The sequence below is a fragment of the Onychostoma macrolepis genome, chromosome 19, assembly GCF_012432095.1.
Source record: "Onychostoma macrolepis isolate SWU-2019 chromosome 19, ASM1243209v1, whole genome shotgun sequence".
Lineage (NCBI taxonomy): Eukaryota > Metazoa > Chordata > Actinopteri > Cypriniformes > Cyprinidae > Onychostoma > Onychostoma macrolepis.
In genome coordinates, this window is record NC_081173.1 from 4,493,487 (window position 1) to 4,558,377 (window position 64,891).

The 64,891-nt window shown below is 35.2% G+C and overlaps 3 protein-coding genes and 1 long non-coding RNA gene across 7 annotated transcripts; 3 read left to right on the top strand and 1 right to left on the bottom strand.

Moving 5' to 3' along the window:
- The first annotated feature begins 5,846 nt into the window (after positions 1-5,846).
- Positions 5,847-9,382, top strand: tbxta (T-box transcription factor Ta). The gene is made up of 8 exons (XM_058753921.1): positions 5,847-6,252; positions 6,567-6,831; positions 7,008-7,142; positions 7,244-7,305; positions 7,538-7,599; positions 7,688-7,861; positions 8,327-8,450; positions 8,536-9,382. Exons 1-8 carry the CDS (start codon positions 6,068-6,070, stop codon positions 8,798-8,800), a joined length of 1,272 nt encoding a protein of 423 aa, XP_058609904.1. The 5' UTR covers positions 5,847-6,067; the 3' UTR covers positions 8,801-9,382.
- Positions 9,383-21,614: 12,232 nt separating this feature from the next.
- On the bottom strand, positions 21,615-31,619 carry nudc (nudC nuclear distribution protein). Its single transcript, XM_058752464.1, has 9 exons — positions 31,420-31,619; positions 30,870-30,947; positions 27,422-27,631; positions 27,011-27,088; positions 26,813-26,926; positions 23,696-23,890; positions 23,531-23,614; positions 23,234-23,352; positions 21,615-21,846 (listed from the first exon to the last, which is right to left on the bottom strand). The coding sequence occupies exons 1-9, from the start codon at positions 31,492-31,494 to the stop codon at positions 21,795-21,797; spliced, it is 1,005 nt and encodes a 334-aa protein (XP_058608447.1). The 5' UTR covers positions 31,495-31,619; the 3' UTR covers positions 21,615-21,794.
- A 1,888-nt stretch (positions 31,620-33,507) lies between these two features.
- On the top strand, positions 33,508-37,939 carry nr0b2b (nuclear receptor subfamily 0, group B, member 2b). The gene is made up of 2 exons (XM_058754209.1): positions 33,508-34,142; positions 36,549-37,939. Exons 1-2 carry the CDS (start codon positions 33,623-33,625, stop codon positions 36,803-36,805), a joined length of 777 nt encoding a protein of 258 aa, XP_058610192.1. The 5' UTR covers positions 33,508-33,622; the 3' UTR covers positions 36,806-37,939.
- Positions 37,940-53,401: 15,462 nt separating this feature from the next.
- LOC131525252 (uncharacterized) lies at positions 53,402-60,070 on the top strand. Of its 4 annotated transcripts, XR_009267164.1 has the most exons (10): positions 53,402-53,691; positions 54,146-54,239; positions 54,504-54,561; positions 56,507-56,650; positions 57,213-57,313; positions 57,401-57,519; positions 58,397-58,463; positions 58,594-58,829; positions 59,172-59,247; positions 59,680-60,066. It is a non-coding gene; the product is annotated as an uncharacterized LOC131525252 (long non-coding RNA). The 4 variants fall into 4 exon arrangements; XR_009267162.1 differs by having other exon boundaries at positions 54,504-54,557; positions 57,401-58,463; positions 59,680-60,070; XR_009267163.1 differs by having other exon boundaries at positions 54,146-54,218; positions 57,401-58,463; positions 59,680-60,070.
- Positions 60,071-64,891: the final 4,821 nt, after the last annotated feature.

Genomic DNA, 64,891 nt, shown 5'->3' on the forward strand with positions numbered 1-64,891 from the left:
CAGTGCGCTTTCTGTATGCTGGTTTAAACTAATTGTTTTCTATATGTATTTGCATTCAACAAAATATCTCAACACATTATGGTAATGAAGTAATGCATAATTATTAGTATAATAATAGTGTAATTATTTAATTCTGCCAGCGTAGAGTTGTGTAAAATGAAAGTGCATGTTTGAAACAAGCATTGTGCGGATCTTCTGTGAGGAGTGAGTGGGTCTAATGTGTGTGTGTGTGTGTGTGTGTGTGTGTGTTGCTGGGCAGCCTGAGCTCAGATTGTGCTGTAAATCAGTGTGTTGTCACTCTCTCTGTGTGCTCAGACCAGATCACACTCCAGTGAGATCACACACATGTTTCCATGCCTACACACTTAGTATTAATATTAGACAACTGTTCCCTAAATATAGTCAACTATTTAGTGATTGTTATTCTTGCTTCATTACGTAACTTAAATGTCATTGTGAGAAATAATCATTTGATTGCATTTTATTATTAATTAATAATGTGAGAGAGTTGATGAGGCTCTAGATTAGACATTTTGCTTTTAAATTGAATTAATAACAGAGAGAAAACAGCATCAAATAATAAAATAGTAATAGAAAAAGAAACAAAGTGATGTATATTGTATTATATTATGCATGAATGAAATTGTACAAATGTATGCAAATAGTGTATACTATAATAATAATAATTATAATAATAATAATATACAATAGTAAAATCATTTTTATATAAAAAGTAATCATTCTTTTGTGCAAAAGTCATATTCAATTTATATTAAATTGATCAAAAGTGACAGTAAAGACATTTATAATGTTACAAAACATTTATTTTTCAAATTAATGCTGTTCTTTTGAACTTTCCATTCATCTGTGAATCCTGAAAAATAAAATGTATCATGGTTTCCACAAAAATATGAAGCATCACAATTGTTTTTAACACTGCTAATAATCAGAAATGTTTCTTGAACAGCAAATCATTATATCAGAATGATTTCTGAAGGATCATGTGACACTAAAGGCTGGAGTAACGATGCTGAAAATTCAGCTTTGATCACAGGAATAAATTACATTTTAACAGATATTCAAATAGAAATGGTTGTTTTAAACTGCAATAATATTTCACATTATTACTATTTTTACTGTATTTTTCATCAAATAAATGCAGCCTTATATACTCCAAACTTTTCAACAATAGTGTGTAAAATGTTTTTATTTTTTTATTTTATTTTATTATTATTTTTATTTATTTATTTTTATTTAGCTAGCTGTTGATTTTAATTGTATGTCCACACCAACACCAAGTTAAAAAATATATATTTTTAGTTTTAGAAGATCATATAAAGTCTGAGTATGAAAATGAATATTTCAGGAAAAACATGGCTGTGCACATTATCTGGAATCACCGTCATTAAGTGTAAGTGTCTTCAGTGTCAGATAGGGTTTGTCAAATATTTTCTGTTCACAAACTGAACAAGCATGTAATTTGATACCATGATGATCCTCCAGAGTGGTTCCTCTAGGATTTGTCTGTTGTCTGTGTGTTTCTTCAGCTCTCACCTCACTGTGTCCTACAGGATGAAGTTCATCAGAGGCTTCTGAAGCAAAGCCATCTTCTCTCCCTTGCTCATTAGCATCCAAAAGGCCTGACGTCTATTGCATAGAGGGGGGCGAGAGAGAGGGAGAGGGGGAACAATTACTGTTCCTCCAGCCTTTTTTATCCCTTTCAAAGGCCAGGGTGATTAGGAGAGGAAAGTTTAGATTTCCTGAACTTGAAGTGGAAACGCAGCAGTGACAGACGCATCTCAGGACTCAATCCACATCTGAGAGCGGGGGAGCGAGTCTGTGTCCACACACACACACACACACACACACACTGTCCTGCACTGCTAAAAACACACTTACAATACAGTCACTACTGTGCTACTAATACCAAACCTAGGTAGATTCTAACTGACTGTGATACACTTGTAAAGCAAATAAACAAACCAGATTTATTGCATTTTGAAATTTTCAATTTATTATATTTTATTTATTTATAAACTGAAATTAAAGCTAAAAAAAAAAAAAAAAAAACATTTTCAAAAAATGTATCAATAAAATAAAATAACATTTAAAAAATAAAAACTTAGTTTCCGAGGCAACATTTCTCATTTTAATTTAGTTTCACTTGATGTAATAAAATAACAAAATCTGAAATGAAAATGAATAAAAAAAACTATGTAGACATATATAAAATAAACAAAAACTAATAAACATGACAAAAACACACTTTGACAAATATTAAAATTAAAATGGAAAACATAAAAATAAATACTGTGTGAAAATATTAATAAAAACTATAATAGTATCTTTGATACTAAAACAACATTGAATTAAATTCAACATGGCTGTTGTAATTACTGCCATGTCAAGAAAATAGCTACAAAACAAAACAAAACACAACACAACACAATTGTTAATAATAATAACATATATGAAAATGAACAGAAACTGCCAAATAGTTGTTTTGAGTCAGACAAAATTATATTATAACATGATGGACAGATACACAATATAAATAAATAAATAAATAAATAAACAGTGACAAATAAGAAAATAGTAACACAAAAAAGACAACAAAGTAAAATGTAGTCTTTACTTTATTATATTAACTCTATATGAAATTGCATGTATATGCTGTACACTATAAAATGTAAACTACTAAATCAAAAGCTTGGGGTCAGTAAGAATCGATTTTAAAAGAAATTAATACTTTTCTTAAGCAATGATACATTAAACTGAATCAAAAAGTGACAGTAAAGGCATTTATAATGTTTTCTAATATTTATAAAGATTTCTATTTTAAATAAATAAATACATTTTGAACTTTCAATTTATCAAAGATAAAAAAAATAAAAATAAATAGCATTATTCCTCAACACAATAATAATAATAATAATAATAAAAAAGCTTGACTCTTTCCACAGATTAAGAAAACAGCTGAATACTTATTTTGGTTCAAACAAAATGTGTGTCTTGTCTCTTTTATTTTCCAGGCACTGACTCATCCGACTGCCCTGTTTACTGATTTAGGCCGGAGAGGAGAAGTGTGGAAAATATGCATCTTCTCTTATAAGTGTCCTTTTGTGGAGCACCAGGCCTCTGTAATATTTCTCACTGAGGTGAGAGGCTCCTTATGCCAGAGAGAGACAGCATCTCTCCTTAACCCCTCCATTACCGGACACAAAACCTCCACACACACACACACACACACACACACGCATACACCACAGTCAGCACGCATGCAAACAGTGAGAAAAAAAAAAAAAAAAAAACACTGGACACCGCAAATAATGCTAATTTTATCTAAAAAATTTTATAAAAATAAATAAAGTACTTTTATGGCAACATCTAAATGAAATATTTAGGTTTATCAATGGAAGGAGTTTTTAAGGGTCAGATGAGATATTCAATTATTATTGTGTGTTTCTTTTCAGCTGAATGATGAAATCCAATTTAAATCTGCAAAATGTTTAACAAAATGTTAGTTTTCCTTAAAAATAAGTTAATATGTAATATCTTAGTGGGTCTTTCTAAGCCCAAACATATTAGTCATGGCTTGGGAATATCAGAGGCTGAGTGAGCTGATCGTTTTCTCACATATATCAGAGGAAACTGAGTATAGTGTGTGTGTGTGTGTGTGTGTGTGTGCGTGCGTACAGGATTATATATCCTGGTGGGGACTTAAACCTGAATACGCACAGACTGATGGGGACTCGTGTCACGGTGGGGACCTAAATTGAGGTCCCCATGGGTACAAAAGCTTATAAATCATACAGAATGAGTTTTTTTTTTTTTTTTTTTTGAGAAAGTAAAAATGCACAAAGTTTCCTGTAAGGGGTAGGTTTAGGTGTAGGGTTGGTGTAGGGTGATAGAAAATACAGTTTGTACAGTATAAAAACCATTACGCCCATGAGAGTCACTACAAAGATAGCTGACCAGACTCTGTCTGTGTGTGTGTGTGTGTGTGTGTGTGTGTGTGTGTGTGTGTGTGTGTGTGTGTGTGTGTGTGTGTGTGTGTGTGTGTGTGTGTGTGTGTGTGTGTGTGTGTGTGTGTGTGTGTGTGTGAGAGAGAAACAGAAGCTCAGGAGCGTGAGTTGATGTGTCTGATGACAGGCTGTTTGTTGCTCTGTAAATCAGCTGAATCTGAGCAGAAAGGTGTGTGAGGGCCCTTCACATTTACGGCCCCTGAGAAGCGCAGACTACATCAACATCCTCTATCATCATCTCCAAGTGCAGTGGTGTTTAAAACACTTGATCTTAATCATCACAGTTTTCCCTAAAAATAGGGTAAATAAAGATTTGTGCAAATAAAGGTTTCATTGTGCACATCGACATTAACCCCTTTTTTTCAACATTAAGATATTAGGTTAAATGTATAAACATTTTAGATGCCTTTTTATTGCAGTTCACTGTAATGGCCATGTGGCATTGCATATATATATATTTTTTCTCCATAAAGAATATTCCAGAAAGTAGCCTACCTCAATTAATATGATGTCATAAAACTTGAGAAACATTACTCTTATCCAATAATATTTATTATAAATATTTTAATAAATACAAATGGATTATTTATAATAGGTTTGGGTAAAATATAAAATATTACAGCACAAGACACTGCTGTCCTATATAAACTTCTAATATCAAGTAAGCTAATATAAATCATATGACATTTATTGACCGTGATATTCAACAACTTCAAATTTAAATCGGCACGAAGAAAATAGGCTATATATTTTAAAAATATTTAAATATTTAAAAATAAAATAAAAGCAAAAGTACGCATATTTCTACAATTACTAAAAAAAAAAAAAAAAAAGGTGAAATATTTCAGTTGTAAATAAATATGTAGGCTATGTTTATTAATTCAAACACCGCATACATCTCTCCGCTGTTGCTGGCTGGGCTGGAGTCATGCTGGATTAAGGATATTCACACATATCAGCTTCGGGCCATCACCCACACTTCAGTCGATGGCCGGGTCCTAATGGGCGTCCCAGTAAACACCAGCTTTCTCACATGAGTATCTGGGACAACAAAAGATTAGCATTATTCGCAAATATACAACTGAGTTCAAAGGCAGCGCGGAGCAGACACTGTCTCTCTTCCTTCTTTTGTTTCAAAGACGAGTTCCCGAATAGGAAAACAAGTTTGGATTGCTACTCTCCTGCCACGCCGATGAAACTGTTTCCATGTGAAATCATTCTAATAATAACACATTAAAAGAGAAGAAAATAAATAGGCTATATTTAAACAATGTAATATTATGCCCAATAAAATCAGAAGAACAAATAACAAAGTATAAAAGGTGTAAAATTAGCTAAATAATAATAATTATTATTATTAATTAAAAAAAAAAAAGTTGCCATATTCAAAAACAGTAGCCTAAATAAATGCATTGTTACAGGTCGATTTGATAGGCCCATCTGAAGTTGTGCTTATATTTTGCTCCTTATGTAATTTTCCCTTTTTTATTAATTTTTTTTTTTTGGTAACACTTTATTTTAAGGTGTCTCTGTTAGTTGCACATGTTACACGTACTTACTATTATAATCGACAATAAACAATGAATTATGCATAATTGCATGCAAGTAACCCTAACCATATAGAAAGCAGTCAACATGTAGTTAATTAATATTAATATTAAATAATATGACACCTTAAAAAATAAAGTGTAACCTAATTTTCTTTTCTTTTTTTTCTTTTTTTTTTTTTTTACACAAAAGGCCTATATCTTAAACGTTTTTCATTGACTGTGGACTTTCAAACGCTTCAGCGCTTTGTAATGGGCCTCTATGTAGCCTATGTCAAGAATACTTTCCGTTTTGTGGCGACATATTATCGGGCGCTATTAGGACGCGATGGGCCTGGTCTGGCGCAGCGGGTCACGCCCCGTAACAGCGGGAGCTCCGTATTGGCCCTTTAAAAAGGCTCCGGCGCGTTATAGTGCAGATTGAGACGCGGTGTCAAAGCATCGCAACCCAACGGGATTTAGTGATTTCGGACTTCTATTGATTTGATCGGAAATATGTCTTCCTCGAGTCCCGACCAGCGCCTGGATCACCTCCTGAGCGCCGTGGAGAGCGAGTTTCAGAAGGGCTGCGAGAAGGGCGACGCGTCGGAGCGGGATATTAAACTTTCCCTAGAAGACGCGGAGTTATGGGGCAAATTTAAAGAGCTCACCAATGAAATGATTGTCACTAAAACTGGAAGGTAAATTGAGATTTGACGAGATGCATTAAAACGCTTCCTTTTAATGAAAGAAAATATGCTGTTTTTGCACTTTTTTCATGAATGCTCCTAATCTATCTAAAAAAAATCACGAACGCAGTAGGTGAAATTTCGCTAGACGTCGGTCAGCCATGAATAAAATACTTTGTAGCGTCGCTAGAGTTTCGATCTAATTTTTTAATTAGCGGTCTAATTTTGTCAACCGATAATAATTATTCTTATCGAGTTCATTGAGTTTGAATGCTATTGAAATATTTTTGACCAGTCTATTTATTTTGTGTTTTTTGGTCTTCTAGGCGAATGTTTCCCGTGCTCAGAGCCAGTGTCAGCGGTCTGGACCCTAACGCTATGTACTCGGTCCTGCTGGACTTCGTGGCGGCCGATAATAATCGGTGGAAATATGTGAACGGTGAATGGGTGCCGGGAGGGAAACCCGAACCGCAGAGCCCGAGCTGTGTCTACATCCATCCAGACTCGCCCAACTTCGGCGCACACTGGATGAAAGCGCCAGTCTCCTTCAGCAAAGTCAAACTCTCCAATAAACTCAATGGAGGAGGACAGGTAAAGACACTCTTTAGTTCTCAATGGAGAAAAAAAAAAAAAAAAAATGCATAAATAAAAACGCAACACAAATGCAATTCTTTTAAATAATAATTAAATTACATTCAGTATATATTATATTCAGTATGAAATTTCATAACCATTATTTTTTCTTCTTTTATTTTAAATTTTTTTAGATTATGTTGAACTCTTTGCACAAATACGAACCCAGGATTCACATTGTGAAAGTCGGTGGGATCCAGAAAATGATCAGCAGTCAGTCTTTTCCTGAGACTCAGTTTATTGCAGTCACAGCTTATCAGAATGAAGAGGTGAGTGTTTGTTAAATAAAGCTTGAGATGCATCCTCAACCCTTAAAATGTTGCATAAAGAACATTTTCCTCTATATTAATTTGCTCTAATTAATTTTCAGATCACAGCTCTGAAGATCAAGCATAACCCATTTGCCAAAGCCTTCCTGGATGCCAAAGAAAGGTATACAATTGCTTGACATAATTTCTTTATAAAATTTCTTTAGATTTTGTTATGTACTTATTCTCTCTTCCTTTCGGCTTGCTCCATTTATCAGGGGTCGCCACAGCGTTATGTTATGCACAGCCATGTTATGTACTTATTAACATTATTAAAACTGCAATAAAATATATTTAGATTTTATGTACTTATTAACATTATTAAAACTGAACTTTATTTGTTGTCACATCAACAGAAGTGACCACAAAGAAGTCCCAGACCACAGCACTGACAACCAGCAATCTGGATACTCGCAACGTAAGTAAACCAGAACTTCATGAACAAATAAAACTCCCCTCAAACAGTGTCTTATAGCATATTTAACACATGTGTCTTCTTTCAACAGTTGGTGGCTGGTTCCTGCCCAGTAACGGCCCTATGGGCCCCAGCAGCAGCCCTCCTCAGTTCAATGGGGCCCCCGTTCACTCCTCTGGCTCGTACTGCGAGAGATACTCCAGCCTGAGGAACCACAGAGCTGCTCCGTATCCCAGCCATTACCCCCACCGCAGCACTACCAGCAGTAAGAGCAAATTAACAGTCCATTATACACTGGCATCGACGGTTCCATGAAGAACCTCAAACATCCATGGAAACTTTCCATTCCACAAAAGGTTCTTTAGAATTTTAGAATGTTCATCACACCAAGAAAAAAAAAAGGTTCTTAGGATTTTTTGAATGATCATCACACCAAGAGAAAAAAACGTTTGTTTGGATTTTTTTAGAATGTTCATCACACTAAGAAAAAAAAAAATATTTGTTTGGATTTTTAGAATGTTCATCACACTGATAAAAAAAACAAAAAAGATTATTTTAAGAACTATTCACTGAAAGGTTTCTTGAGGAACCACATTTGTTCTTCTGTGACATCACTGTGAAATCCCCCTTTTGGAGTCTGATTTTTAAGAGTGTAATTTCTAGTGTAGTTTTTATTGTATATTTTGATCTATTTCTTTGCATTTATTTATTGCTTGTGTTGTGTTTGTAGATAACTACATGGACAACTCTTCAGGAAGTCTTGCTTCGCACGATAGCTGGTCGGCCCTGCAGATACCCAACTCCAGTGGCATGGGCACCCTGGCCCACACCACCAACACCACCTCCAACACCAGGTCAGTGCTTCCTACATCTAAACAAAGATCTTTTTAAGGTTTTACAGTGGATTCGCTGGCTAACCTTGTATTTTCCGCGTTACAGCCAGTACCCGAGCTTGTGGTCCGTTGCGGGGACGACCCTCACCCCCTCGGGCTCAGCATCGGGGTCCATCACGGGTGGCCTGACGTCTCAGTTCCTGCGCGGTTCCTCGGTGTCCTACTCGGGGCTGACCTCCTCTCTGCCCGTGTCCTCTCCCTCCTCTATGTATGACCCGGGCCTGAGCGAGGTTGGCGTTGGAGACGCCCAGTTTGAGAGCTCCATCGCCAGGCTTACAGCGTCCTGGGCGCCTGTGGCGCAGAGCTACTGAGATCCATCTGACTTCAGACTGTGACTTTCAGAACTTGATCTGAGGTGAAGATCCTACAAACGCTGGTCAGAAGTCTGCTTCCAGAGGGAATGTAGAAGAGCCTCTTGTCGTTTCGACAATCAGAAGGCTTGTGCGAAAGAAAACGGGTTGATTTTCTTAATTCATATCTGTATGGTATCGTGGCACAAAGTAACGCAATCAAGATCTGACGAGAGACAATCACTTAATCATAGAGTATCTATATTTGCAAAAACCATCGTTTGAATTTTAGACATTAGCCATAAAAATGGGGCCAATTATGGTGTTTATTGTTCTTAATAATATTATCTAAAAGATTAATAAGACCAAATTGTGCTGTTGACTGACTAAAATGTATATGTGTGTAAATAAATAGAAATTAACGCCCATTTTCATGGTTTTACAGTATGTAACAGTCTTACATGTGCTCTCTGTACAGCGGGAGAAAGACGGACTTTGCTGTTTAGTTTGAAATGGTGAAAACGCTTTGAAAAGTGACCCTGTAGTTTTGTCTGCAATCCATCCTATAGAGAAATCATTTGTACATATCTATCTATTTGTATTTGTCGGACTCTTTGTGAGTTTTATTTATGTCATTTTAATAATAAATTAAAGTTTTTTTTTTTTTTTCTGTCAAACATTTGTCAGTAGTCTTTACCTTGTATTTTTCTTAAATGCATATCATTTACTTTTGGTTTGTTACACAGATATAATTATATCAGAATATCAATTGATCATTTTAAGAAACCCATTTTTGCACTGACCTTTAACCTCAAAACATTTTGAGAGTTCAAAAGCTTAGGTTTTTTTTTAAGAATCAGCAAAATGAATTAATTTCATCAAAAGTGACAATAAAGACTTCTATACTATTGCAAAATATGTCTGTTTCAAATAAATGCTAATGTTAAGAAAAATTTTACATAATACATCACATTTCATTTCAATACAAACACTTTTCAGTTGTCTTTACTAACCTTTTATTTTTCTTAGATATATTATTTACATTTGATTTGTTCAAATGATTTCATGTGCAAATCTTGATATTGTAAAGACCCCCGTATCAGGGGGGGATTATCAGAATAACAATAGTATGAGAATATTAGAATGTTTAATAGCTTGAAAAACAGAACTCTTAATTTGGTAATTGGTGGTAGTTTCCAATAAAACAGTTCAGTATTAATCTGAGTTTTTAAATATTTGCTTTTTCAAAATACATTTTAGCAGTTATTCTTTCTAAATTAGGCATTATACGTTAATAATCTGATAACAAACAAGTTTTTTTTTTTCAGGTCTTTCTCTACACAAATATGTCGAACCACTTCAAGTCTTCTTACAGTTCTATTATGTCATGTGTACTGTTATCTTGATGAAACAGTAATTTCAGTGGAGCTAAATCAGTCGTGTGGTTTCAGTAAATTCGACAGCAGGTGGAAGATGATCCTTGAGTTCAGATAAAGCTTGTGAGTTTGGATGTGATGAGCGGCAGCAGGTGTGTGTTAAGTGAACGCTGTAAGAGAGATTCACAGCATGTGATGAGTTTCAGTCTCTCACAGCACTTCGTTAGAATCTGCAGATCTGTGTGACACATGGTCAACACATTGCAAAAAAAAAAAAAAAAAAATCAATAACAAATTGTAATTTGTGATCCTGACACCAGTGAAAAAAATTGAAATTACAAACTTAAACACTTAAAAAATAACACCATATTTTAAAAGTAAGTGAAACGTTCACAAACATAATATTAATGTTGCACACAATTTTTAACACATTTCTTTTCTTTTTTCCTATTTTTGTGTCATACTTCTTTTATGTATATTGTTGGAGGTCTCTGAGATTTTAATCCAGGGACTAACCTAATAAAACAAGCTTATACTAATACTAATAATAATAATAATATTAGTTATTATAAAACAATACTAACATTCATATACTCATACTAGTAGTAGTAATAGTATATGATGTATTGATTTTATAATTTTTATATTTATTATTATTATTACTATTAATAAAATCAAAACTGCTAATGATACTAATTATACTACTACTATTAATGCTGCTGCTACTACAACTACTACTAATAGTACTAATGATATTAATATCAATTAATATAATAATAAATAATAATAAAAGCTTTCATGGACCAATAATAAGCAGTTTAAGTAATACTACTAGTAATAATACAACAATACAAATGCTAAGAATACTAATTAGCAGTAGTATATAATGTATTGATTATTATATAATGTATTGTTGTTATTCTTTGTATATTTATTGTTATTTTTATTAATTATAAAATCGTTATAATACATATAAAATGACCATGAATTTAACGGTAAAATACTGTAAAAATGCTACAGTAAAAACCTGTTACATGGTTAACGGTAAGTTCCCCTACTATATACGGTGAAAATCTGTATTGGTCATTACATGTAATTTTTCAGTTTTTGGAAGTGAAAAAGAACGTATAATTTACAGTGAATAACCGTAAATTGACATTCCCAGAATTCCCTGCGTTACATTTCAAATTTGATGTTTTTTTTGTTGTTGAAATAACTATGTTTCTTCTTAGTTTTTTTCTTATCAGTTTTGCACATTAGGGTTGTATGTTACACCTAATGTTGTTAAATTAATGTTTATTGCATTATTTCAGTTTCATGTGTGTTACCATGATTAGTGTTTGTGTGAATGACACTGTGCACCTTCTATATATGTTATTATTTAAAAGCTGCTTGTGATGGGCTTTGGTTCATCATGTGACTTTCTCATCACCACCTGCTATTGGTGGTTATCAGTGTATTTCAAAGGTACAAAACAGATTTCAGTACTTCAATAGGTTGGTACATTAACATTATGTCAGTTAATGAAATTACGGTATTTAACTGTAAATTTAAGTTAAAACAGTAAAACCTAAAAAGTATTTTTTACGGTAAAATCCTGGCAACCACAGCTGCCGTTTTTTTTACCGTAAAATTGACAGATTTACAGTGTAATATACTACTATAAATGTTACTACTACTACTGCTACTAATTAACATGGTCATTATAATAATAATAATATTATTATTATTAATAATAGTAATTATTACTACAACAACTAATAATAATAATAATTATTATTATTATTATATATTATTAGTATTACTATTGATTTAATTATTTTGATATTTTATGCATGTATGTATGTACTGTATGTATGAATGGATTATTATTATTATTATTATTGATATTATTAAAACAACTTCCATATATATATATATATATATATATATATATATACTGTATATACATACACACACACACACACACACACACACACACACACACACACACACACACACACACATATATATATATCTCTGTGTGATGTGTGGCGTGACTGAGAGAGCTGCTGATGTTCACTGACAGCGCTGGAGATCTGTGCTCTGAGGCTGTGATTGAGCACTCAACACCTGAGCGTAAATGAAGCCTGGAGGGTCACAGGGCCACAGGCAAACAATAATGAAGGAGCAATGTGACAGCCAGCTGTCTGTGTGTGTGTGTGTGTGTGTGTGTGTGTGTGTTTCCAGAGTAAAGAGGACAACCCATGAAAGTTAGTCTTTCTAAACAGATCTCTGTTGACCTGTGGAGGATCTGAACTCTCACAGCATGAATCCTGAAAAGCTCTTTGTAAAGCACATAAGACGCAGATTGCTGTATGAGCACTTCTACATAATGCAAGGGTTTTTAAATGCATAGAGACAAAATCTTGTAATAAATGAGTAAATACCACAGCAAGAACAAGCTGTATATGTGCTGGTGCTGTCAGAAATATTTGCACTTAGAAATACATGAGCTGATATGAGTGCATTACCTGCAATAACAAAACTCACTCATTGTGTTATTATTACCCATTTTTGCACTGACCTTCAAGCCCAATATCTTTTAAAAATACACTATCGTTCATAAGTTTGGGGCATTAAGATTTGTTTTTTTAACTGATACTTTTATTCAGCAATGATGCATTAAATTGATCAAAAGTGAAAGTAAAGACATTTATAATGTTACAAAATATTTTTATGTGCTTTTCTTTTGATTCTATTAATCAAAGAATCCTGCAAGAAATGTATCAAAGTTTGAAAATGTGAAGTTTCTTGAGCAGCAAATCAGCATATTAAAATGATTTCTGAAGGATCATGTGACACTGAAGACATTACAGTACATTTTACAATATATTCAAATAGAAAACAGTTATTTTAAATTGTAATATTATTTCACAATATTATGTTTTCACTGTATTTTTGAACAAATAAATGCAGCCTTGGTGAGCAGAAGAGTCTTCTTTTCAAAAACAATAAAAAAATCTTACCAACCCCAAACTTTTGAACAGTAGTGTATTTCTGTGGGGAAATATGACATCTTGAATGTTCAGTAGGAACCTATTTAAATAAAATGATTTTATATATATATATATATATATATATATATATAATCCTAAACCTGTACATATGAAAAACTGTAGCCTCAAAACTATATAGACACTTAGAAATGTCTGAATGTCATTGCATTACAAAACAAAGTGTCAAAATATCACCTGCTGTCAAATGCTGCTAGCATCTCGAAATTAACTTAATATTTTCAATGCATTTTTGAAATAACTTTTAATAAACACTGTTTTGCTGATGTTTAGTGGATGCATGAAGTCACTTCTCCACACAGGAGTCCTGTACAGAGCCCCCACAAGTGTAGAGAATCACATTAACAATCAGATTCATCCACTACTGTATGAAACAGTGGTTCTTTAAATGCCACCTGCCCTGATCACTGATGAGTCTCAGAGTATGAATGAGCACTTTGTGTGTGAGGTGGATCTGCAAACTCTTAACACACACACACGTACGTGGCGGCCTGCCTGTGTTGATCCCTGTTCATAATAGCTTCATTGGGTCTTTACCTCTGTCTTCTGGCAAGTGTGTCTTCTAAATACGCTCTAGAAAGTGTGTTTGGCACACAGGTGAGGAGAGGAAGGGATGCAGGACCCTCGCTGTGAGGACTGTGCTCTGAAGTGTGCTGTTTGGTCATATAGAGCTCAACCGTCCACAGTCTGCTTGTTAACACTGCTAACATCGCATGTGACTGAGAAGATGCTATGTGTTTATGATACATTAGCCATTCTCTGAGACTGATTATGTGCTCTGTATTTATGTGGTTATCCTTTCTATGTAGTTCTTTCAATCACTTTGTAACATTGCCCATGCTATAGTACATTTTAGCATGTTTTGATAGAAATAATATACTTCAAATAATTAAAGTTTTTGCAAACTTGCATTTCCAGTTAGCATTATTTGGCCACTTAAATAGGACTTAATTACATATTCAGATGTAATGTAATAGTTACTTCCTTTGTATTGAAATATTGTTTAATACTTTAATACTGACAAGCCTTTATGTTAAAATAACATATACTTTAATATCATTTCAATTGAAACTTGTTAGCCATCTATTTAAATATATTTGTAATTACACATTTGTTACGATGAAGTTGCAATTCAATATACTTGAAAAATATCTTTAAAACACACTACAGTTAAAATTGTAATCAGGTACTTTACATGTGCTTTAAGTTAGTCAACACATCAAAATAAAGTGTACTTATTTAAAACACACACACGAAAAGATTATTAATATATAATGATTTGAAATGTACAGTACTTTAAAGTAAAACTTTTCATTCGACATTATAAAATGCTCTTTTTAAAAGCATTAATGTCTGCTCTCTTTAAGTGCGCTTAAGTGTCCTTTTTTAATTAATGTTATATTACATGTATAGTTTATTAAACATACAGTATATGTTTAAGATTTGAAGTGCACATTCAATACAGTTAAGTGCACTTCTTTTTCAGAAGGTCAGAATTAGGATAAAGATATATTTATTTATTGTTGAAATGAAAGACATTTCTATCCTAACAACAGAAACCTAATATGATAGCAATTGCAAAGCTACATTAGCTGCAGATCAATGTTGTGATATTGTTCTGATGGGTCAATGACGATCTTACAATTTTACTCAGTATTTGTTACTTTAAAGGACTAAAATTGAATTAATACCCTAAATTTGGCAAAACGGTGTTTTCACCTGAATGCTACTTAACATGTGATGGAGTTAAGCGTTTTTATTTTTGGAAGAAACAAATCCATCAAGACGTTTTAACTCTAAACCGTCTCTTTTGGCCAAAATATAATCATCCATAATCCATAATAATCTCCTGTTGTCTCTCACATAAAAATCCACCCACATATCTGTTTAGAACTGTTTTCGTTTTTGTAAACGGTGTTTGATCTGTGCACATTTCTCCCCTGATTCAGTCAAGACAACCTTTTCACTGGAGAAAGCAACATTTTGGAGAACGAGCTTTAACGGACTCAAAATGTTAATTGATGGACTGGAGTGCTGTGGATTTCTTGTGGATGATTGTGATGTTTTTATCAGCTGTTTGGACTCTCATTCTGACGGCACCCATTCGGATCCATTGGTGAGCAAGTGTTGTATTGCTGCATTTCTACAAATCTGATGAAGAAACAAACTCATCTACATCTTGGATGGCCTGAGGGTGAGGTGAACTATTTCTTTAACCCTCTGGTGCTCTTCAGTCACTTTTGACCGAAAAATTTTCTGTTTTGAATTTTTAAAAATCACAGCTTCATCGGAATGGTACGAAACTTGGTGACTTTTATGGCATTTGGAATGTGAACACACACATAGTCACACTTGTGGTCTTCGGTCAAAAATGACCGACCATAGGAAATGAATGGGAAATTGACAAAAACACAAAAATTCGGTGAATTTTGTGTGTACAATCTACAAATCTATCACAATGCAGAAAAAAATACACAGCAATGACGGGGTGAAACTCTAAAACATCAAGAGTGCAAAACCGACACATCCACTCACGCACACACACACACACACACACACACACACAATTATACACATTCAAGTCAAGTCAAGTCAAGTCATCTTTATTTATATAGCACTTTTAATAATACAGATTGTGTCAAAGCATTTAACAGTATCAAATTAGAGGACAGAGTGTCAGTAATGTATAATGATAATATTAAACAATCAATTTTCAGTTAAAGGCATTTCATTTTGAATTCAGAGATGTCATTGTCTAGCTCAGTTTAGTTTAAATAGTATCTGTGCAATCAAATCGGTGATACTCGCTAGAAATTAAGTGTCCCCAACTGAGCAAGCCAGAGGCGACAGCGGCAAGGAACCAAAACTCCCTCTGTGACAGAATGGAGAAAAAAACCTTGGGAGAAACCAGGCTCAGTCGGGGGGCCAGTTCTCCTCTGACCAGACGAAACCTGCAGTTCAATTCCAACCGCAGCCATGTCAGATTCATTCAAATGAATTGGTATGGTTATAACCATATAGCCATAACAACTCAGAAAACTGAAATAAGAGGTTGAAATCAGATAAGACCCAGAAGGATTAAGCTCTGATAAAACATTCCTGCTCATTTTTATTTATAGAATTTTAATATTTTGTGTAACAAAATGCTTTCTCTGTGGTAAGGTTTGACTGTAGTAATAATAATTCAAAAACTGACGCTTTAAATCAACATTTCAAACCCCCCAAAAATAAAAAATCTAAACCTTTACAAAAAGTTGTCTTTGAAAATGTCTAAATATATATCCAAACCCACAACTTAATAAAAATAAGAATTTATGTCTAAAACCAATTAGAGAATTTATAGGCCTTGTATATAGAGCTATGTAGGAATCTATGGGCTAAACCATGGAATTGCAGGTGTTTTTCTTATTTTACTCCCACCAGATGGCACTAATCTGGCTTCGAAAATTGGATTTTAAAGGAATTGGCTCTATTTTAACATGAAATACTGCCATAATTGAAAAGTAATAGAAAATATATATACATTTTTTTTTTAATTATTTTCAATGGGAAAATTTGATCATAATTATTGCATAAATATTCATTAGTACCATGAAATTCTCTCAAAATACAAAATATTATTTAAAAAAAAAATGTTACATTGATTTTACTGGGGGGCAAAAAGTTTGACCGTGAAGATCACAAGTGTGATTCCCAAATAAGGAGCACCAGAAGGTTAAAAAATATTCCTCTAGTGATCAGTGTCAGTCCATGTTTTATGATTTTCCCGAGGCGCAGAATAGCAGCACATGACAGTGAAGATTCCAGATGCCTCGTTTTCCATCAACAATTCCAAAATGTCTTCGTTTCCCGGTATCGGTGCAGTCAGTACAGATGAGTGCATGACTGGGTAAACACTTGGGTTATAATGGCGAGTCTGAATGCGAGGGCCCGAGGATGAGTTATGGGTCCCTGCTGCCAAAAACAAGTCGTCAAGTCTGGAGCGGCCCGTCGTGGAGCTGTGTTTGCCCATCATCTCTCTTGCCTTTCACCCCCACACAAACCCACCTCGCCCTCTGATGTCTGTGTGCCTTCGTTAATGAAGAAATTCTCGTACCTGGGTGAGACATAGCTGTCAGCTGAGCTACTCCAGCTCTCTGTCCCGGGCCGAGCTACATACACCCACCCAGTCCCAAATAAAACATTACAGATGACCAGCTTTACCACGTCTCTCAGAATAACCGATGAAAAATCACAAAGCAGATCTCTTTAATAACATCTCTGTCATTCCTCCTAGACAGCAGTGAGATTAAATCGAGAGCGAATGGAGACCTTTGAACCTCTCTAACTCGTAAAACTCTTGATCTTTTTGCTTGAGAAACTTCGGTCACACTTTAGTTTGGGGACCAATTCTCACTATTAACTATTAACTATGACTTTTGCCTCAGTAAACTCTTAATTTGCTGCTTATTATTAGTTAGTAAGTAAGGTAGTTGTTAAGTTTAGGTGTGTTGTAGGATTAAGGGACCTAACATATGGTCACACAGAATAAGGCATTATTAATATGTGCTTATATGCATGTTAATAAGGACTGGTCCCTAAACTAAAGTGATACCACATTTTCATATAGAGACAGATTTGCCAATGTCTGCAATAAAAAGATTTCAACAGAAACTCAAATTATCAAAATAAACATTGCTAAAAATAAGTACACTTTTAAAAGGAGTGTTTATGACAGAAATAATATACTTTAAAATACTAACTGAATGTAATGCTTTCAGACACTTAAATGCATGTTAATATATTAGGTATTACATGTATATTAAATAAATTATCTGAACATTACAATGCTTTTTTGACCCACTTAAGTAGGATTTAAGTACATCTTTGTGTAATTTCATATTTTTATTTATTATTATTATTATTATTATTATTATTTTACTTTTGTACTGCTGAATGTACTGAGAAGCAGTTATGGGTAACTAAAATATACTTTAATGTAATTTCTAATGAACCTTGAATGTCATGTATTTGTGACCTGGAATGCAAAACCAGTCATAAGTGTAAATTTTTTTAAATTGAGATTTATACATAATCTAAAAGCTGAATAAATAAGCTTTCCATTGACGTATGGTTTGTTAGGATCGGACAAATTAGCCGAGATTCAACTATTTGAAAATCTGGAATCTGAGGGTGCAAAAAAATCATAATATTGAGAAAATCGCCTTTAAAGTTGTCCAAATGAAGTTCCTAGCGATGCATAATCAAAAATTAAGTTTTGATATGGTAGGAAACAGTAGGAAATTTACAAAATATCTTCATGGAACATGATCTTTACTTAATGTCCTAATGATTTTTGGCATAAAAGAAAAATTATTTTGACCCATACTATGTATTGTTGACTATTGCTATAAATATATCCATGCTACTTATGACTGCTTTTGTGCTCCAGGGTCACATTTAAATATATTTGAAGAGTTCAGATGCAAAAGCCTTTAAGTGGCATCCAAAATTTTCTTCTAAAATGAACATTTTTCTCAGGCTCCTATGTTTATGTTCTGTTATTTTACTTTAATGACTTAAAATGTTTTTTTTTAATAACTTTAATTTATTGCCATTAAAATTAAATTACTGAACCTACACATCAGAGTCTAATAAAAATGCTCATTTTAGAAGAAAATTTCAAATGGCACTTAAAGGCTTTTGCATGTGAACTCTTTTGAAATTATGAGTTTGTTTTGATGAAGTTGCAAGTCAGTGCATTTAAAATATATTAACTTTAAATGTAATATTAATAATAACACACTAGCTAAAATGATAATGAAGTACTTTACATGCTTTAGTATCAAAATAAGTGCACTTCTTTAAACACAAGATAATATTAATACATTTTTAAACTTTCAAGTTGTGTTAATTAACATAAGTTAATGCATTAACAACAAACATGAATTAAACAATATAACAATGCAATTTATAACGTTAACTTATTAATAAATGCTGCACAAATGTTGCTCATGTCAGTGTTAGTGAAGATACTGCAATAGCTATTGTTAAGGAATTATTAACATTATTGTGAAGTGTTACCAATTATTCATATATTTACTTATTTATTTTACAGATACAATAAAAATAAAAACACACATTTGACAAGCCAGTTTATAAAAGAAAAGAGAATAAGAATTAAAAAGCGTTTTGGTTGTAACTGACTAGATGTCTATAGTTCACTAAATCATTGATCTTCTTCAAAAAAGAAAATAAATAAATAATTGTTGTGGTTGTGTTAAACATCATCCAATGTTTGTCTACCATTTTGACAAGTGAGCTGTGAAACTGTCTACAAGAGGCAAAGTTACTAGTAAGTTTTGGGAAACATATGTGCCATTTCACGTACAACAATCACTTGCTGGTTTGCGGGAGTTAGTGCAGCTGACAGGCTGGAGGAAGATGCTCTCTGACGCTCTCACCATCATGATGAAGAGCCGCTGAAGCCGAGAGAGCTGTTAACAAACGGCACACTCTGCTCCAAACCATTAGCAGTGATACAGAACATGCTATCAAGCCTGGGTGAGGAATAACTCCTGCTGATGTGAGAGAGAGGAGCTCAGAGGAGGCTTTACCTTCACTGTTTAAAAGACATTCGAAATAAATAAAAGAATGCATTACATGGACGACATTTTACATTTTACATTACATTGCTTTTATGCAGAGCGACTAACAAATGAGGACAATAGAAGCAATCAAAACAGCAAAGAAAACAGATAGACACAAAAAGAATACAGAAGCTAATGTTAGGTTATTTTATTTTTTTTAAAAGAAAACGAGCAGTTAGTAAATGAATAGAGTGCAAGTCTAAAAGTTTATTTTTTTTAAAGAATAGAATTAGAATAGAGTGCTAGAGTTTGAGGGTCAAATAAAGATGGAAGAGATGTGTTTTTAGCCGATTCTTGAAGATTCTGCTCGGATTGAGTTGTGCAGGTCATTCCACCACGAGGGAACATTTAATGTAAAAGTCTGTGAAAGTAATTTTGTGCCTCTTTGGGATGCCACAATAAATGTTTAAATGTAATTCATTTCTGTGATCAAAGCTGAATTTTCAGCATCATTACTCCAGTCTTCAGTGTCACATGATCCTTCTGAAATAATTCTAATATGCTGATTTGATGGTCAAAAACATTTAATAACAGTTGTGTACAAAGCTTTATTTCAGCTAAAACTTTTGAACAGTAGTAGCCTAGATTCGACACACTTAAAAACAAAATCTGGCTTTTCTAAAGAACAATCAATATGAATAGATAAATTATTCTAATGAATAATTCTGTATAAGGTCACAAATGTGAATTGATTAAAAAAAAAAATGTAGTTTTTCATGTTAAAATGTTCAGATTGGTGATTTGCTCTTGCTGGGGCCAAAGTGCTCCCAAATACAAAGACTGTTGGTCTGGATAATAATGCTCTTCTTCTTTGTGGTCTATTAAAAAGATGGTTACATTTGCATTAATATCTGCCTACTGGCTTAATCTATTATTTTTTACACCTGCGGTTCAAAAGAGCATCTTAGGAGAAAAATGTAGCCTACATGAAACCTTTTTAAAAACCTATGTAATTCTACCATTGTTACTACAGTAAAACTGTGCTACTTTAGTGTTAGTCACCACTGTTATCAAATAAATAATTACATTTAAAATACACTGTTTGACAGAGACATTCATTTATTTTGAAATGTGTAAGGTGGGTTAAAACACGTGTTCAATGGCGCCACCTGATGACCGGGAGAAGAATAACAATTTTCAGCTTTCACAGAAACTGCATGTAAAAGCAACGTCTCAATAATCATTTGCCAACACTGCCCTCTTGTGTTGCTTGAGATGAATTAGACAGCTCCCTGACATAATGTTTTCATTTAGATAATCCATCAGTTTTCAAAAAAAATTAAACGTTAAAATGTTTAAACGTTCAAATTCATCAAATCTTAAAATAGCAGAAAAATACTTAACTCAAAAATGCTTTTTAAAAAAATCACTCCGCAAAAAAGTTTTTTTTTTTTTTTCAAATTTAAAATAAATTTAATTATTAATAATTTAAAATTATTTTAAATTAAATGTGAATGTTTGCATTTCATATGGACAGAGAGAGCTTGACTAATCATTTTAGTGTGCAATTTAAGAAATTTAAATTGTTAAATTTGCCCCCAACCCTCCTTGCTTAACTGGTCAACTTGTATAAAACGCCTGCTAAATTTATTAATTCATCAGGATTATCAAAATTATGCTATTAAGCTATCAAGAATTTTCAGTCAAATCTAAAATTCACCAATCAGAAAGTAATTACATTATCTTTAAACATAATAATCTTACAGCAGGGTAATACTGGACAAAGTGTGGCACTCTAACCAGCGACTGCCAACATATTAGTGACACAAACAGACAGGGTTTGAAATGATTTATTTAAAAACAACAACAAAAAAAAACAAGACATGGTGTATTATAACACTTCAATCATGACAACGGTGAAACTGTTAGACAAACAGTCATATAACTGAAAACAAACTCCTCTAACTGAGCAGAAGATGAGATTCAGATCACGTTACGGTGATTGACGCGGCTCTCAGCTGAACTTGGCTTTGGAGAAGTCCATCTCTGGATGCTGAGACATGAACCTGCAACACATCAAACACAAGGAAGAACATCAGTGAATTCAGAAGATTAGGGTTTCAGGAACGATTCATTGCAATTGCGATAATATCGCGATATGAAAAAACGGATTGGTCTAAGCAGCGCTGCTTCAAGTCGAACACATCTAACAAGCAGTCTTCAGAGGAAGCATCAAGTTGGCGCGCTACAGTGTTGCCAAGTCCACGGTTTGCCTCCAAAATCGTGATATTTAGCCCCTGGAGTGCGAATCTTACGCGATTGGGCTAGTTTTGTTGTGAAAACCTGGCAACCCTGGAACGCTACACGCAGAGTAACAGTGTTACGGTGCATTTCATTACTGAAGACTTCGACCTTAAGATAATATATATAATAAGGTAACGTATATATATATATATATATATATATATATTCTTATTTATTTAAAATCTGTCCAAAGTTAACAGACAGTGTTTAAAAAGTGCAATCCACACGTTTACATAGGCTATATGTTTACTACAGTGACTTTGAATTACCTAAATACTGAGTGTGGTAAAGCAACAGATTTGTTTTTATATTTCTGCAATCTACTTTAGTTTGTGGGATTTGTTACTGACTTTCATATTAATGTTTACACCAGGCTTATTTGTCAGTGCTTTATGTTGTCATAATTATTACATGCTTACAAGGCTGGAAGTTCAACAAATCAGTCAATATACTGTGATTGTAGTCAAATAAAAAGGTCATTCATATCAATTCATGCGTCACTTAATTTCATCGTAACATACAGGCCTCGCCTTCAGAAAAGAACATTTATGTTTAATCTATCTAATATTGTGTTGGTCACACTATACAATGATTTATTGCTTGTCTTTGTTGAATAATACAGAACATAGAGTTTTAAGAATTAATTGCATATTAAATCGCAATATTGGTTAAAAAAATAAAAAAATAAATAGCAACTAGATTATTTTCCAAAATCGTTCAGCCCTACTTCCAATTAAAACATACGGGTCTACACAGACTGAATGGATTTACATACACTACTGTTCACAACTTTGGGGCCATTATGATTTTTTTTTTTAAATGTTTTTGAAAGACGTCTCTGCTGCTCACCAAGACTGCATTTATTGATTTATTTGAATACAACAAAATCAGTCATATTGCAAAATAATATTACAATTTAAAGTAACTGTAAGAAATATATTTTACTGACTAATACCTTACTGGTAGTGCATAATATATATTTTTTTTCCAAAGTAAAATCCTTTTTTTAAACAAATATTATTAATTAATAATACGATATTTCACAACCTGAACTAACCTTGTCTTGTTATAAAAACCTATCTAATATTTTAAGAGACAGTCAGGTATTCTCTCTATTTTTCCGGTCGCACCACATGACTGTGTTCTTACTTCTTCAGGATGTCCTCTTTCTTCTGCTCTTCAGAGGTGGGCAGCCCCATGGACTTCTGCCTCTGATCATACATCATCTTCTCCACCATACTGCGCGTCTCACCGTCCAGATCCGACAGCTGAGCACGTTCAATTTAAAACACGGCACGAGATGCAAGAGTGCGATTAATCACCTTGTCTTGTAATAATCAAATATGAATTAGTCTACGCAAAAATCCTCAAGTTTCATCAAGATTGAACAAGCGGTTTGAAATCAACTGTTTTGAAAACACTGACTGGGTGATAGGTAGCTCTTACCTTGGAGTTCTCTGGGCAGATTTTCTTGGTGTTGATTTCAGGGTCTGTGGTCACTAACCTGCTCCACCACTCCATTTTGTTTATCTGGAGTAACCGTGTATCATTAGTCATCTGAGCAAATCACAGTCTCAAATGAGCTCCATCTATGCACGTTCTCATCCATACCTTCTCAAAATGGACGGTGACCACTTTCCCATCCTCTATGAGCCAGGAGCTCTCCTCCACCTTCACCTCATTGTACAGCTGTCCGTCGATCACAGGTGGATGACCCTTCAGCCCCACCTTCAGGGAGCGCCGCTGTATGTCCACCACCACATCCTTCCCCTTCAGACGGAAGCTCACATCGAACGGCACGACCAGCTGCGAGGGGTCACAGATCAGATAGTCATGTTTTTATATTGTGACATTGTTTTCATGACCATTTTTCCTCAGCTTCCATTAAATAATTTATTAATGTGACAATGTCTTTATGCAAAAAAATATTTTTCCCTTTTGATTTTGGGTAAAGTGTTACCATGTGCATCGACGCCGAGCACCACAGAAAAAACACAAGATATTCTTCATTAACTTTAAACGATCCAAAAAAAAAGAGAGCGCGATTTGGGAACCTCTCTGATTGGTGGATCTCACATCAGGTCCCCGAGGGTTGTAATACGCAAAAATGCCTCTTTAGAGTGGCCTTCTGTTCCAAAACTCAGCTAGTAATCTTGAGAAACGCAAGCGTCAAATCAGACTTGTTATTTATGATGTTGATCTTCGTTCATTTCATATGTCTGTTATGGAGAGTGGGCACCCCCCGGCAGAAACATGCGTGATTTGTGTGTATCATTATAAATAGTGATGCAATGAAATTTCGGCAAAACAATTCTCTGGAGGGCGCTTCTCTGATGATAAGTTTTGACTGTTTCAGCATCTGTTTTATGCACACAACATGGATAAGCTACAACAGTAAAAATGCCGGCAGTGTAGACCATGGTTGGAAACTAACAGGGGCTTGGGGCAAAACTGCCACCAAAATGAACAAAATGCCCCCAAATTCAAGGAAAGGACAGAAAAAAATGCCCCTGCACATTTCAGCTAGATCTATTACGGTTGTCACAATTAGTGAAATGTGAAAATGAAATGATTGCAGAAATCTGCTGTTTTATGAGTTTATGATTGTAATGGCCAATTAGCCTTTTCACAAAAATCTGAAATTACGTCAGCACAGGGTAAAGTTAGTTCTGGTACAGGTCTGCGCCTATTATATCAGTACACCCTTTTCTCAAATAATGCATCTTACCTTTTCTGTTTTCCAAGTTGTTGTTAAATAATTATCTATAAAGAAATCACATTTTACTTGTTTTTAACTTGTATGGCCACTCAGACCGCTGACTCGTGAGATAATGCGCTTAACATAGCACTGGATGGTTTCTATCCTCCATCTCCAGCAAAGTCCCTTTTTAAAATAGTCTTTGATCTCCGGTAACAGTTACATTTGAGCGTATTATCTCAATTTACTCAGTCACTTCCCTCGAATCACCACATCATGATAAATTACTTCAAAATGACATTTATGACCAGATGCACATTTTTACAAGAATACATTAAACAATTCTCAGTCCGGTTGAAGCATATTAAACTCAACACGACAACGTAATCCCGATAGAACAGGAACAAAGCCATAAATCTGAGTCATCTCTTGTTTAATATGTATTTGTCAGGGCACATTATACAACGAACATTTATGTCATCACATTAATAAGCTGAAGCAGAAGTTCAGAACAAGAAGTGACACAAAAACTTTATGTATTCTATTCATCTACATTAACAATCATTACTACAATATTAAGTAATGATAATGATTTTTGTCATAATATTGCAGCCCTACCCTGTAATGAGTTCCTGTTTTTAATTTATATAGGCCATTTACATTATGCAACTGTTGTGTAAACAAATGTATGGCACCTCTGAGCAGCATTAATCAGTCTGTGTAAATAAACGTAAGTGCCATGTCGTGATGCAGCTTCTGTTCCACATTTGCTATGTAAATAATTACGTAGATTAAATTTTATTGCAATTTGACAAAGTATTTTGCATATATATATATATATATATATATATATATATATATATATATATATATATATATATATATATATATGTATGTATGTATGTATGTATGTATGTATGTATGTATGTATGTATATGTATGCATGTATGTATGTATATGTCGTTTCATATTCTCCACAATACAATAGCAAAATATATAAATATGTATAGTATTTTTAGGTTACATTAATCAGTGTCTACACCAGAAAGGATATGGACCAGAAGCCATTGCAAATACTACATGATATTTAGACAGACTTAAAGAAGTTCCAGATCTATACAGTTATTTTGCCTTTAATGTAAATAAACATGTACAAACTATATATTTGCTCTTGTGAATTTATTTTGATGTTAATTACATTTACTTACAAATTCCCACTGTATATAGCAGTATGTGCATCAGTGTATGAAATTTGATATATTTGCCTATATTTGGTATAACTTGCCTTGCAATGAAGCTAAAAATATAAACGACTACATCATGTTGATATGCTATATTGTTACTATAAAACTCTTACGACAAACATGTCTTCTAATATCTTCAATTGTTGCGTATACCGAGCTGCAGCGGACACTTTTGTAAACGACTTGGACCCATTGTGCGAGCTGTCTCTTTAATACCGCGTGGTTTATATTCATGTCGCTGCTGATTGGGCTGACATTTCTGACACACCCACCAAACAAGAGAAAGGTTACAAGAAAAGGTAGGATATGGATTTAATTGCGAACTGTTAGTAGGCTACTGATTTAATGATCGATCATGCTACATGCTACGGCATTCGAGTCCACACACGTCCAACTAGACGTGACAACCTGGTGAATAATCTGCATTATAAAAAGGGAAAAAAAAATCTTTAAAGGTTATTCACAATTACGTATTGCTGCCAAGGTATCTAGTCTTTACAGTGCTTTGTTATATGGGGCTGTTTGGTAGATCGCGATCTAATTCGTTTGTCTACACCGTAATTTAAATGTGGCATACAGTTAAACAAATATTATTATTTTATTTTCTCGGAAAAACAAAGAAATTGACTCAAGATACATATGCACATGATAAAGCATGTCTTGAATGTCCCAAAAATATCAATAACTCATTTTGGACCAAAATCAAAGTTACGGTCTTTTGCCTTTGTACAGTCTAAGTGACTGACTCTCTGTTCAACTGGAGCATAAAGAAAAAATAAGACTCACGTCCATTTCAGACAGCGTCTGAGTCCAGCGGTAGTTTGAAAGGTCTGCTCCGTTTCCAGCATTGGGCTTTATCTTGTCTTTGTCCTTTTCATCTTCCTCTCCTTCGGAGTCCGACTGAGACACACACATCAGAGAGCATTTGTCATTTATCTAGAGCTTTTCACTGGTATATTTAATAATGAAATAAACCCCACTTACCCCTTTTTTTTTTTCTTTTTCTGATGCATCGCCATCTGTTTTCTCAGGTACTTCGGCATTTTTCTTTTCTACTTTTGTCTGAGAAATAGCGAAAGTTACAGATGAATCACATTTGATGCTTACATGATTTTAAAGGGACAGTTTACCAAAAAAATGACAACTGTGTCACTGTTGGCTAACCTTCATGTTGTTCCAAACCCAGTAGACTAAGGTTTCATCAAAAATATCTTAATTTGTGTTTCCCTATGGGTTTGGAAAGACATGAGGGTTGAGTGAATGATTCATTTTTGGGTGAACTATGCCTTTGAGGTGTAATAACATTTGGTTTGTGCATATTTGGTTTTATAAGGTAATACATAAACAGGGAAGAAATCAATTTTATGAATGTTAAAGGTTTACATGTGCTCTCACTTGGTTTAATTGTGCTTGGAGTCTGTCGGCCTCCTCATCTGTGAGTTCTTTGATTCTGGGCTCCTCTGTGTCCTGCTTCTTTTTCTCCTCCTCCTTCAGTTTAGCAGCTCGGTCAGCCTTCTCCTTCTTCTCCTTCTCTTGTCTGGACTGCTTCTCTTTCTGGACTTTGAGGGCAAGCTGATTGTGATGAGCAAACACCTCTTTAACCAGCTATAGGACAAAAAAGGGAACATAGATCAATCATTAAATAAAAATCAATTTAAATTAAATGACAAAATTGTTTTTTTTAAACCGTTTTTAAAATTTATCGTGGCTTTAAAAAACCTACAGAGTTGTATGGACTACTGTTATGCAGCATCTTTTGACTTTTATGGAGCTTGATAGCCTGAATCACAGTTGACTTTAATTCTGTGGAAAAGAGCTAATTTTATAACACACAGGTCTGCAAGGACTGAATGATTTATATACACTATGACTGAACAGTTTGTAGTCTGCAAGATTAAAAAAAAAATGATTTGGCACGTTTTACGCTGGATTTTCTTATGTTCACCAATGCTTCATTTAATAATATTACAATTGACAGGGTTCCTATACATTTTCCATTTCAAAATTCCATACTTTTCCAGACTCAAATTTCCAAACCTCTCGGTAGATTTTCAGACCATATTTAACATAAATGGTTCATAGAGCATTATTTTCACCTTTATATTTGGTATATAGTACAGTAATTTGTACATTTTCTCAGGGTTTTTTTTATTTTTTATATTGATTTTCTCAAAGTGACAACACACAGAGTCCCTAAAATAAATAAAAATGCAGACTTTTACATGCACACAAGAAACTTTTTTGTGCCCTCGAGAAACTATTGACATGTGCATGGAAATGTTTTGTATGCTTACGCATTACAATTTCTAGTTTTATATAACCTATTTCCTCTGTGCATCACTGTCATCTATTCATTACTATGAATAAAATGATAGCATGGATGCACATGAATTGATACAGTGATACAGTGAGGAAAATAAGTATTTGAACACCCTGCTATTTTGCAAGTTCTCCCACTTAGAAATCATGGAGGGGTCTGAAATTGCCATCGTAGGTGCATGTCCACTGTGAGAGACATAATCTAAAAAAAAAAATCCAGAAATCACAATGTATGATTTTTTAACTATTTATTTGTATGATACAGCTGCAAATAAGTATTTGAACACATGTCTATCAGCTAGAATTCTGACCCTCAAAGACCTGTTAGTCTGCCTTTAAAATGTCCACCTCCACTCCATTTATTATCCTAAATTAGATGCACCGGTTTGAGGTTGTTAGCTGCATAAAGACACCTGTCCACCCCATACAATCAGTAAGAATCCAACTACTAACATGGCCAAGACCAAAGAGCTGTCCAAAGACACTAGAGACAAAATTGTACACCTCCACAAGGCTGGAAAGGGCTACGGGAAATTGCCAAGCAGCTTGGTGAAAAAGGTCCACTGTTGGAGCAATCATTAGAAAATGGAAGAAGCTAAACATGACTGTCAATCTCCCTCGGACTGGGGCTCCATGCAAGATCTCACCTCGTGGGGTCTCAATGATCCTAAGAAAGGTGAGAAATCAGCCCAGAACTACACGGGAGGAGCTGGTCAATGACCTGAAAAGAGCTGGGACCACCGCTTCCAAGGTTACTGTTGGTAATACACTAAGACGCCATGGTTTGAAATCATGCATGGCACGGAAGGTTCCCCTGCTTAAACCAGCACATGTCCAGCCCGACTTAAGTTTGCCAATGACCATTTGGATGATCCAGAGGAGTCATGGGAGAAAGTCATGTGGTCAGATGAGACCAAAATAGAACTTTTGGTCATAATTCCACTAAACGTGTTTGGAGGAAGAAGAATGATGAGTACCATCCCAAGAACACCATCCCTACTGTGAAGCATGGGGTGGTAGCATCATGCTTTGGGGTGTTTTTCTGCACATGGGACAGGGCGACTGCACTGTATTAAGGAGAGGATGACCGGGGCCATGTATTGCGAGATTTTGGGGAACAACCTCCTTCCCTCAGTTAGAGCATTGAAGATGGGTCGAGGCTGGGTCTTCCAACATGACAATGACCAAGCACACAGCCAGGATAACCAAGGAGTGGCTCTGTAAGAAGCATATCAAGGTTCTGGCGTGGCCTAGCCAGTCTCCAGACCTAAACCCAATAGAGAATCTTTGAGGGAGCTCAAACTCCGTGTTTCTCAGCGACAGGCCAGAAACCTGACTGATCTAGAGAAGATCTGTGTGGAGGAGTGGGCCAAAATCCCTCCTGCAGTGTGTGCAAACCTGGTGAAAAACTACAGGAAACGTTTGACCTCTGTAGTTGCAAACAAAGGCTACTGTACCAAATATTAACATTGATTTTCTCAGGTGTTCAAATACTTATTTGCAGCTGTATCATACAAATAAATAGTTAAAAATCATACATTGTGATTTCTGGATTTTTTTTTAGATTATGTCTCTCACAGTGGACATGCACCTACGATGACAATTTCAGACCCCTCCATGATTTCTAAGTGGGAGAACTTGCAAAATAGCAGGGTGTTCAAATACTTATTTTCCTCACTGTATACCTGGTCAAAATTTAGCTTTTCCTACGGTAGTACCTCTTATATCAAAGCCTAATGTCCAATTTAACACATCGTCTGTGGTGGTGGAGAAACCATGACATGAAATGGGCTATAAGTTCAAGGGTCTATAAAAAAAGTGTTTAAGTTTGGCTTTCATTGGGGCAGTATGCCATATTTCAAGGCCTTTAATGCATAGCCAGTGGCAGCTAAGAAACCACAAGGCGAAATGGGCTGAACCCTGAATTTAATACAATTAGTTTTCTACGATAATGTATTTTAAAATGTAATTTATTGCTGTGATCAAAGCTGAATTTTCAGCATCATGACTCCAGTCTTCAGTGTCACATGATCCTTCAGAAACCATTCTGATATACTGATTTACTGCTCAAGAAACATTTCTGATTATAATCAGTTTTGAAAAACGTTTTGCTGCTTTATATTTTTGTGGAAACAGTGATTTTTTTTTTTTTCAGGATTCTTTGATGAAAAAAAGTGTAAAAGAACAGCATTTATATGAAATCGAAATCTTTTGTAACATTATAAATGTCTTTACTGTCACTTTTGATCAATGTAATGCGTCCTCACTGAATATTTAATTATTATTCAAAGAAATGCATCTTATTAACCATGTCTTACTAGTAGCGCATAATATATTTATTTATAAAATAATATTTTTTCCATGTAGATGGCAGAATATGTGAACTGTTGGGTGAACTATTACTCTAAGATTAATTTTTTTTTTTTATAATTCTCAAATATTTCTGAAATATACAGAAAGGGGACACGCCTTCAATAAAATCTTATTTAACACAACTGACAGGAAATTCAATCAAAATCCAAACCTTCTCTGGGGCTCCAGGCTCTCCTCCCGTGAAGAAATCGGTTTTCCTTCTTAGAAAACTGAAGAATGTGTTCACCAGCTGTTAATAATAATAACAATAATAATAATGAGTGATAGATGGAATATCACAACAATAAATCACTAACGTCTCACTGGAATTGCCTATTATTATAGGTTGGATCTTAAGCATCAGACATAGAGCAAAAAATACATGTAACGGTACACAGGCAAAACCTAGTGAGCTGCATAACAAAACAGGGTTTTGTACATCGCAGACACATTTAAAAACGCAAAAAAATTGTTGTCTAGGTAACTTAAAGGCAGGTTTTTATAACAGAACCCTGTATCTCTACATTATAATAATACTCTAGAACCTAATACAACTCCTACATATAAACAATACATGATATCAGCGTATTAATGTGCTGTCCTGCCAAGCCAACACTAATAAACAGCCAAGTCCTCTTTGACTAATAACAAATATGTTTTTATATGATAGCAAGTCCTCATGCATCAGTTAGCTCAGCTGCTAGCATGTGTTGGCATGTTACCTCCTGCACGCCTCCTTCATGCTGCTGCGCCATGGCCAGCAACATCGCATCGTATTTCTCCTCATCATCGCCCATCTTCACTATTTACTTCAGATAACAGATGATAAAAACTATAATCTGGTGCGTGAAGCTAACAGTCACGCTCTCACCGGTGTGATGCCTCGTCTATTTCCTAGATACAAGGACCGCCCACGTTTTCGTTAGAACCAATCGGATCGCACACATTTGAAGAACAAACGCATTAACCAATCAGCTGGCGGCTTTGTGAAGCTGTGAGGCGGGTCTTAGCGCGGACAGACGAGGCAAGAGCAGAACTTTCTAGAGACCCCTGACAGACAGAATGATTCACTTATACACGACATATATATATATATGTATATATATTGGATATTATATTTATATTACGTTTAAGAAATGCTCTTGCCAAAAAATTAAAATAAAAAAATAAATAAAATAAATACACAATAACACAAGAACTAGACTACAAATACAAGGGCATCAGTATCATAGCCTATAGGCTACTGTAGCCAACAAGATAAAAAAAAAAAAAATAGAAAAAAAAGTGCTGTCAAAGGATTTATCGTGATTAATCGCTTCCAAAATAAAAGTTATTATTTACATAATATGTGTGAACTCTGTATAATATATATATATATATATATATATATATATATATACACACACATGCATGTATATTTAAATACATAATAAATATACACTGTACACACATTGTCAACAAAAACTTTTATTTTAGATGTGATTAATCGCAATTAATCACTTGACAGCACTAAAATAAAATAATGAAATGAATTATTTAGTTCCTGAGAAAATGATATTTCAGTTTTCTTCCCATTATTCCCTTATTAGATCGTCAGTTACATTTAATTTGTATATGGATTAAATAGTATATATAAGATTTAATTAAAAACATAGTCATGATGGTGATGATGAGTTACTATATGGTTTTAGATTGTCTAACCATGAAATTGCATAATGATGTGTGAATATTAATAAGAATAATAATTTGTGTGTGTGTGTGCATGTTGAATGTATATATATATATATATATATATATATATATATTATTGCTGGGCAACGATTAATCGTGATTAATCGCATCCAAAATAAAAGTTTTTGTGTACATAATATATGTGTGTGTATTGTGTGTATTTATTATGTATATATGAATACACACCCATGTATGTATATATTTAAGAAAAATATGTTATGTTTATATATTAAATATATTTATATATCATATAAATTATATTAATAAATATATACATGTAAATACATGTAAATCTTTTCAAAATATATACTGTATGTGTGTGTCTTTATATACACATAATAAATATACACAGTACACACAGATATATTATATAAACAAAAACGTTTATTTCGGATGCGATTAATCACGATTAATCGTTGCCCAGCACTAATATATATATACACCCACACACACATATATACAATTGATATTGTTAGATACAATTTTAAACATTATTTCAAATACAGTTCTATCTTTTTTTTTTTTTTTTTTTTAACAAAACCCTTACTGATGTTGTGTTTATTCTGACATTATTTGCTTGAATATAATTTAATATCTCCTTATTCGGCTTGCCTGCTTCTGAACACAAATGCTGATTACTATGACAATAATTTGAGGTGAATGACCGAGAGCGCAACTTTTGAGTAAGATAACAAAGATATCACTGGGTCTGTTATCTCAGACTCTCAAAAGGTTTTAGCGACTCATATAATAAGCGCTGAAATAATAATTAAGAACATTGATATAACTTTTCAAACAGTAGAATATAGCCACTAATAATGAATAACAAACAGTGATATAAACCTCCAAGAAAAAGAAAAGCAAAATACTTTTATCTGTTATGATTATATTATCAGACTTTATGCAGCGACATACTGAACTTTTGGCCTGAACTCAAACCCAAAGCCAAGATAATATGACTCTATTAGTCCTTGGTGACTTGGTACAGACTGAGTTAATGACAGCTGAGCATGATAAATGTCATTAACCCCTACTTTCCCCGTGCTGACCATGATTCAGCTCGTGAACCTTACCGTCTCCACGTGGAGGAAGCCTTTTCCTTGAACGTGAATGGTCTGGTCCAGGTCAGAAAGGTCAAGGCTGAAGATTAGTCACATATGAGCTGCTATAAATAAGGCTTGGAGGACTGTCACAATGACAACAGCTTCACATCAGAGGAAAATGAAACAGTACTTCAGCGACCGGCGTCCTCGTGGGATTCTCTTCAGTATCCTAAACCGTGAATGTGACTTTGCGCACTTCGGTTATCCAGACACACGCAGCTGTCATTGTAAGCGTTTGGTGTGCTTGAGAAACCCAGAGACCACCTGCCGTGTGGCTTTTGGGGTCCTGATAAAAACCATTCACTTCATGAAGAGCTTACCTTCCTTCCAAACCCTGGCGCTCAGAGACCGGCTCGTCCTTGTTGAGAAGCGCTGGGTGCCGCTGTTCCTCCTGGGTCTTGCTCAGGAGCACGTCACTTTTGAGGTGAGGGCCGTCCCTGCGGCCAACATCCTTAGAAACATACTGATGAACGGGCGGCAGAAATCAGACGACTGTCCGCCCACCCTGGCAGGAGCGCACAAGCTCAAGACGTTCCTAAACAAAGTCTGGAGTCTGGATCTGAGTCTCAAAGAGTATTCATGTCTCAAAGGTGCAATACTGTTCAGTCAAGGTGAGTTTTAAAAATAAATGCATGAACATGGCAAAAAGTGTGCTTAATTGCATTGAATGTGCACTTGTTGCCTGCTTCAAATCTAAAAAAAAAAAAGTGTATTTTAAAAAACTGCACTTATAGATAATGTAATACTAATGAAATAAAAGGCCACTTAAGTGTATTTAAAGAGAGTTCACTTTCATGGCTAATGCTACTTAACACACTTGAATAAAACTTGAATGAAAAGTTTTATCTTAAAGTACATTTTAAATCACATTAATAATCATTTTGTTGCATTTTAAATAAGCACACTTATGACTAACTAAAGCACATGAGTTCATTATCATTTTAACTGTATGTTATCCAATATGGTTTCATTGTATTTAATGTATATTTATTTATATATATATATTATACTGTGTATATATATATATATATATATATATATATATACATACAGTTAATATATTTTACATGTGATTTGCAACTTCATCATTACAAATATTACAAATTACTTGGCATACAAGTTTCAATATGAGATCAGTCGTTTTAGTTTATTATTAATGTATGTAATTTATGTAAATGAACATTAAGTAAAAAGAGTGATGTTTTTACAACCTGCAAGCAACTTTTGTGCATGCATTTGTTAGCATACGTTAATCAAATAGATAAGACAAAATAACAATGAGCAATGTAACATATACAGCATTTATTCATCTTTGTTAATGTTAGTTAACAAAAATACAGTTGTTCAACGTACATTCATAGTAGTTCAGTGTCGTGTCAATGTTATAATCCTCCCCGTCTGTAGACATAATGTTGCTAAGTTTATTTTTAAACATGCAGGTGAAGGTTCAGATGATAAATGCACTTTCGTTTAGCTGCACAATGTAACTGTGGCCCTCAAGCGGTTAAAAAATACACTGCATAAGTCTTGTGGAAGAACATTGTTTTGGTCGTGCTTCGGCTCTGCTGCGGCGGATGAACACGGTTCGAGGAATCATCATCTCATCACAGCGGATGGGCAAATCAATTATTATCAATTTTTGCTTGTTTCTACAGCCGTGATTCCCCGGAGGTTTACCGTTGTTAATGATCCATGAATGGCCATTTTTTCCAGTTTCAGCCAAAGACTATAGAAATACAAAATATCCTTGAAATGGACTTTGGTTTCAGCTTGAAACTAACTTTTAAACGCTACTCACAGCTTGAACTACTTCTCTGTTTATGAAGTGACATTGAAATCTATCCCGACGTTATTGTGGATTTATCAAATAATTACCTCTGGTAGATTATTATTATTATATATATATATTTTTTTTCTCACATTAATAATAGCCTATTATTTTGTTCTTATAGCCTATATCAAAACAGTTAGTATTGCTTTAATATGCATTGGCCTGATCATATTCATATATTATATAGCCTATCATAAATCATATTAAACAGTTATAAAATGATTTTTTTTTTTCATGTAAATGTTTTCGTGTCATGTAAATCCTTTATATTTATACTCAGAGAATTATAGGCCTAACTTATACTTCCACTGGATAGCAATTTCATCCCTGCATCTAATTTAAGTTAAAACCTGATGTTACAATGCACCCCAATCCTGATATGAACAAAGCATCACACACAAATACAAACTGTATTCAAGTAGGCTATATGTGACCCTGAACCACAAAACCAGTCTTAAGTGTCAATTTTTCAAAATTGAGATTTATACATTATCTGAAAGCTGAATAAATAAGCTTCCCATTGATGTATGGTTTGTTAGGATCGGACAATATTTGACTGAGATACAACTATTTGAAAATCTGGAATCTGAGGGTGCAAAACAATCATAATATTGAGAAAATCACCTTTAAAGTTGTCCAAATGAAGTTCTTAACAATGCATATTACTAATCAAAAATTAAGTTTTGATATATTTATGGTAAGAAAACAAAATATCTTCATAGAACATGATCTTTACTTAATATCCTAATGATTTTTGGCATAAAATAAAAATCAATAATTTTGACCCATACAATGTATTTTTGGCTATTGCTACAAATATACCCCAGCGACTTAAGACTGGTTTTGTGATCCAGGGTCACATATGTCACTGTGTTGCACACAGAAATGTCTGAATGTCTTTGCATTAGAGACAAAACATCAGGTAGCGTTTATCTTAAAAGAACACAGCACACCTTTCAAGCAAAACATTTCACAAATGAAGTTCATTGCAATTCAAAATGAAGCAACACTGTTTACAGTGTCCATGTTCATAATGTGATGAACTACACTTTTGGTTACTCTGCTGTATATAATCTGTTATACCTATTATAAACATGTCATGTGCAGTGCGGTTTCTGGTTTTCTTCACTTTATATAATGTTTGAGATGTGGAAGTGATAATGCTGACAGTGTTGTGTTGTGTCAGATGCTGCTGGACTGAGGAGCTCAGCAGTGATGGCAGGACTGCAGGAGGAGGCACAGAGAGCTCTGCACATGCTGATTCTCTCCCATCCTCACCCCACAGATCACCGCACATTCACAGACATGCTGTTTATGGCCAGCGCTCTACAGATGGAGGCCCAAAGCCTGGTGACAGAGCTGTTTTTCAGACCCATCGCCGGCCAGATGGATCTCCACAAACTCCTCCATGAGATGATTGTCAAACAACTGCTGCAGGAATGAGTCCTAAAACCTGTGAATGACTATTGAACTTTTCGTTCCATCATTTCAAAGTCAAAGTCATGTTTTTCAAAAAAACGTTTTTATTTATTTAAAAATCAAACTTTTTTTTTTTTTGTAGATTTAAAAAAGTATTGAAGAGGTGTCAGAAGCTCAGTGATGGTGATGTTGAAGTCATATGACCGTGGTGTAGTTCATTTATAGCCTATATTCAGCTTTTTACTTAAAGGGATAGTTTACAAAAAAAAAAAAAAAAATTCTGTCATTAATTACTCACCCTCATGTCGTTCCAAACCCGTAAGACCTTCATTCATCTTCGGAACACAAATTAAGATATTTTTGATGCATTCCGAGAGCTTTCTGACCCTCCCATAGACAGCAAGGATCCTTACACGATCAAGGTCCAGAAACGTAGCAAAGACATCGTTAAAATAATCCAGATGACATCAGGGGTTCAACCGTAATTTTTTCTGAAGCTACAAGAATACTTTTTGTGCCATTTAGTGCCATTTTGGAGAGTATCACATACGCAAGCAATGTATGCATAAATTATGTAAATAAATTAATTTTCATTTTTGGGTGACCTATCCCTTTAAAAGATGCTGGCACTGCAACAGTTCATTATTTTTTCTGACTGTAGTAGAACGAACGTGATTCAGTTCCAGTGGATCTAAGGATGGCTTTAGTATTTCCCCCCTAGATTGCTTACTTCCAAGACATGCACTGATATTATAATCATATTAAAATAATTATTTTTCTTTCTAAAAGCTAATAATTAGCCTAATAAAGAGAGCTTATAAAACACAAAGATGTTGCTTGTTGTTTGGACCCCAACATTTTCAAAATATGAAACAGGTCATACAGGTTTTGAAAGACATGGCTTAAGCACAAATATTAATTAAAAGTTCGCTTTTTGTTTGCATTTTTCATTTATCAGCCTACATAATTCTTCAGTAAAATGCGCATGCGGATCTTTAGGCCTACTCCGTATTTTCTATTACCGATTTAATTTTGCATCCTTTGTACTGTATACTTTCTGAATCAGCACACCAAACAGCTAACTGTTTTTTTTTTTAACGACAGCAGTTAAAAATATACCACAAAAGGTGGCACTGTGTGATTCGCTGCTCCCCAGTATCCTACCCAAGACAATTGTCATTTCCCTTTCACTTTTGATACGACATGTCTGAGACCATTGTTAAGACTGATACTTTATTTTGCACTGCACATGTTACATAATACTAAAGGGGTCATATGATGCAATTTCAAGTTTTCCTTTCTCTTTGGAGTGTTACAATAAGATCCCTGAAGTTGCAAAGACTAAAGTGGAATATTCATGCCAGACAATGCGGAGTGACAAATAGCGGTGGACGCTTGGACTAGGGGTGTCCTGGGATTTTACTATAGTGCAATAGTACGTGCTGTGTATAGTGAGAGAGGCGGGCAAAGGTAACCTGATGTAACTGTTTGCTTTTTTCCTTTTAGCTTCTCCCAACCACCTTTATCTTCACGTCTTTTGCTTGCCATCACGACCCCTCCCTTAGAAAATCTCTAGAACCACCCACAAAAGTCTCCATTTTTCACAAAAAGTCACCAAATATGAAAAGAAAGTAAATACAGGTAAATTTGGTAAAGGAAAGTAAATATATATATATATATATATATATATATATATATACACACACACACACACTTTACAAATGATGACAGTATAAAAAGATAACAAAAGATGAAGTATAACAAAAAATTCTGAAGTGAAATTAGGAAATGCTTACTTGTAACTCTACACGACACATTTGAATCAGTAAATTCTTCCTGTGATCTGCAAGCACATCAAACATGATGGAAATGCACAAAAGACACATAATGTTGGGCATTTGTTTCATGTGTCACCAAAGTGCATCCCTGTCCTGCTCAAATACAACAGATAAGAGATATTATGATTCTCCAAAAACAAAACCTTTATTCATACAAACTTATTTCAGTCAACACACTCTATTACACGGTGGCCGAGAGAGCTCAACGCGCTGCAAATAGAAAAAACACCTGCATATTAAGAAAATAACTTCATCAATTTGACAACGCGTGCTGCAAATGCTCACAACCAAACAAAGAAACGCAAATTAAATTCTTTATTTGGTTGTGTTGTGAGTGTTTGCAGCACCAGCTGTCAAACTGATGAAGATATTTTCTTGATTTGCTGGTGCTTTTTCTATTTGCATGTGTTTTCTGAAGTTGCAGCACGTTGAGATCTCTCGGCCACCGTACTATTACTACAAGTGCAAAATACTGCATCCCAGCACACATGACACGATGATGCACTGTGACTTTCAGTATCTGGTTGACATGATTGTGCATGAATTGTGGTATAACATTTGTGTCTGTGGTTAAAACAAGATGTTCATGCACTGAGTAGCTGGTGCCCTGATGTAATCATATTTTTTCATATTTTTTCTCTGCCATCTTGATGCTTATGTGTGTTCACTGCACAGACTCATTGGCATGATTGAGAGCAAACGTGGGAGGTCACGGGCCTATGGCAGGGTGTGGCCAAGTAAAAAACACAAAACAAAATTTGGTATTTTTATTGAAATATAGCTAAAATAGCTCCTTGTCGCAAAAAAAAAATAAAAAAATAAAAATCAATAAAAGTCGCAGCAACAATGAGAAAGTAGCTAAATTTGGTGACAAAATCTCCAAATTGGCAACACTCCTTCACGTCAGTTTCGGTTTCTTGTAAGCAGAATTAGATCGCATATCGCATTAGCGCCCACTTTTATCGGCCGTCAACGACACTTTTGGATACTATTGGGGATGATGAACCAGCCAGGCTGATGGCCGTTCTGGACTTTTCCAGAACGTCCAGATGGCCAGTCCGCCCCTGCTTATGACCAGCTCCCATCACTAGTTTAAATACAATTTTTGGGTTTTATTTTTCTTGTCTAAGGTTAACAGTAGGTCAAGAAAAAGAGACACCAAGAGCTTTCTTTCTTGTATTTTCCTTTAGTTATTTAAAGTTTATCAATTTTATTTCCTTACCTTTTTCATTTGTTTATTGTTTATTTAATATATCTATAAATGTATTGTATTGTTTATTTTTGGTATTTATTTTGGTAATATTGATGTAAATTTATTTTGAATTCTTTATGCAATTGATGAGTTTATTTAGGTGTTTGTGTGTATATGATTTTTGTTTGTTTGTTTGTTTGTTTGTTTCCTGTGTTAATGGAATGGTTTGACCCTTCAATGTAAAAGGGCTTACTTTGCCTCTCAGGAGTTAGTTCAAGTTGGGGCCTCCGTGAGGAGGGTAACTTTAATGTCTGTAATGTAAATTGTGAGTCAATAAACTCCATCTTGACTGTCCCGACACTATTATTCTTTCAACTTTCACATGTGTCGCGTTCCCTGTCTGTGTTTCCTGTGTCTGTGTTCAAGGACTTTTAGTTTGTACTAGTTCTGTGTCCTTCCTTATTGTTTCCTTGTTCCCCTCCTGTTTCCCTGCTGCTCTGCTCCCTTGTTTGCTGTCATGGACACTCATTGAACTACACCCATCTCCTTGTTAGTTGCCTTGGTTACTGATTACTTGGTTCATTGCTTCAGCTCTCTGTATAAATAAGCCTCGTCAGGGGCAGATAGTAACTAAGTACATTTACTTGAGTATTGTACTTAAGTAAAGTACAGATACTCAAAAAGTGTATTATTTTTTCTGGAAACTTATGACTTTAACTTCACTACATTTGAAAGACAAATATTGTACTTTTCACTCCACTACATTTCTATCAAGGTCCTCGAAGTAGAAAGTCGTTAGCAGCTTTGAAAGTCCGTGGGTGATTTTTTTTTTTTTCTTCTTCTCTAAAACTTTTTTTCAGACAGTTTATCAGTAATCACTCTTGTAGGGCTACATGAAGTGATTTCCCAGCATTTTTAAGCACTGACCAGTTGCAAATGTTATATTTATTTACAACAATTAAATAATAAGAAGTTAATATTGTGGTATATATTAGACACTATATCGTCTGATTTTGCTAAATTGTGTACATGAAAATATTACTTATAAAGCCACAGAAGAACTGTTGTGTGTCTCCTAATAAAACACAGGTGTTGGACCCAAGTACTCCTCGCTGCAGACTGTAGCGCGGTGACGTCAGGTACCTACGTCACGTATGTGTTTACCGCGCATGCGCAAAGTGACGTTTGGTATGTCTATAAAACGCATGTGCAGTAGCGCGGTGACGTCACGTACCTACGTTACCTATGTATTTGCCGTAAATACGCAGGTTCAATAATGGTTCATTCACTTCCGGAACGTTTACTTACTTTTGTTTTCTTAAAAATGTGCGTTTGTGTTGGCTTTTAATTGTAAGGATGCTTTGGTCATAATCATAGAGAGTGTCATTGCAAATGGTCTTTAAAAGTCTTATTTCGCCTAAAATTAGCCTTTAAAGATGTATTAAAATAGAGCAGAAATACTTATATTAATAAAGTAATGAATTGCATGCATTGCAAAAACCCATATATATATATATATATATATATATATATATATATGTATGTGTGTGTGTGTGTGCATGTATGTATGTATGTACAGTTGGTACGGAAAGTATTCAGACCCCCTTAAATTTTTCACTCTTGGTTATATTGCAGCCATTTGCTAAAATCATTTAAGTTCATTTAAATCATTTTTTCCCCTCATTAATGTACACACAGCACCCCATATTGATAGAAAAACTGAATTGTTGACATTTTTGCAGATTTATTAAAAAAGAAAAACTGTAATATCACAGGGTCCTAAGTATTCAGACCCTTTGCTCAGTATTTAGTAGAAGCACCCTTTTGATCGAATACAGACATGAGTCTTTTGGGGAAAGATGCAACAAGTTTTTCACACCTGGATTTGGGGATCCTCTGCCATTCCTCCTTGCAGATCCTCTCCAGTTCTGTCAGGTTGGATGGTAAACGTTGGTGGACAGCCATTTTTAAGTCTCTCCAGAGATGCTCGATTGGGTTTAAGTCAGGGCTCTGGCTGGGCCATTCAAGAACAGTCACAGAGTTGTTGTGAAGCCACTCCTTCGTTATTTTAGCTGTGTGCTTAGGGTCATTGTCTTGTTGGAAGGTAAACCTTCGGCCCAGTCTGAGGTCCTGAGCAGTCTGGAGAAGGTTTTCGTCCAGGATATCCCTGTACTTGGCCGCATTCATCTTTCCCTCGACTGCAACCAGTCATCCTGTCCCTGCAGCTGAAAAACACCCCCAACAGATGCTGCCACCACCATGCTTCACTGTTGGGACTGTATTGGACAGGTGATGAGCAGTGCCTGGTTTTCTCCACACATACCGCTTAGAATTAAGGCCAAAAAGTTCTATCTTGGTCTCATCAGACCAGAGAATCTTATTTCTCACCATCTTGGAGTCCTTCAGGTGTTTTTTAGCAAACTCCATGCGGGCTTTCATGTGTCTTGCACTGAGGAGAGGCTTCTGTCAGGTCACTCTGCCATAAAGCCCCGACTGGTGGAGGGCTGCAGTGATGGTTGACTTTCTACAACTTTCTCCCATCTCCCGACTGCATCTCTGGAGCTCAGCCACAGTGATCTTTGGGTTCTTCTTTACCTCTCTCACCAAGGCTCTTCTCCCCCGATAGCTCAGTTTGGCCGGACGGCCAGCTCTAGGAAGGGTTCTGGTCGTCCCAAACGTCTTCCATTTAAGGATTATGGAGGCCACTGTGCTCTTAGGAACCTTAAGTGCAGCAGAAATGTTTTTGTAACCTTGGCCAGATCTGTGCCTTGCCACAATTCTGTCTCTGAGCTCTTCAGGCAGTTCCTTTGACCTCATGATTCTCATTTGCTCTGACATGCACTGTGAGCTGTAAGGTCTTATATAGACAGGTGTGTGGCTTTCCTAATCAAGTCCAATCAGAATAATCAAACACAGCTGGACTCAAATGAAGGTGTAGAACCATCTCAAGGATGATCAGAAGAAATGGACAGCACCTGAGTTAAATATATGAGTGTCACAGCAAAGGGTCTGAATACTTAGGACCATGTGATATTTCAGTTTTTCTTTTTAATAAATCTGCAAAATGTCAACAATTCTGTGTTTTTCTGTCAATATGGGGTGCTGTGTACATTAATGAGGAAAAAATGAACTTAAATGATTTTAGCAAATGGCTGCAATATAACAAAGAGTGAAAAATGTAAGGGGGTCTGAATACTTTCCGTACCCACTGTATGTATGTTTCTTATATTTGTCATCTTTTTCATTAACTAACATTATCAAAAATTAATAGATACTGTAACAAATGTATTGTTCATTGTTAGTTCATGTTAATTAATACATTAACTAGTGTTAACCAATGACACCTTATTGTAAAGTGTTACCTCTTAAATTTACCTTCATGTGACTTTTTAGGGACATTATCAGTGAGACGAAATTCAGAGAAGAGGCCCACTTCATATGTCTAGACAGATAGTTCTTTAACTCCTTAACATGTAGCGAATACTGTAAAAAGTATTTGAGTGTCTGTCTCTCTTCTCATCTTTCTGTCTGTCTCATCTCAACTATCTGTTTTTTTTTTCCCTGATAGACTGTATTGCCCTCAACTGTAAAACTTTCAAATTGTTTCAGGCTATGCTTTCTCAAGCCAAGCCAACCTAAATTTTGACTTGAAAAACTTTTTTAATTTAGTTGGTTAATGCTGATTATAAATTAAATCTCTTAGGTACTTTACAGACAAATCAAACAACACTCTTTTTCTAACACCATCCTATAATATTTAAAAATACATTTAAAATGTTTTCCTTTTATGGCTCTTTTGCCTTTCCTCAAAATGATTTAATATTGTTTGTTCTATTATGTAAATTAGGTGTCGTGAACTGGAGTGCATTTTCTGCACAATACAGACAGGAGTGCCGGGTGTCGTATTCACAGACCCAGTGCCTATGGTGCAGTAATATACTGTATTTAAAGACTGCACACCTAGGTATGTCAGGACTGACAGGAGGGGAGTCCTGTGTGGGTTTTATTCATTCAAAGAATTTGAGGGCTACTGCTTGGTTGATTGTTTTATCAGTGATGGAGGTGAATTTCAGAATGAGTAGATGCAATTTTTCTTTCTTTCTCCTGTGTCATGTTTATAGTCTATAGTCTTGATCTATATTTGTATATACAATTATATTTTCTGTTTTGTTCTTTGAAATAATAATTTAAAAAAAGATCACTGTTATCAGTTTGTTTTTTTGGAGGCACCATGCATAAAATGGGATGCAGACACTGAAAATATACTGTATGTAGTCAATTGAATTTAAAACTACTTTATTGTCTTAAATATTTCACATGCAGAATTGCCAAAGCAAAAGAAAAATGTCCAAAATTATACTAAATAAATAAATAAACAAGAACCATGACAGAGGGCAGATTAAAATAAGAAAGGCAGCAGCTATTTGCACTAAGTGATAGCAGGATTTTCTGCTATTTAAACTTTATTGCAAACAGTGGTAATTACCTGTACCTCAGTATTGTAGTACATTATAAAACAGTATGCAATAATAACTTATTGAGTGTAAATTATAAATTTAAATTATTAAATGGATATCACCTTATTGGGACAATAAAGCCCTCCCTCACAACTTTTTGATTATTTCCTTAATTTTTATTGAAAATACGTGAAAATACGTGAATTTTTATTGAAAATGCAAATTACTATGGAAGGCCGTCTATGGCGTTCGGATAGCTTCTTTATTATTACGCTGTAACATGCACTCGTGTTTCAGGAAAAGAATAACAAAAAACACATGGGTCCACTTAAAATTTAAATATTTTCTGCATAAAATCACTAACAGGGTAAACATAATTCTGTAATGTGTCTCCTTAACCTTTGGAGCAACTGTAAGATAAAAGGTAAAAGATTTATCTCTTACTGAGGGTTCAACATCTCTCAGAAAACAGCACTGATAATCTCCTGTAGCTATACGTTTAAATTCTTTATAAATTAGTTTTTTAATACACACTTACTATAGAAGAGATCTATATTAGCCTCTATATTTCCCCTTCTCCCCAAACAGCTTATACAGCTGTTATTAAAACAGTTCAGTTTTGTAAGTAATGAAAAAATAATTATGTTTAGAAAAACGTTTGGAGAATTTTTTTGTTCGTTAAATGTAAGGTTTTTTATTTATTTATTTTTTACATTAACGACAAAGCGGCCAGCGGCAGACAGTAAGATGATAAAAGCCTATGTTTGATCAATTTAGCCTTCTAAAGTCATCACGACAAGTCTAAAATAAAATCTATGAAACAGTTCAAGCATATCACAATGGTACTTGTTTAAATGTTTAACCTATGTGCGCTGTTCGACGCATATCAACAGTTTGTGCGGAGAGTGGAAGCTGAAGCCGCTCTGCAGGACATGGAGGCGCCAGCGGGATCACTTGCTTTTTTTTTTTTCTTACAGTAGAAACAGCTTAAAATATGCCATACATTTTGCTTATAAAGGTAAGAGTAATACATCATTCGGAACTGTCTACTTTTATTTGAGTCGTGTGCATTCACATATAGTTTGATTATCGTCATGGATAAAATCCGACATATCATTTTTGTCTATATCGCACACGCCTATATTTAATTCTTCTTTGCTTGTTTGGTAAACATAATTCACTGATCATCGTAAAATAAGCTTTTATCTTAGAATAAAAGAGAAGATAATTAGTTTTTTTTTCAAAACGAAAGGAAAATGAATAAGTGCTGTCCTTTTATTCTTCAAAGAATCTTAATATTATGTTTTAAACGTAAAATAAAGAATAGAAGAGAGGCGCTTGAAAAACTGAACATTAGGTATAATGTATTGTTCTATGTATTTGTCAATTTTTTTTATTATTATTTCACAGCAACAGTCCCAGATCTAACAGATGATTGCGATCAACGGGTTGGCCATCACTGATGTGCTGTTGGCTACATTAAAAATGTAAAAGATAAAAACACAATAAACCCCAAATGTAAAAAAAAAAAAAAAAAAAAAAAAAAGGAAAATCAAAAAGGATTTCATAAAAACGAAAAAAACGACATGAATATACCTATAAGCAATATCAACACAAACTTCACTAAAGGATTCCTTTCGGAGACATTTGTTATTTATATGTTATAGACGTTTTATGTTACCTTTATATTTATTTCAACTTTATTTCCAGACTCAAGGTCCATTAGCAAGAAACACACAATACAACCCAAAACAATACACATTAAAAAAGACAGTTATACCAATATGTCCTCATAGAGGACTGATATCCCACATTAGTAAGCCTAGATGACAACAACATTATATTATTATGCAAGTCATCCAGCCGACAAATACATTTATACATCAAATTTCTCATTAATGCAGGGAATGACTGTACTCTTGCCTTACAGAATAGATCACTTGCACTTTATACTTTTACAAATAGTGTAATAAAAATAAATGTCTAAAAATATGTCAAAATTATTATTATTATATTAATATATTTATATTTAATATGCACACGATTAATGTATATTGTACAAGTTAGGAAAAGACAGATGCACTAAAAACTGAAAAAAAAAAAAAAAAGGTCAGACGCAGATGTCACGTTCACTGAGAGGAGTGAATGAAGAGCAAGTAAATTGTGCATTCGTTCACACACTGCACTGAGCCGTGTGAGCAGCGTGTTATGGTACTGTTGGGGAAAAAAATAAAAAATAACTTCACAGCCACACGTGAATCACGCGTGACGTCTGGCTCGACACTTCACTGCCACACGTGACTTACGTGACGTCTACGCCTCGTCTGCGTCTTAAATTCAATGGATTAAATAGAAAAAAAAATAAATAAATTAAGACGTTCAGTGAGACGAGTGCATGTTACAGCGTAATAATAAAGAACCTATCAGAACGCCATAACACGTGACTTACGTGACATCTACGTGACGTCTACGCCTTGTCTGCGCCTCGTCTGCGTCTTAAATTCAATGGATTAACTAGGAAAAAAATTAATAAATTAAGACGTCAGTGAGACGTTCAGTGAGACGAGTGTATGTTACAGCGTAATAATAAAGAACCTATCCGAACGCCATACGTATTATTAAATTTGTCTTTACACGTAACGTGTACAGACGAAATAACGCCTGTACACGTTATTGCGTCTACACGCGTTATTTCGTGTACAGACGTTAGTGTTTTGACCAATGGCAAGGCCAAAGTCATCCAAATTTGCATAAAATTGATTAAACATATATTAGTCACGTAAATCTCATCATAATGACTTGTCATTAATAAATAATACATTTAAAAGTGACGTACCAACGCACTTGGTAGTATGTCATTCTCTTTCCGGACATGTCAGCACTATCTATAGTCACATGATAATGACGTTGTATTACAACCTAGAAAGAGGCGGCATTTCAAAATACATGCAGTAGAGTTATGGCGTTGAGGAATTTTGTAAACATATAATATGATTAGTAATATTTTCACGGAGGGGGGCGTCTCGCCCGCGGTACACTTCGGTTTAGAGGGACTGCTCAGCGCTTGTTAAGAGTTTATCGAAGTAATTCTGAGATTCTAAGCTTTAAAATTATACCTTTTTTGTGTTATTCCATGCAGGGGTTGCTTAACTTGATTATGATGTTTTTCGTATGAGACACATCGGGTTTAAAGGGTTAATGATGCATTTATACCTTTCTGGACCTTGAAAGTGGTATCATTAGAGGGACAGAAAGCACCCAGATTTCATTAAAAATACTCTTCATTTGTGTTCTGAAGATGAATGAAAGACTTATGGGTTTGGAATGGTATGAGGGTCCTGTTTTTTTTACTAAGGGCAGACAATTAACAGACAATTGTATTTAGTTTTTTTTAAATTTATTTATTTATTTTTAATTACAGAACAAAGCCCGGGTAATGAGTACCTTTTCTGTTTTTTTACGGAAAAACAGAAAAAGTTTCTCAGCACATAGAGACTCTTTCACCTAGATATCACACTATAGAGACTGTGTCTGTTCCCCGAACTAGAAAGAGCAAACTAACTTAAGAGTAACTATTTAATTGATGTTCAACAAATAAAAAATGTATTCAATACAGAGAAACAAATGATAAAGCTTGACTTATTACATATTAGGTCCCTTTCTACAAAAGCACTTTTAGTAAATGGTACAATTACTGATCATAACCCATGTTCTCTGTATGACAGAGACCTGGCTAAAACCAGAGGATTACATTAATTTAAATGAGTCTACCCCCCAAGATTACTGTTATAAACGGAGCATTTCGGGTCAGCTTCCTCGCTCGAGCTAGGTGCTTCTTCTAGGCCTTCATGGGGGTGGTGGCGGTGGTTGTGGGAGCAAGTTGTAGTTCCCAGTGTTGCCAACTAATTTTCAGAGAAAGTTGCTAAAGGAAGGTCAATTTGTTGCTAGAAGTTGCTAAATGACGTTGTGATGTCATTGCGCGATGACGTCATTGCGTAATCACGGCGCAAAATTGTGTTACAACATTAAATCTCAGCAAAAATATATTTTATATATGTTAATTTAGATTTGTTTGTAAAATAATATGCATAATATAATATTAAAATATAAATAACTGTATTTTAAAAAACGTTGAATTATTGAACACTTATACATTTTTGAATGATTACAATTTAAGGTTTGCTTTTTTTTAATAGCTAGTAAACTAGTAATAAGACATTCTCAACGATTATGATTTAAGCAGTGTATTAGTAGTTAGTATGCTACACTCCAAGAAAAGGTTGTAAAAATAGGGCACAATCTACTATGTTAATATGAAAGAATTTTACGTATTGCTTTTTTACCTGCATTTTAAATTACGCATTGTGTTTTCGGGTTACAGGGTTACAATGGATAATGGATAACGTCCTGGAAAATTACTAGCAGCCTATATTTTCCATTTTCTTACAGCATACTAACTGATCAACAATCGCAAGTACAAGCTATAACAAAGTGTAGCCTATCATAAATGAACAATTATTCAGTTGTTATTATTATTATTATTATTATATTGAAGAAATGCAAATAGCAGCTAATTCAATTCACGTGATGTGTGTACTGCTAGGCATCTTTGGTTTTCTTTTTGTGTAATTAGGATGGAAAATGTGTGTCTTTTTATTGCCTGAGTCACTTATCAAAAGTTGCTAAAAGTTGCCAAATAAATTTTAAAAAATTGCTAAATTTGTTGCTAGGTGCTTTTGGAAGAAAAAGTTGCTAGGGTAGTCTGAAAAGTTGCTAAATTTAGCAACAAAATTGCTAAGTTGGCAACACTGGTAGTTCCGGTGGTATAAATGGTTGGCTGAACTGGCGATGTCCAGCAATGCCTGTCTGTTGTATGTTAGCAGTGCATTGTATTTGTGCACTGCAGAGAAAACAAGAAACAAACAAACAAAAATTAAGAAAACCCCCCCCAAAAAAACGGCATTTCGAGCGGGGAGCGAGCAAACAAGTCTGCCTCGGGGGCGCCATGATTAAAAAAAGTAATGTATTAATTATAAATGTATTAATTTTTCTTTTTTATTAATATAATTATTGTATTTATTAATCCAAAAATGATGTTATGCTTTGTTATGCTTTAGTATTTAGATTATTTAGGTTAAAGATTAGAAAAAAGTGTAGGGTTTGCAGTGCTAGTGGAAGTGGACTTTTATTTTGACACCGGAAATCTTGTGTTTACGCGACTATGCGTGATTGCGCGTCTACAAGTCAGAACGTCTGTACACGAAATAACGCGTGTAGACGCAATAACGTGTACAGGCGTTATTTCGTCTGTACACCTTACGTGTAAAGACAAATTTAATAATACGGCCTTCCATAGTACCACACGTTTTGGCTCCAACGGCCTTCCATAAATTACACACGCAATGCGCATGCGTGTCATAGACATACCATACGTCACTTTGCGCATGCGCGGTAAACATATACGTGACGTAGATACCTGACGTCACCGCGCTACAGTCTGCAGCGAGGGGTGTCTCGTTGGACCTGAAGCAGCGCTGCACAGACTGTTCTGTGTTTGATATCAAAGTACTGCGAGAGCGATTAGACAGCATTTTTGAAATTTTTGTTTTGATGTCAAATAAGTCTTGCTTTTTTGTTAAAGCAGTGTTGCTGTTGTAAAGTTATACAGCTACAGTTGTGTTGCTGGGTTTTAAAGCAGGTTTGATTTTCTTTTCTTCCTTATCACTCTGTATTTACAGCAATTTCACTGTCCACTCTGTTCAAATGTCGATGAATGGCTACACATAGATGTGTACACACACTGTCAGAGCTGTGAGATCACTACCACCCTGCTTTTGTTGGAGTGGGTAGGGGTGTTAAATATGTTTTTTTCCCAATAGGTTTTTAACATTCTAAAAGCTCTTTATTCCAAAGATACTACGAGCTAGTCAGTGTATTCAGTAGGTGTAATGTATTGTAAGTTGCTTCAGAGGTATTGCAAGTATTAAGTACAACAATAATAAAACAGTGCAATGACATAAAAAAAGAAAATGTACTTTTGGTACTTAAGTATTTTTAAAAGCAAGTACTTCTGTACTTTTCCTTAAGTAAAGTCTGTCTTTACAACTTTTACTTGTATTGTAGTAATATTTGACCAGAAGTATCTGTACTTTCACTCAAGTAATGGAGTTATGTATTTTGTCCACCTCTGGGCCTTGTGTTTCCCTTGTGCTTGGTCAGTTGTTGAATGTTAGTGTTTCTGCTCTGCTCGTGTTTCTGTTTCTGTTCCCATTGTTTCCAGATCTTTGTTTCCTTTGCCATTTAATTAAACCACCTGCACTTAGATCCGTGCCTCGGCCTGTATACCTCCTGCTCTTGCACCATAACATGGCAGTTCTTTCTCTTCTTTCTTTACTGACAACAGAGCCTCCCTGTATCTGTCAGCTTTATCTGCAATTTTTTTTAATGCTTGTCAATGCTGTAGAAATTGTTAGAAATTTAAAAATGCCTCATGTCTTCACTGAAACACATTTATCACTCTCCCACTTTTTCTTTTCTTTTTTAATCTTTAGGAGCTATAACTAGAAAAACCTGTTAGATTATATATTTGAACAGGTAAAGTTTAAAGTCTGTCCCTTCTACACTGCACTTTCAAGAAAGTATTGTATGTTAGTGCAAAAGAAACACCATAAGTAGTAGACCGCAGTCTTTTTGGTCGAAAATGAGTTATTGATCATTTTGGGACATTAATGACCTCCTTTATCATGTGTTTAAGTATCATGGAGAAAAGCCCCGGAGAAACCAAGGCAGAACACAGTAAAACATCAGTTTCCGATTTTGTTGATTTTGATTTGGAGCGCTCAAAGTAAGTTACAGTGCTCTGCATTTTAGCCGTTCATCAATATTACTGTGCCAGGAGTTATACAGTATTCTGCCCTTTGTTTTACTGTCCATTAAAGTCTACCGCGTTTAAATTAAGGTGTGACTTGTGTACTTCTATACATCTGTCGGCACTTCATTAGACAAACAAATTACCCTAGATTGCGATCTAACAAACTGCTCCATATAACAAAGCACTGTAAGCAAGCAATGACTAGATAACTTGGCAACAATAATTAATCGTAAATCTCTTTTTTTTTTTTGTTAACAACCGTTTATTGAATTAGTTTTTTTTTTTTTTTTCTCGGAACAGTAGGCTAATATAACACAAAAAGCAGCTGTACAAATTTAGAACCCAACCCATCCCACCCCCTGGTAGACTTAAAAAAAAAATGAAATAGTTAAATAAAATATTAATAGATAAATAACAATAAAATAATTTTTACAAAGATTTTAGAAAAGATGACAACATTAAAAGCTCAATGCCATGAATTTACAGTTTTCACATTAGATCCATATATACGAGAAGTTGAGAGTTCCATCGAGATAATGTCCAACAAATACACCGTCCAGGTTCTTCTGTCCATTGTGTGAGGAGGATGCCAACGGTTGACTAGCAATTGTTTTGCTGCTGTGAGAGCAGCTAACAGTAAACATCTTTGTTGGACGGACAAGGTGAAGTCCCAAAAGTCATTCATAAAAAAAAAAAGGTGTCCAAAAAGGTGAAAGAGAGGGGCACTCCCAAAAAAAAAGCAAAAATGTGCCTAAAACTCCTTGGGAACAGAGATTACACTTAGGAGAAGATGACAGATTCATATAAACACGTTTCATTGGAGTCAAGTATACCCTATGCAGCAATTTCCTATGAATCATTTGGTGATTAGGGTTTTTAGAAGACAATTTAAACATACCCCATACCTGATCCGAAAATAAAACTTGCACATCCTCATTAAGATCCTTAGCCCAAACTGTTGTAATAGATAAAGGTTTATGTGAATGCTCAAGAAGAAAGAGATAGATGACTTAAGAAGAGGAGGGAGATTCCTCAGAAGGAAGGATTAGTTTGTGTAAAGGGTGAACAGGCAGTTGAGATTTCCAAGGCGCCCCATACGCCTGTATAGGGCTGATCTAATGCGCAAATACATAAAGAAGGAAGTGCCTGGCAGATTATATTGAGTTTTGAGATTCTGGAAGGACTGTAAACCACTATCATCATATATATCTCCCGGAGTGTTTACTTTATTATGAGTCCATTGCGGACAACGAAATGGAGTACAGCCTGACAAAAGGTTATTATTGTGGAAAATAGGTGAATGCCTATGCCATATTGTAACTAGTTGTGAACGTCTTTCAACATCCCTCCAAGTGGAGAGGAGGTGAGTTACAATGGGACCAAACCGAGATTAACACTGCCTGAGCGGAACCCCCGAAAAAACAAGATGCTTCAATTTATACAGATAAACAATAGATTCCTCAATTGCTCTCCAAGACAGAAGCGTCAGGATCAAACCAAACTGATAAAGGGCGGAGGGAAAAGGCTTGAGCATACAGTCTAAAATTAGGGAAAGAAAGACCTCCATGTCTTAAATAAAAATAAAAATGTATGAATAGACAACCTTTCTACATCCGGCAGATATTGCTGCTTATGGCTTGTGCATTGTAAATCGTACAAAATAGCCTATGTTATCTCCCCAAAAACTTGTATATAAATAAATAATATAAAACACGTTTATAGACTGATTCTTTTTTGAAGTCTAGACTCTATTTTAGGGAATTTAGAAAAATATAAAGAGATGGTTCAACACAGGTCTAGCCTATTTATATGAGAATTTATGTTTTGGCTGCGAATGTCACGTCAATAAAGCTGGAATTGCTCTAATGTGATGCTGGTCTTTGAAATACAGGTACTTCCTTTTTTTGTCCAAAGTTGTGATGCTAGTTTTTGAAACACTGTTTTTTTGGGGGTTTTTTGCAATTTCAAAACTGTTTTTGTGAACGTTCATAAAATATTACTTCACATTTTCATTCATTTACTGTTTTTTTTTTTTTTTGTTATTTATTTATTATAAAGAATCTAGTTAGGTGTGTTGATCTGGCCCTCTTAACTGACCAAGTTTCTCTTGGACCCTTAGAGAAATTAAATGCCCACCCCTGGTCTACATGCAAGCAGGCTTTCTAATAAAATAAGGTGGTTGAGTGTTCATTAAAAAAAAAATATATATATATATATATATATATATATATATATTTTATATATATAAAAGTGCTGCTTTATCCGACAATAACGTGCAGGGTGTCATAGAACTACATTTAAATAAATTAAATGTATGATTTAATAATAATTTAATTAGATTTAAGTTATTTATTTATGCAATGTTCTAATTTTATATGATTATTTATGTAAATTCTGCGTGACTGTGACGTGTTTTAATGCGTGCGTGCTGAACGTTCGAGCCGCGTTGGTTCAAACACTGGAGCGGAGGGAGTTGCCATGGAAACGGAGCGGCAACACAACGACTGACAAGCAGGAAGCTCCGTTTCTCGCTGCTGTTTTTACTGTTTTCGGTAAGTTTAGTTCCTAAAATCTCACAAATATTAAATACAGTTATTCCTGACGCCTCTCTTGCTTGTATTTGACTCGTTTCTGGTGAAATTAGTTCATAGAAATGGTTTAGTGTCTTCGAACAAGTCCGTTAGCATCTTAGCCATTTTCAGAGGACATAACGTTAACATTAGGCTAACTCCATAGACAGCTCTTACTGAATGTTTGGGATTTTATTCATATCTTTATGTGTAGATGAGAGGTTTTGACAGTTCTGTAAAAGTTTTGCTGGTAATTTTTCAGTGGGTGATTGGAAATAGGCTCATTTATTTAACCTAAACATATAGTCTACTCTACACTGTACCGTTAATCGGTGACGTCACTTACATCAGCGGGACAATTAACTGAATCTAGTTCAAACGTATTTTGATCTCTCATGGTAAACAAATGTTGATAAAAACGGTTCTGTGATTTCAGAAGAAAAACAAAAGCACGGCAAGATGGGAGGCTCCAAAATTTCACAATTTCTGAAGGAGCCGCAGATGGAGAAGTAAGGAACACAAGTGAACAGGTGAAGCTTCTTAAAATTTTAAGAGGGCTTTGACATCCACAAATAAAGTATGAGCAATATTAAATAAGTAAACCTAGAAGCAAATTATGTTATGTTAAAAGAATGTTTTCTGTATATTCTTCTTTCTCTTTTCTACATTTCACCTGCTCTAGCTTGGTTCCTTGTAATAAACCTGGCTGGCATTGTATACTAAATATTGTTGGCTCTGTGACAAATTGCTTCTTATGTTCCTACATTTTTCCATGTTGATGGCCTGCACCCCAGACTCAGAGCGGACCTCCTGTCGGACAACATCTCCCAGGCACAATGAACAATATGGTAGGTAAGTTAACCTCAAACATGCACTAATGTTCAAAATTCAGTCTCTTATGCTCACCAAGCCTGAATTTATTAAAAAATTCAGATAAAAAAACAAACAAAAAAAAAAACAGTAGTATTACAATTTAAAATAGCTGTTCTCTGTGTGAATGTAATTTATTCCTGTGATCAAAGCTGAATTTTCAGCATCATTACTCCAGTCTTCAGAGCCACATGATCCTTCAGAAATCATTCTAATATACTGATTTGCTGCTCAAGAAACATTTCTGATTATTATCAATGTTGAAAATAGTTGTGCTGCACAATATTTTTGTGTGTGTGTTTTTTTTTTCAGGATTCTTTGATGAATAGAAATTTCAAAAGAACAGCATTAGTTGAAACAGAAAACTTTACACTCATTTTTGATTAATTTAATGCATCCTTGCTGAATAAAAATAAGAATTTCCTTTAAAAAAAATCCTGATAAAAATAAACAAACAAAAAAACTTTACACTGTTAAAACATTCACACAAAAATACAACTCAGCACAGGTTACATTCATATTTGGGTCATTCTACAGAAACATCCACTTTTGGTACTTTTGGCAAGATGTCTTAAAATGTATTTCTTTTTTTAACATTTAAACTTAGACCACATTATTAGATTACCTTTTTACATTATGAATACACATAAATGACAGCTTAATGATTTTTTAAATATTTTTAGTAGATTTATTTAAAGACCACATGTAAAAAAAAAAAAAAAAAATTGTCATTGGTGTTACCTTCTTTGTCAATTTTAGAAGTTTTTATGAAATATTATTTCTCGATTTATTTCAGCACATGTAGTCAGTTACATGAAAACAATGATAATGCAACAAATAAGGAGATTGTTTTATTTATTTTAATCAGGTTTGTTAAAAGTGTGATTGAATGATGTTAGTACATTTGCACAACCATGTATTTGTTATAACAATGAAAATATTTTTGGGGGAAAAAACAGTTATAAACAAGTAATGATGCAATCCTTAAAATCTTAACTCTTGAGTGAAGCAGAATTCAATGGATGTAAAATTATTATCGTGCCACGTGACAAATTTTATGTAATGTGACAGAAAAAAAACACGATAACACCAGTGACACAATGAATCACCAGTGACATACATTAGACCAAAGATACTTATTCTTCAACTATAATTAATAGATGAGACTAAATTGTTACGTTTAGCAATTAGTGAAAGCAGTTAGTAAAAGAACATAAACATAAACTGATCTTCACTGGTGTAACCCATAAAGGAGGTGACACCAGTGACAGTAACACCAGTTACAGTTTTCATGAAAAATGCATTTTGCAGAATGTCTGCTGCAAGATATCAAACCACATGTTGTCAGTCATGGTATACTCACTAAATTAAGTAGTTTAATCCATTTGTATTCCAGATTTTTGAGTATTCTCAAAATAAAGCACTTTCCCTCTGTACATGGCTGTGGGGACGAGCAGTTTTGTGGTGCTTGGAATTCTTTATAATTAATTAAAAACAAATATTGCCACATTGATGGCTCAAGAAGGTTTAATTGATCAAATAACATATTGTTTCAATTTAAAATATATAAAACAAGTTGTAACCCTAAAGTCTTTTTCAAGTGTTATATTCTGTAAAGGCTAGGGACAGAAAAATGTACATTTCTATAGAATGACCCATTTATCAGAAATGCTTCTTTGGTAAAATCAGCATATTAGAATGATTTCTGAAAGATCATGTGACACTGAAGTTTGAAGTAATGATGCTGAAAATTCAGCTTTGATCACAGCAATTACATTTTAACATTCACACAAAACATCTCATAACCTTGCAATTAAGTTATATTTGATTAAATAAATAATCTTTTGTCTGAAATAATATGAACAGCAGCTATTCTAATCTTTCTCCTTTTGCTTTCCTGTTTATATCGGGGGATGTCCATCCCAAGGTTACTAGAGATTACACCAGTTCCAGTTTGGATCCAGCCTGGCGTGTGAAGACGCCAACACTCACAAAGACTTCAGATGATGGCAACTAGATGAACATACAAAGCTGCCAAATAATCCTTATATTGTAATCATTGCCCTAAAAGGTAAGTTTGCAGATTTTCAACCAGCTTTGTATTGTTACAGTGTTGGTAATATATGTAAATGAACAAGGTTTACCTGTTCTCTGAATTACTTGTATAGAGATTTCACCATTTGTGACCTGTGCTGGCAAAATGAGCAAATTTTCAAATAATTGTCACTTTTTCACTTTTCAAAATGATATATGAGTTGTTAGAATCGGACGAAAAATTACTGCGCTACACCCGTTTGAAGTCGATAAAGATAAAGCATTTTGAGAAAAACTGATTTAAAGTTTTCTGAAGGTTCCAAAGCAAAATCACCAACATTAATTATTTCCTCGCAATTATTTTCTTAATAATCATTACTAGATTAATAATCACAAAATAGCAATTTTTTTTTATTTTATCTTTGTTGTTATTAATATGAATCAATGCAAAAAAATAAAAGATATATATATAGATATATAAAAAGCTGTTACATGCCTTTCTCATAAGGTCCCGCCTGTTAGCAATGCTAATATTATTTAGCGAACGACTTCATTAAATGATCCACTATGAAAAAACTGTTTTATCAATGTACTTTTAGGGAGGAACTTGTCAACAAATCTACCTCACAGCGCATCAATGAAAGCAGTTTGGCAATTACAGACGGGCGTGTTGGATCAGGGTTAGATCTGAATTCTGCAGGTGGGTAGATCTCCAGGAACAGGATTGGGCAGTCCTGTTATATTGGTTATGTATGATGGATTTTGAACTGTACTGTTTTTATTGCAGGTTTTCTGGATTCCCAGTTGAAGACATCAGTACATCAGATGTTGGCCTGGACAGCTGTATCTACAGTACACCACACTGACCTCTGCTTTTGCATAGATGGCTGACTACTACCATTATTGGTATTATGTTCTAAGGCAGGGGTACTCAAGTTCAGAGGCCAAGCGGGCCGCATTTAAACTACATATTGCTATAATATAAAGCACAAATTACAATTTGCATCATCAGACTTTATTTAAGACAATATTTGCAGATTTACTGATTTAGAAATACAGTTTCAGAATCAGAATCAGAATTAGCTTTATTCGCCAGGTGTGCGCAAACACACGAGGAATTTGTTGTGGTTTTAAGGTGCTCCTGGTACATACATACATACATAAATACACATGTGACATGAGAACAGAAAAAAAACATTTAAATAGTAAGACTTAACAATGGATAATAATCCTAATAATAATAAGTATGAATCTGGAACAGTAGATTTATGTACAGATTTGTGCATTATTTACTCTATATACAGCTGTATAGATAAACATATGTATGTGTATTTACGTAATACTTGAGAGGGAGACAATAATTAAAGATGGAGAATGAATTACAGAATGAATTACAGAACACAGGTAATGATCCACGTGTTAGCTATTTAAGCTGGAGATGGCATGGGGGAAAAAACTGTTTTTATGCCTAGATGTTCTAGTGCACAGAGATCTGTAGCGTCTGCCTGAAGGGAGAAGTGCAAACAAGTTGTGTCCGGGGTGAGAGGGGTCTTTGATGATGTTACCTGCCCGTTTCTTCACTCTGGAGTTGTACAAGTCCTGAAGGCTGGGCAGGTGCACACCAATGATCTTTTCTGCTGTCCTAACAGTCCGTTGAAGTCTTCTTAGATCTGATTTGCTGGCTGACCCAAACCAGACAGTTATGGAGGAGCACAGAACCGACTCAATAACAGCTGAATAAAACTGTTTTCACGATGGAGTCAATGTGATTGTCCCACTTCAGGTCCTGAGAGATGGTGGTGCCCAGGAACCTGAATGACTCCACTGCAGCCACAGTGCTGTTCATGATGGTGAGTGGGGGGAGAGGAGGGGGGTTTCTCTTGAAGTCCACTATCATCTCCACAGTTTTGAGCGTGTTCAGCTCCAGGTTGTTGTGACTGCACCAGACAGCCAGCTGCTCAACCTCTTGTCTGTAAGCAGACTCGTCGCCGTCCTGGATGAGGCCGATGACTGTGGTGTCGTCTGCAAACTTCAGGAGTTTGACAGAGGGGTCTTTAGAGGTGCAGTCGTTGGTGTAGAGGGAGAAGAGTAGTGGGGAGAGAACGCAGCCCTGAGGAGCTCCAGTGCTGATGGTGCGGGTGCTGGATGTGTGTTTTCCCAGCCTCACTAGCTGCTGCCTGTCTGTCAGGAAGCTGGTGATCCACTGACAGATGGAGGTGGGTACAGAGAGCTGTGTCAGTTTGTTCTGAAGGGTGTCTGGGATGATGGTGTTGAAAGCGGACAGGAACGTTTGTTGTATTTTTAAATACTATGTTGAATACCAAAATACATTGGTATACATTGTAAAGGCATACATTGTAAAGCGCTTTGAGTGCTCGTAGGAGTAGAAAAGCGCAATATAAATGCAGTCCATTTACCATTTAAGCTGTGCATGTAAATGGACCGACGGTGTGTATGTGTCTGTTTTCAACCATTTTGACTGTCATGCTGCTGATAATGAAAACGTAAACTATATATACTGGTTATTTTTCATACTGAAAAAAACTTTTTTCCCCCAGGAGGGAAAGGTGACAAAGGGGGGAGATGGGGAGAGAAGAAGCGCCCTGGATGAAATGAAATTAAAAGCTATAATGGGTAAGTTATGATTTTGCTATTTGACATCATCTGCCACAGGTCTGTATTTAAAGTGTTGTGAGCCTAGACTCAGTCAAATCAGCTACTGGACTGACAAGATTTTATTTGTATATGTTCAAATTCACATTCGGCGTTCCAAAAAACTAAAAGTTAGTTTCGATGAGAGGTGGTGGTGGGTGGGGGTTTGGCACTATGACCCTATCTCGCCTGCAAATTAAATTGGTGCAAAACTGTCCGCCATGCTTACACACTGATTGCAGTGTAAGTGTGGTCTTACTTGCATACTCACATACTTTGTCACTCAATTTTACTGACTTGCACTAGAAGAAACTGCAATAAAGAATTTTTTTTAAATCTTGGTGATACATTTATTCACCAGTGTTTTGTCTGCTTTATACCTAAAACTTTTTTCTTTAAAATCTACCTTCTCAGATGCAGTTATGTCCGTTTCGGTTGGCCAGATCGGAACAGCCCTGAATGGGAAGATGGCAGAGCTAAGACTGGCAATGTCCAGGAAAAATGTTAATCAAAAATGAGTGTTTCCCCAGTGAGTGAGTTTGGGAATATTTTGAAATGAAATACTGAGGGAAAAAAGTGAGCGCTTTGAAAAGGCTTTAAAAATAAAATAAAGTCTGAAGTTGAAGTTAAATGAAGTTAAAGTTTTTACTTGAAAAGTGTGTAGTTGTCAAGTCTGTGCTGAAAAAAATGCATTAAAGTTTGTATTTGAAAAGACTGAATTGTGTGTTCTGTGGAATGAGTACAAATATATGTGCAGGCTGTATAAAAAACATAGTTGTGCCACTAATATAAGTGAAAGTACATGGTATCATCATATTAGAAGCGTATTTGTATCCCTAATATAAGTGAAAGTATGTACTATGGAAATAAGTACATATATGCATGTATACATATATGTATCTCATATTTCACATGTATGTGCATATATGGGAAAATATATGGCACTTACATGAAAACGGCCATTTTTGCTATATTTTGAAATATATATTTCATATATGTCTATGTGTTTTACATATATGAATTTTGCATATATTCTCATATAGGCAGCAGACATACATGGGCACTAACATTATATATGTAATTTACATATATTGACATATTACATTTCTGTATGGGACTCTTATCGGGCGATTAAAAAAAATATCGCCGTTAATCTATTCTCAAAGTTGGGTTGGGAGCTGGATCTATACTACGCAAGCTATGATGACTTTCACCTGATATTTTAGCGCGGATGTATACCTAGCAGAATTGCACTGTAGGGGGCGAGAACGAGTCTTCGAACTTGTGTGTATGCGTGCTAACATGGATGCAGCTATGAAGCCGCCGGGTTTGCTTCAGGGAAAATGTATTTTTAAGAAGCTTCCCAATGGAAATCGGCAAGTCATTTCTGTCTCTACGTTACATGGTCGTGCTCTCTGTATCGCGCGCACAGCGGAGTTCCGCCCCGGTTCGCACACACACGTAAGCGCACACACAAGTGAGCACACTCCCACTCCTATTTGTAAATATTAAGCCGCAAAACGTCTATTTAAATATGACTTCTGTGTGTCTCTGTGTTAATGTATGGCACAGACGCACGGGTTTGTTCACTACTCATACAGAAGACCGCGTACCGCTTGCGGCGATATTAATGTCTGTCGTCTCACTAAATGAGGACATAAATACATGAACAACATCTCCAGAACTGCTCTGAGAGTCACTTCACGAGCATTTGAGCGTTTCATTTGAGAAAAACTATCCTCACGGCAACCCGTCAAAATAAAAGTTCGGTTTCACTTGAAGACATTGGGCAGAATGTAATAGGCTACTACTACTAAAACTATTAAAACCTTATCTTTAAGGAATAATCATACAATGTCTTCAATGTTATTATCAATATTAAATTCTCGATGACTGCTAGTTGTTTACTTATCTACTTGGCAGAATTCAAATGAGCCATTTTAATCTAGATTAATTCCAAGATTACAGTGAGATTAATCTAGATTAAAAAAAATTAATCTATGCCCACCACTAATATATATATATCATGCTCAGAGATGCACAGCTGTGCTTATGTGGCTTTATAGGTAATATTATCCTTGGCAAAACAGACAATAGTGTCTAAAATATAACACAATATTAAGTTGTTAACAGTTAGGCTATTTATTGAACTGTTGTAAATTTAGTATCACATTTTCGCTCGTGCTATTTGGGACACAAACAGCATTGTGTGATATTGCACTCGTTGAAATTGTGTGAAATTGCTACATATGATGTAAATATGAAGCAAAAACTCATGCAGGGATATTTTTATGCCCATTTTTTATTTTTTTTAGTCACACATAACGGCATTCTATAGGCTACATCACGCAGTGAGTTGTTGTCCTGCTTTATGTTTGTCAGCAATCAACTGAATGAAATGTGCGATGACCTATAGGTGTATAGACGTGTGTCTGTGGCAGGTGCGTTAATTGCTTTAAAATATTTCAACTGCGTTATTTTTCTGCGTAACTAATTAAATAGATCAATGCACATTTGATTAGATTGTGCCTTAATTTTTGATAGGACAGTGGAGACATGACAGGAAAACATAGGCAGAAAGAGAGGGGAGCAAAATCAAATTCAGATCGCCGAAGACACAGTAGCTACATGTCGACGCACTGATGACAAGGCCATCAGCACCGACTACATTTTTAATTTCTATATTCTTTCTTCTTACTTTTGCGTATGTATGTATGTATGTATGTATGTTTTTTATTATTATTATTTTATTTTTTAAACTCTATAACAGATCTTACAAGATCAATTTGGTAACATTAGGTTTGATTTTAAAAAGGGCCAGGTCTTATAAAAGAAATATTTACATCACTATAGGCTAATATTTACAACATTCGCTATTTGTGTGTGTGTGTGTGTGTGTGTGTGTGAAAACTGTCACAAACTCAAAATGTTATTTTTTTCCTGAAATTCAGTTTTTCTTTTTTTTACCTTGCTTTTATGTATGTTTTATGTTAACTGTGTTTAATGTATTTACAGTATTTTCTAACCCCATGACAGATCCTGTATCTATTTAGTAACTTTAGATTTGATGAAAACAGGGCAGGTCTTGAAAAATTACAACATTAGCTTTCTGCTCGTTTTAGAGAATTCTGTCACAAACTCATCCATGTACAGTTCATGTGTTATTGCTTTTTCATGAGCTAAAAGTACAAGGTTTTTTTTCCTCTCGTGAAGCATTGTTCGGCGGAATGGTGTCAAAATTCTTGCCAGAGTAGAGAATGAGCTCTCACATGAAGCAGTAGAGGAACCCATAACCACTGCAGATACATACAATTTATTAAGACCGACAAATGCATCTTTGTATTCCTGCAGAAGTTTGCAAACAGCAGAACAGTCAGCATCAGTTGGAAGCTTTTTGGAGAGCATTGGTCTGGCAACAAGAATTTCATTCTGGAGTTCATTTTTTGCAACTCCTGCAAGACTACAGAGAGGCTCAAGCAACTGAATGTCAAGAAATTTGTTGGATTTTGGCATCAAACATGAGAGGGCTTTCATCAGCTCTAAATTCTTTGTGGAAAACCTGATACAGCTGTATCTAGTATGTTCAACATCTGTCGCCTTAGAGCTTCAGTGGCACGTTCAGAGCCTGACTGCCCTTCTTGCCCTAAAGTTGAAAAAATGACAGAGTCAGCATAGGAGGGATTGACAGTCCTTAGACATTTTGTTGAGGGCTCAACAGTTGTCATGCCTGTGCAGTACTGCTGCAATTCACTGTCATTTTCCCTAAGATTTCTCAGTGCACCAAGACATCCCTGCACAACTTCAGCTGCACTGCACAAATTAACATGCTGAGACTGTAGGATGGCATTTGCTGGTTTTAAAATGGCGAGAAGATGTATCAGAAATTTGCCAACTTCAAAAAAGTGGCATCACTTCAGCTGAGAGAGAAGGCCAGAGGCTTCTTTTGCAAGGTCAACTGATGCATTGTCATCATTGGAAAGAATGTCAAGAATGACTTCCTCATTCTCCACAACACATTTTGTGACTTCATAGTGACTTGTCCAACGGATTTCCAATAGTCTCTTGAGATAAGGGAAACTGTATCTCTGACTGACAAAATTGTGTCTGAAAAAAGAGTACAGGGAGCCTGACAAGTCAAATAATCTTTTGGCACAAGGTTCACTTTGAATTGCATGTATGATTGAGAGGTGAAGCTGGTGGTTATAGCAGTGGATGTAGGGGATATGTCTGCCCAACCTTTGTTGCAATAAAGCCTGAACACCACCCCTCACCCCACTCATCACCGATGCTCCATCACAGCACTGGCTCAGTATATTGTCAGCACTGAATCCTGTTTCAGACAAGTGTTGCAATATTTCAGTGGTGATGTAATCTGCATTAAGCTGCTGAAGTTCTAACAAGCCAATGAGATGTTCCTCTGGCACACCATTGTGCACAAAGCGAATTACAACAGACAAATTTTCAATGTTGCACCGATCCCTTGTGCCATCACTTTTTAAACAGAATGCAGCAGAATCAGCAGTGTCATATTTCTGTTTTATTTTTTTCAGAACCATGGATGCCAAAATTTCAATCACTTCATTCTGGATGGTTTTGGAAGTGTACTTGGCATTTTGTGGGATATGTGATGTAATGTCAGCAAGGTATTTATCTTTTTCCATCGTGTATTTAAACAACTTGGCAAAAAGCCCAGCAGCTATGCAGTCCTCCTCACTGTCAAATGTTTCCCGATCCCCACGTAGTGGAAGCTCATTAACCGCTAAAAACTTAACAACACCTGCCATGCTTTTTATGTAATAGCGATTCTTCTCTATCTGTTGGGGGCCGAGCAAACTTGCTACGGTCTCCCCTGACACTTCTCGGGTGGCAAAACTCAGTCCATGCGGCCGAGGCTTGTAAATGAGCCTGGCTAGACACATGTTTTTGAAGACCGCGGTCACGTTCTAATGCTGCTTTCCAGTTTTGAAAACCTGTCGAAACGAAAGTGTCATTTTCGGAGAAAGCAACACCGAACGCTCGACATGGAAAACAAAAGCATGCATCGCGTTCTCTGGACTCCTCTCAAGAGGAGGACTTCTACATTTCGATTGGTTGCCGCCCAACCGTGTCATAGCTCATTACCATAAAGTTGACCTGACTTCAACTCTCCTCGACGCCCTCATTATCCAAGAAGCGCCGCGCCGCTCTCGCCGGAGCTCGCCGCCGGCTCACATTGAAAATGAATGACTTCCGGCCACTTTGACGCTCTCGCTGGTGGCGGTGTAGGCTGTCGCTGTCTGTCTCAACAGATAAAAAAAAAAAAGGCGGTTGGGAAGAAATGTAAAAAATATATACATGGAGCTCAATTGAATATCGCACCAATTATGTGATTGGCTGTTATGTGGTGTGGGGCCAGGGTGGGCCAAGCTTCTGATTGGGTGGGCCAGGCCCACCCTGGCCCCCCGTGGAGCTGATGCTGGTTCACTGTCTGATCACTGTTTTCTCTGGCGGGGTAAGAAGGGTACGAGTCGTTATTGCCAGTGATGAATCTGGTACTGTGAGATTCTAAGAAATCTAATTCTTCTCCGGTTCTAGCGTTTAAATCACCCATAAGCAGTACATAACTTCTCTCTCTCATATATAACAA

Excerpts from the sequence above, each read along its gene's own strand:
- tbxta (XM_058753921.1), top strand. The coding sequence starts at position 6,068 with ATGTCTTCCTCGAGTCCCGACCAGCGCCTGGATCACCTCCTGAGCGCC. Across the intron at positions 7,600-7,687 it reads GCAATCTGGATACTCGCAAC|TTGGTGGCTGGTTCCTGCCC; the intron begins GTAAGTAAACCA and ends TTCTTTCAACAG. Across the intron at positions 7,862-8,326 it reads CCACCGCAGCACTACCAGCA|ATAACTACATGGACAACTCT; the intron begins GTAAGAGCAAAT and ends TTGTGTTTGTAG.
- nudc (XM_058752464.1), bottom strand. The coding sequence starts at position 31,494 with ATGGGCGATGATGAGGAGAAATACGATGCGATGTTGCTGGCCATGGCG. Across the intron at positions 26,927-27,010 it reads AAAAAGAAAAAAAAAAAGGG|TCGGACTCCGAAGGAGAGGA; the intron begins GTAAGTGGGGTT and ends TGTGTGTCTCAG. Across the intron at positions 23,891-26,812 it reads AGACGCTGTCTGAAATGGAC|CTGGTCGTGCCGTTCGATGT; the intron begins GTGAGTCTTATT and ends GACCCCTCGCAG.
- nr0b2b (XM_058754209.1), top strand. The coding sequence starts at position 33,623 with ATGACAACAGCTTCACATCAGAGGAAAATGAAACAGTACTTCAGCGAC. Across the intron at positions 34,143-36,548 it reads TGCAATACTGTTCAGTCAAG|ATGCTGCTGGACTGAGGAGC; the intron begins GTGAGTTTTAAA and ends GTGTTGTGTCAG.